Source organism: Nanorana parkeri, unplaced genomic scaffold (genome assembly GCF_000935625.1).
Source record: "Nanorana parkeri isolate BGI_ZX_2015 unplaced genomic scaffold, ASM93562v1 scaffold282, whole genome shotgun sequence".
In the NCBI taxonomy this organism is placed as follows: domain Eukaryota; kingdom Metazoa; phylum Chordata; class Amphibia; order Anura; family Dicroglossidae; genus Nanorana; species Nanorana parkeri.
In genome coordinates, this window is record NW_017306550.1 from 280417 (window position 1) to 352505 (window position 72089).

At 42.3% G+C, this 72089-nt stretch overlaps 2 protein-coding genes across 2 annotated transcripts in view; both read right to left on the reverse strand.

Moving 5' to 3' along the window:
* Positions 1-1933: 1933 nt before the first annotated feature.
* Positions 1934-49610, reverse strand: BCR (BCR, RhoGEF and GTPase activating protein). The gene is made up of 23 exons (XM_018557406.1): positions 48513-49610; positions 27488-27654; positions 25988-26092; positions 25713-25898; positions 24071-24178; positions 21974-22034; positions 21755-21807; positions 20588-20728; positions 18580-18701; positions 18309-18477; positions 17024-17143; positions 16845-16920; positions 16604-16708; positions 15777-15851; positions 15564-15661; positions 11796-11930; positions 11303-11362; positions 11029-11138; positions 10784-10923; positions 9771-9905; positions 9544-9649; positions 7489-7651; positions 1934-3440 (listed from the first exon to the last, which is right to left on the reverse strand). The coding sequence occupies exons 1-23, from the start codon at positions 49480-49482 to the stop codon at positions 3351-3353; spliced, it is 3495 nt and encodes a 1164-aa protein (XP_018412908.1). The 5' UTR covers positions 49483-49610; the 3' UTR covers positions 1934-3350.
* A 12026-nt stretch (positions 49611-61636) lies between these two features.
* RAB36 (RAB36, member RAS oncogene family) overlaps positions 61637-72089 on the reverse strand; it is a 28138-nt gene continuing 17685 nt past the window's right edge. Inside the window, exons 5-10 of the mRNA XM_018557398.1 lie at positions 71537-71601; positions 71341-71392; positions 71021-71102; positions 64770-64860; positions 64556-64675; positions 61637-62021 (exon numbers count right to left, since the gene is read on the reverse strand). Coding sequence (XP_018412900.1) covers positions 61957-62021; positions 64556-64675; positions 64770-64860; positions 71021-71102; positions 71341-71392; positions 71537-71601 — 475 coding nt within the window. The 3' untranslated portion in view covers positions 61637-61956. The remainder of the gene's footprint in view (positions 62022-64555; positions 64676-64769; positions 64861-71020; positions 71103-71340; positions 71393-71536; positions 71602-72089) is intronic.

A 72089-nucleotide genomic window follows, 5' to 3' on the forward strand; every position in this document is an offset into this window, starting at 1 on the left:
TGCTCACCAGAGTTACCCTAGACTGTCAGCTCAAACCAGCATGGGCATCCTCCTCTGTCCCCTCTCATCAACAAGGGCTTTACTTCTACAAAATTGTCACTCGTTTAATTTGTTTCCGTTTTTCACACCATTATGACTATGAGACTACTATGCATGAAAAAAAAAGACTGGCAGTTACAGAAAAACGTAATCCATCCAGCCTGTCTGGAACCAAAAACCATATCATGGTCAAAATCTATGAGATCACATTTCTGCTTCATATGAACATTAACTTATGCTCCTGACCTGTATCTGCATTATTTTATGCATTGAGTTGTTGCCATTTGATTGGCTAATAATATTAGCCAATTAATTAGCAGGTATACAAGTTTTCCTCATAAATTGTTCAGTGAGGGTATATGTACTTTGTCTTTTTATGGCATAAGAATCTGCTTTTTCAGCTATGTAGAACACGGTGTTGGACAACTAGCCTCTTGAAAGTTGTCAGAAAAATCAATTTCCCTACCTCTGTGGTTAAAATAGAGGCATTAAGGTTGACTTACTAAATAAGTTGAGCATATTCACTTTCAACAGTGATCTACTATTGGAGTTGAGCATGTCCATTTTCAAAGGGATTTAAAAAAACAAAACAGAATTGATCATGTTCACTTTCAAGGTGAATTTGGTATTTGTAAAGTACATTTTTACTTAGTCTAGTTAATGAGTAAACCTGAGTGAGTTGATGTTGACTTCAATTATCCCATCATGTGCAAGGGAAGATCCTGTTTTTTGACGGGCATGGCAAAGGACCAGTACTGTAGCCGTCAATAAAGTGGGTCATTATTCCAATAATAAGGTCTGTTAACACATCTGCCTGTCCAGCAAACAACAGGAATAGGCTGGATAGAGTGCTGCAGACGTCATGCATTGTACATGTTAATGTGCAGCTTCAGACAATGGAGTCAATGAACTGGAAATGCTTTCAAAGTAACCATTCCTCTCTTGTGAAACTGGGCAGTCCAACAAGATTTCATTTAATGTCAATTTAATGTAATTATCAGAGCTAGAATCAATAAGTCTTTCATAGTATGTCTTAGGTAGGACTGCAGCCTCTTTCCACATGATCCTGGGCCACATAGCTTTGTAACAGCTACAGAGGGTAGTGCTCAGAATGTGAAAACATGATTCAAAGCAAATTAGTGCTATACGGGATAGCCTAGAACAGGGGTAGCCAAACTTTGGCCAACCAGCGGTAGTGAAACTACAAATCTCATTATGCATCTACCTCTGGAAAACATGCCTGTGTCTGCCAGAGTCTTCCAATGCCATTTGGGACTTGTAGTTTCACCACAGCTGGAGGGCTACAGTTTGGCTACTCCTGACCTAGAGGTATAACATGAATATCTTGATGAAACTGAAAACCAATTGCCGGGTACGTTGAGTAGTTTGAGATCAATGCCACATTTTCATGGATCTTTTAATGGCCACAATAGACAAAAATCACAATTTAATTTCAGATTTACTTTTATTGAATAGCTTGTGTATAAACAGAGGCTAAAAATGTTTTTTGAATATTTTAACAAATACAATATAATTCCCTTTTTAAATATTTTTTTATTCATTTTAGAAAACAAAAAGCAAAAAAAAACAGGAATCTATCTGATGCTCTTTCCTACCACTAAAATAGGGAGAAATGAAAACACATTTGCTTCTGTCGTGGGAGCCAAACCAATTCATCTTGTGTTTGCGGCTCCCAGGATCTTCCTGTACAAGAGAGCAGTGACCACTTCCCCCAACAATGTATACAGGACAGAGCAAAGTATGTCACAAAACATGAAATATTGCTGGGTCGATATAAAAGTTAAAACTCATTATACTGGGTTGAAGATCTAAAAAGTACCAAACGATTTAACTATCTGAAGCTTTGCAAAAATGTTAAAACTGCTATTCAGTGCAAGTTCCCAATAAATTGACTATAAGCTGCATAATCATGGAATGAATTGGTCCTGAAGCACGAGATTAAAATTCAGTAGTCACTAAGCCCTACCAAATAGTGAACAATCATTTTTCTACATTAGAACATTCAGGTGGATTGGGGCTCCGCGCTGTACACACAATGCACATTAAAGCCTCAAGATGTGCTCAGCAGCTTCCCATGTGTAAAATGCCAAGGGCAGCCTTACGTCATGGCACATCATCCACATGAATCACACGTCTCAACCTTCATAGTCCTCATGTACATGTTTGACACTAGACCCCAGGGAAGTAAATAGCATAGAGGAATCTCATCCATGTTTCTGGCAGTGAAATCCTGTAATCCAATGTGTAAAAGCACCTGAACACAGAGACCAGCTCCGCTTTCAATATGTTGCATTGTCCAGGACATTACTCCGGCAAATGCTGGGACATGGTGATGAAGGTTTATAAAAAGTTACTTTATGGCTTCAGATCCCAATGTACAGATTTCATTGGATAACATCACTTTACGCACCAGCTTGTTGTTGCTGCTCTGGAGTCCACAGATTTGGCCAAGACAGAGAGAGATCAATGTCCGACAAACCAATTTTCAAAGGGCAAAATAGCCTGCTTCTAAAGAACAAAACCTGATTCTGACATTTTTTTGGCTATATCTCTCAACACAAAGCTCAAATCACTCAACGATAAACCACCTGAAAAAACATGCAGCAAACACCACAGACAATAAAAGGGTTCTAAAATCTATGACATATACACCTGAAATGACAGGCACAAAGAAGTCCTAATAGGAGAATCCCAGCACTAACACGTGGACCTCAGGTTAATCCAGCATTGGGAAGATTCATTCAGCAGCAGGCCTGGCTTGATGGCCTTTTCTGACATCTAGTGGCTGAAGCTTATTATGACACATACTATAAAGAAATAACCAGAGTTAGAAATTACTATTGCATTTTATACCTTGTAACACTGTGCAAAGACAAGCTGAAGCTCTGCCCTGTAGCAATGTCAAATCATTACTCATTCAACAAATTATACCCTATTTTCATGTCACAAACAGTCTGCTGATTAAAAGAGAATATAAAACCTACACTATATATTAAAGGCAGAGCAATTGGCAGTAACTTCATTTTGGTTCCTGACGAGATACATTGTTTAATAGGTGAATAGGGAGCCCGAAGCCCACAGCTGCTCTAAAGTTTATCTAAAAACGTATAAATAAATAAATTAAAAATAGCACTTTTAATGTTAACAATTGCAAGCCCCCAAGGGATTGCGAATTGTTTTATAGAGGTGGGGAATCTACCCCCCCTCCTATACCTCACCCTGCACTGATTACAGGCTAATTAAGTGATCTACAGAGGCGGTGTGCCTTCTTCATAAGCCGCCGCAGTACATCACACTTCGGTGGAAAAGAGAATGCTTTGACGTTTGCTGTCCGGGGTAGGAATGGTGTCAAGTTGTAGAAAGTACAACAGAACCTGCACCTGAAAGACAGTTCAAGATGGTATTAAGAAAATGCTTACACAAATAAAAATCAGGATAAAGCCAAATATGATTTCAATTATGTATTCCATAAAAAGACAGACGATTCCACAGACCTAAGCATGGGAAGTCTCCCACTGGTGATACACATCCTTGCTGTAGGTGGCACATGGCAGGACTCAGAATTCAAATACAGGACTGATTCATGGGAAACTATGCTCAGTCTAGTGTCCGCTATCAGTGACAAGCACTAGAGAGCGGAATTTATTTATTTAGCCAGCACACCAGATGTATCTGATTCTAAAGGCTCCAGGACCATTTTGGATCGAGCCTATTATGTGTAGGAGAATATTGGAGGGCACGCTACTAGGATGGAAATAAAGGGGATGAATACAAAGAACCCCAAAATGCAAGTTTGTAAATGTGTTTTTGGATACAATTATTTAAGGGCAATTAGTACAGCTAAAACAGTGTTGCCGCAATATAGGTAGGGGATAACACCATTACATTTAAAGAACCCCCATCATGAAACAAGTTGTATTCTAATATTTGTATGCGGTTTATACACGTTATGATAGTACTTAGTATACTAATTATTTTTTTAAATCTCCCATTTATGTCATTATCTGTGTGCCAGCTGTTGAACAAAAGTGACAAGGTTAGTGGTTGGGAATATCTATAGCACAGTTGGGGGACTTCAGCAGTTGCAGAAGCTTTCAACTAAATGAATAACAGGTAATGAATGTTAGCAACTCAGGCAGTGTTTTAGCTTGCCCCAACCCTTTTTACTGTCACTTTTCCTGAACAGCTTGGCCTGCATGTCAATGTGGAGAAAACTACAAATAAAAGGCACGTGAAATAATAAAGGAATTCATATACTGTACTGAATACTATGATGACATGTATTAACCATATATAGGTATCCAAATACAATTCTGTTCTGACAGTGGTCCCTTAATAGCCCAAATAATACTAATACTGCAAAAGCTGTGATGGCTCTACAAGATTACCCTAAGCTTGTTGACAAAATCATATATACAAATCAAGTTCCAAGTTTAAAGTGTTCTTCTACACGGCTGACAAGTTTTGTACTGCAAGGCATATGACTGAAACCGGACTATGGAGCAGTTATTAGGAGTAAAGCAGAACTCCGGGATAAAAAAAAAAACACCCTTCCAAAAGGGACTGCTGTGGAAAGTGAGGGAGGACAGGTTACAGGATACATTTTTTTTTTACTTGCTAAATTATTATTTTTCAGTTTTTGCTACTCTGCTGATCGGCTCTTTACCGAGACATAAGAAGTCTATTAGACTCCTGAAGCCTCTTCACTGTTCATTGTATATAGATCAGGGACAGGGTACCCAGCCTGTATCTGAGCTGGCTCAGACCACTAGTGCACTGAAGGAAGAAGGTGAAAGGGCTCAGCACTTAGCACGTGCGTTCTCTTTGTATGCAGAAGACATCTGCAAACGATGGTATGTTATTGGCTCAGCGTTTACAATATAAAGGATATGTTGTACATTGGGTTTTTTGAAAATAGTGCACAGGGGTTCACTGATGACAATTAAGGAGTATATATGCCTGTGCTGTGTGGTCCTTACAGGATCTAAATGGGTATGTCTGTGCAGATTTCTGAAGTATAAGCTGCATTCAGTGACACATTTTACTGACTGCTGTAGGTGTGTGTACAGTTGTATACTAAATATTAAAATTGCTTATGGTAAGTTCCTTTTAAACTTATAACAACTGTGTGCCCACTCAACAGGAAGTATTTATCAGGTATTTTATACATACGTGTGTGTGTGCGTGTGTTATATGGGAACACAGTATCGAAATCATAAAAAAAAAGATTTTAATAAGGTGATTAAAAATTAGCATATAGCCAGAAACATACGTGTTCAAACACTCTGGGGTTCTAACAAAGTATTGACATTTAAAAAAAAATATTTTTATCTATATATTTTTAGAATATAATTTTAACCAGTTGACATCCGCGGTGTTAAACCCCCTTCCCATCCAGGCCATTTTTCAGTATTCAGCGCTGCGGTACTTTAACTGACATTTATTCCGTCATGCAGCGCTGTACTGAAATGAATTAGGAGACGGCAACCCGCAGATGCTGCAGTGCCGTCCGTCCGTTTTTTTACTACGGGCGGACGGCAAGAGGTTAATCAAAGATAACATGTCAAAATAGCCGCTATTTTATATTATATACTTCTTTTGGCACTAAATACAATATCGGACATAGAAGACAAAGTCTGTCAAAGTACAGACAAAGTTTTGCCATTTATCCTCTTATTAATTCCCAATATAGAGTCCTTACTAGAGTCCGAACATAAACACAGTGAAAATGGATCCCAAATACTGACAAAATAGGTTCCAAGGAAAAGATCTCCTAGTATAGCTGACAGATGTGAGATATCTACTGTTTGCATGGTAAGAAAAAGGCAACTAATGTCCACAAATATTGAACTAGACCCAGCTGGATGCATAGTACAGAATCACCATGGGCCACATTTTGATCTCATGAATAAAAGGACCACAAATTGCAGACACCACCATGCAAGTGCAGTTCCGCGTTGCACAGATACTCAGAAAATTAATGATTGATGACACAGAATCAACGAAACACCCAAGTTGAATGCATATTGGTCTATGATCCTTGTAAAGTATCCCGAGCATGAAGCGGCAGTTCATAAATTGATGATAGAATGAAGTTCAAACACTTGAATAAAAACTTGCATATGTTGTATATTGGTCTATAAAGTGCCTAGTCCCTTACCAGGACTAGGCACTTCATAAAGTGATGATAGAGCAAAGTGCAAAACACCTGCATATATATTGGTCTATAAAACTTGCATAAACAGTCACCCACCTCTAAAGTTGAAGACTAGTTATGCTGATAACAATGCATATGAAACAATTCCATGTTTTGTAGAATGAGCCAAAGGGTGACTTAAGTTGAGTGGTGTGTCCATAAATCCACTAGCTATTGTGCATACAGGTCTATAGCCCTATCAGGAATTTCTGCAGCAAATGTCTTCATTTCATAGGACAAAAATTGATCTCGCTGGCATCCAGAGTAAATTGTCCCAGAATCTTGGGCATAAGAAAATATTCCACAGTGCCTCATGTTAATCTTGTAAGGAATGCCAGTAGGGAGTATATACGGTCAGCTGGGTTCCCAGGTAAAATGCCAGAGTTTAGGTTTTGTTCGAACTTGAGTTTGTCTGAACCTGGAAGGGAGCTGTCAGTGACAGCCTAATCAGCTGCGGCCCTGGCATCTGCCCCACAACTGCATGTAAACAAAGAGGCAGAATGCTTGTGACATCATTATGACCTTATATGGCCACATGGCCATATTTGGCAGAGTCAGATCATTGGCAGGAGAATCTGTACAAAATGGAACTGCTGGACTCATATTGTAGTTTCTGTCATCTGTGCTCCTTTTATTCATGAGATTAAAATGTGGGTCATGGCAATTTTATGCTATGCAGCCAACTGGGTCTGTTTCAGTATTTGTGGACATAAGTTGCCTTTTTCTTCAGGCTATTTACCATACAAATGTGAACATCTTACATCTGAAGACTTTGTCCTTGGAACTCTTTTGTCAGTATTTGAGATTCATTTTCCATTCTATATTATGGATTACCTGATTAAAAAATGTGGTTGTGTCTCACGGACTGCTTCTGAATGACTAGATGTTAATATCTATATGACAACAGACTGCCTTGTATGCCTCAAATGGTGTTTAATGCCAAAAGGAGTATAGAATATAAAAAAAGAGCTATTTTTACATGTTATCATTGATTTCAAAAATGCACAATACCTGATAGACTGTATACTAAATATTCCAAATATTCCTGCAGTCTGCAGCAATTACAATTCACTATCTGAACATTTCCTGCTGGACAGGATGCATATTTCCAGTGTTATAATAGAAGTCATTTAAATTCTAGAGTGCTATACAAAATGTGTTACATTTTCAGCAGGTCACGTTTTTCTTCCAATAGTATAAAACATATCGGAATACAAAGGGTTAAAAGATACCTGTGACATGACTTCCAGACTCCAACTGTCGGCCATGCTGATTGGCTGCGTAGGATTGGTGGGAATTTTGCTGTTTTTCTCAGATGGCCTCAGCAGGGTTGGGCCAAACACAGTAGCCAGGTTATGCAGGGACATCTTATTCTGACCCTCCTTCTCGGCCACCCTATATTAAATAAGAGATGTTAGAAAACTTGTTTTCACCTTTCATTCTTTGTTGCATCTCATTGATGCCAATCTCCTGCAAACTATTTGTAGTCACTTCCGGCCTACTTGCATACACCCCAGTCATGGCTGCATGGCATTTCTTAGGGCGGGTTTGCTGTTAGTGACAACAGTGGACAATGCCTGCATAATGGGTGTGGAAACGGTCACTTGTAGTCTTCCCTGGAAACCCCTGCAGGGTGCCAGCATAGAAGCACAATTGGGGGACAGGGACAGTGCAATGTCACCATTCAACATGAAGTTTCTGAACAGGAACCTTCAGGACAGGATCTACAAATATTTTTTTAATGAAAGCTGAAAATGTAAATATATAGTAAATAACTAGGGATGCACCGATATATCGGCCGCCTCAACATATCGGGCGAAAATGGCTAGTTTTGTCTAAATGCCGAAAGTGCAATTTTTTTGCCGATACAGTGGCGCATACCTGCTTTCTTTCCTCCCCGCTGGGCGCTGCTCTGTGTCCCAGCGGGGAGGAGAGAAACTGCCGGTCGAGCACTGCGGGAGGAGAGCGATGTGAGCGGCCGGGTCTCTCATCCCACACCGCTCAGCCTCCTTTCTCCACGCGGCATAGCGGTGTGTGGGCAGAGACAGACCGCGCTGTCACAGGAGGCTGAGCTCTCCTCTCTGCACCGCTCGCTCAGCCTCCTGTGACAACGTGTCAGAGAGGAGCGCGAGATACAAACACTCGCTGAGTGTTTGTATATAATTGAGGACATGGTATGGTTACTATATCCTCAATTATGAATGAATGGGAGTGATGTCCATCACATCGTGATTGTGGTTATAGTAAACATACTATCTCCAAGTTATGAATGAACAGGAACACTCAGTATAGAGGATTCCTGTTCATTGATAACATGGGATACAGAAAAAGAGATTGGGGACTTTGTGTTCTCAATCTCTTTTTTTATTTTAAAAGGGAAATATCAGGGGTCTGTTTAGATCCCTAATATTTCCCCAAAGCCCCTAAAAGTAAAGTAAAAAATAGAAATATTTAATTAAAAAATGAATAAAAAAATAAAAAAGTTTATAAAAAATAAATAAAATATTTTTAAAAATGAAAATAAAAAACATTTTCCGTTTTTAATTTTTTAAAATTTCGGTTTCGTTTTGGTTTTGAAATTTCCATTTCGGTGCACCTCTATAAATAACATTTGAATTTGCAAAAGCATGTTGAAGCTTATAAGATTTTACTGATTCAGTTTACATCTAATTTAAGAATATGTATTTTATCCAGCCAGAAGGTTGAGCTTTAGGCTCCTTTTCACATGCTTTTACTATCTGTTTGCTTCTATGTTGCAAAAAGCCTGTTTACAGAGCTCAGTAACTCAAGCTAAACTTTACACACAAAAGGTAATGAGTCTCCATGTAGGCATGCAGGGTTCCCTCCAAGCTTTTATTACGGAGGTAATGTGTGCTGTGCTCGCTCATTAAACAAATCATAATGCTCTTTAAATCCTTTATCGTGTATTAAATGTTTATTTGTACGACAAATATTGTATATAAAAATAAAGAAAAAACTGTTACAATACATAAACAATTAAAGGTCGCCCCACACAGTACAATCTCCTTTAGATTTACCAAAAACTGCACTACATGTCTTTGTAGTGGAAGTTCAGTGCTGTAGGCCATTAAGCTTCCTTTTTTGCTGTTGTAGGTGCAAAATGGTCTCCCATGACATATATATGGGGTATGTTTAGAAACCGTCATTCCATCTCCTAGCTCCTACATCTGCCCATATGCGGCTTTACCAAATCCCTGTGATGATATTGTACCCAGCCATATGATTATAATCAGATGATAGGATTATGTACAGCATTCCCACGTTACCTTTTCAGGTGGTCCAGGAGGAACAGGAAAGTGAGTAGGCTGGGCTCTGGCAGAGACAACAGCAAATTCAACATACAGCTCTCTTTGGCCACAGGATCAGATAATGCTAAAAGAAAAATAACAACTTAATCAATGGGGCTGGAAAAAACGGGTATTATATATATTTTTTAAAATAAATCTCAAACAATAAAAAAAACAATATTTAAAGATGAATTACTGAGCCTTACCAATTCCTTCAACAAAGTTGGGATATAGTTCATCTGTGAAGAGTGGTGCCGGGAGTTCCCGAAAATACAACTTGAGGGTTCCAGCAATGGCATTGACATCCATGTCACTCATCATAACAGACACATCTTTGTTATCTAAAGAGAAAGAGATTTAAAAAAAACAACTAGTTACCATGTGCACACGTCATACCACCATTGTGTTAGTTATCACTGCTAATTTACTCAGTATTGTAAGATTAAAAAAGGAATCTAAAACAATGTGAAAACAATTCTGAATTGAGAAAGCTGGTCGGATGACCAGTGAAACATCTTCAAGAAAAATACAACAAGTACAGGTGCCTTGATTTTTTTTTTTTTTTTTTTACAGATATACCATGACCTGTATAAATGAGAACCTTCACAGACATAAAACAATGTGACAAAGCCATTCACAATCTACAACTGTTTCTCTTTCAATGTTGTCCCTAAAGGGTTTCAATGCCAGCTACTATAATTCACCCAACTTGTTCCTTATACACCATCATTTTTTTGTGGTTATGCTCTGCAGTTCTGACCTCTATTCTCTTAAAACTACAGTCTCGCACCTTTTTATCGCTTTATAGCCCTGTACCGCCCTTCCCCCAAATCAGTCATGATTTAGGACTGATTTTTGCCTGGAAATGTCTTTAAATACCTTTTCCTCTATCACTGTAAATGCTGAATCCTGCCCTCCCACTGCAGTGCTCCGTGCTAGCACAGCTGAGCATAAGCCACAAACCACAGCACACAGACTTGTATTGAAGGGAAACAGTGGGGGGTACTGAGTGTACTAGGTCTGACTCTGGTGCCTACTGGACTACACAGTCACATTTCAACATTGCTCAACTGATGTAACAGGAAGTGGAGGTAGGACTATGAGAATTGAGGTTGTTAGTACAAACTGCATGTCTAATTTGTTTTTACTTTATTGGGGTCTGAGATATATTCACTGGCCATGTGCCTAACTAGATTTACATGCGTACATGTACATTTACTTGAATCAAATGCATTCTTCAGGGCTTGAATGTCAGTGGCTACCCCTGATACCCGGTAGATTCCAACTTCTTCCATGCCACGTCTCTCGATCTCCTCCAAACACTGCCTCACTATATATGGCACCTTTGAACGCTCCCTCCTGAGGAAACAACATTTATGTGAATCTGAGCTATGCATAGATAAATATTTCTCATCAAAAGGATGAAAATGGAAATGTGTATTTCAGTCTACAAGAATAACTTACTTGGTTACAACGCTAATTTTAACTCCAAACACTCCAGTCTGTTTTCGTGAGGGAAGGCGCTTCAGGCTGAACTCTCGACTTGTGAATTTCAGCGACAGCTTGACTTCTATCTATAGAGAAAATAGTATCCATGGATGGGGGTGAGATGCATTCAGAGCTACACAGAGGTACAAAAAAAATCTGAAAAGTGGGTATGTGCCATGAAATCCAACTTGTGGGGAGCAAATGTATCCATATCTGAATTTGTCAAAATTCACTAAGATCTGCTACTTACCCCATTCATAGAGACAACTGAGCGTTGCCAATCCTTTCCCATGACCATGTGAGGGTCCAGCTAAAATGAAAGCCAAAACAAAGTTGGTCAGGGCACGGTAGGCTAAACACTATAGAGGTCAAGGACCAGCTTGTTCATAAAAATAGATGTCACACCATAAAAATGTTCTTTGACAGAAATTAAAGAAATCTTTTAAAAAGTAGGGCTCCAAGAGCACTTTCTAAGATTTTGGTAAATTGGCTCCAGCTTAGAGGGAGATATAAAGACATAATAGTAGATTTGTCAAGCAAGTTATTGACAGCAGAAGACACAGTTTAAGTTCAAAACTAGCTGCCTCTCATTAAGTAAGGATATCCGGTAGATTTTGCATTTGAGACACCTGTTATACAGCAAGATTGATAATTCTCCGCCATAGTATATATTAAAACATTATTTACTGAACTAACTGTTTCCTTATTCCTTAAATTTGCAGTCAATGTGCCACCATTCTTACCTGTACTTGACCTTTTGCCACCATGCGTTCACTACATTCCCCTCCATCTTCCCTCAGTGGCCGGTTTTTATTGTAGAACTTTTCATAGCAAAGTATGCGCAGTGTCTGAGATCCCTCAAGTTCAATTTCAAATTCCTATGTGTAAACAAAGCAATAGCACACAATAAATTGAAAGAACTTGTTGGCATTTTTTTTATTGTGATGACAATTTCTAGAAGCACCCAGGAAAAATGTCTTTGTAGTGGCTGTTACTGTGTAACTTGTATATACGACTTGTTTTGCCTTTTAGAGCAGTGAAAAGTAGACATACATACACTGAGTTTCCTCTACCTCCACTAGCTTTATGCTTGTCCTGGGTTAGTGACACTTAAATTATTAATAAGGACCTCAACTGAGCAAGCTGTGTCCAAAAAAAGGCAAAGGGCAAGTCACCAGTGATGCCTGGGGTCTTCCTGTAGCTGATCTTTTACCTTGTTTTGCAATGTCTCTGTGTGACCATCTTGGTAGAGGGAGGGCTTTGCTTCCTTAGGTCACAGCTGCCCCCCTTATAATCTGATGAATGGTGGGGTAAGGTTCAAGAAGCAGTGGTAGAGGTGCACAATTCCCAGAATAAATCAAGTGCTGGGAGATGCAGGTCCATATGTACATCTTTCTCTCCAGCAAGGAGAAGGGTGAGAAGCATAATGGTCAGTATCTCTGAATCTTGTGAGACCAGCAGTCATTAGTACAATCCCTTAGATCTGACAATGCAAATATACAGCTATAGGGCTGTAGGCACAGGAGTGTCAAGGTGCAGAAGTGCTCAGTTATATTTTAGGAGGAATTTCAAGTGAAAGAGTTCGGCTTAGGCACAATTTATATTAGATGTTCCCTATAACACAGCAAATGTTCACTTTTTGGGATCAGGTCCACTTTAATAATAGGGATACACAGATAAATAGTTTTCAGAAATAGAGTAACACATTATTTTTTGTACAGGTTTCCTTTAACTCTTCTTTGTTTTTAAATCACAGTCAGATAAACATGTTCATTGCTCAAATAGTTTGGTATATTTCAGGCAGAAGAAGTTGTTTTTTCCCCACACTGACATTAGCCTGACATACTTGTGATCAGATGCAGAGTTGTTTTAAAGTCCATTTCCACCTCTGTAAGTAATTTGCATTCATTGTGCTAATGTAGAGGTGCAGTGATGATGTATACTTGTACTGAAGCCTAAAAATTAAAAATGTATTCCACAGGAAACTCAGTCTGACACTGGGTTCGGATGTAAAGTAGACTCTAAACAGCTCTTCCCCTCCCTGTTATTCATTGTAACACGATCAGTAAACAGCAGCTCTGCCTTTGCACACAATACACTGTCCGGGGAGGGGTGGGGGTGCCGCTATGAATATTAATAAATATGGGGTGGGGGGAGGGGGAGGGTTGGAGAGCTCACTTGTACTATACACACATACTACTTGCAAAGCACAATTACAGCCATTTCCATGAGGAAATAAAGAGGAAAGCTAACAAAAAATGTAAGTTTCTGTGTTAGTATGCAGCAACTGTATATGCCTGCTTCATGTACACTCAGTGTACAATGCTGGCATATGTTTTTTTTTTAAATACTTCAGCAAAAGGTGGAAATTAGCATTAAGTCTACCTGTTCTTGCTTTTGAGGACAATCACCTGGTATGCAAAATTCTCTTTTGTGTCAGTAGTACTTCTCCCTTACACATGTTTCATTTAGCTGCAATCTGAAGCTTAGATTTTTTTTTCAGTATGTGCAAGACCAACTGGCCTCAAACTGCTTCATATACTCCTCTGATATTGTTAAAGTAATATTAAAGTCAAATCAGTTTTATGCTATTTCAAATACTGATGAAATCACTTACAATGGATGCTACAATGTTTTCCTGCAGAATCAGTTGGTCCCCTGAGCACTGACCCTGATATCCTGTTTTAGGGTGGCTCCTTTCTCCTGCAGGATCCTTTGGAGCCACTGCTGAGTGTGCTAGGAAGCTGTGTGTGCCTCCACAAACTCCCAGGCACAGCAAGGCCACTACCCTGCCCCTCTCTCCTTGAGACAAGACAGTCTCTGGAGACTGCTCTGTTTCTTGTGATCTTGTACTGGACAGGAATTTCAGGGAAGCGGAGCTGGGAGAGTGGGAGCCAGCTGGGCAGTGTTTATTTGTTTGATCTGGAAAAGTATTTTTCTTTAATGTTATGATTTTAGTCACAGGCTAACAGCAGCAACATAAAACATACTGGCCACCTTAATTCAGTAAGTCCAGAATTAGTTGTTAAATATTTCCACAATTCCCACTATTAGTAACACAGGTATCATGATTAAAATCCGTGGTTCTCAACTGGTGGGTCGTGACCCAAAAGTGAGGGTCGCGACCCCATGTTCATTCCATTCCATTGCACTAGGTGAAAGGGTCCTCGGCCTCCCCCATAGTGAAGTACTGTCAGTTCTCGTGCCGAACAGCCATTCAAAATATGCTGCCCGGCAACGAGTGTCATCTTGGGGTGGGGTGGGCTGGAAGTATGGCCACGAGGGGGATCCATCCATACATGCATTGCTTACAGCTCCCTTGCGTGCCCTTTAGAGGTGCCTGGACTGGAGTGCCATCACATTCTGGCTCCCGGCACCTCTAATGGGAGTGCAAGGGAGCTGTACAAGTAATGCATGTATGGATGGAGCTCCGTCACAGCACAGCAGCCCACACTGAACCCCTAAAAGTAGTATGTGTGTGTGAGAATGTCTCTGAGTGTGTGAGATTGTGTCTGTGGTTGTGTGCGTCTGTCTATGTTTTGTTTTAATTGTTTAATCACAAACTACCACGCAATCGCACCTACAGTTCATTCGGGTGGGGGAAGTGCTGGATGTGTGCTGCGTTGCAATTCACTTAAATGGCACCAGAAACACACCTCCTGCCCACAGTTTGGACCGGAACATGTGTTAGTCCATTGCCGTGCGTTCCAGTGTGGCGGGACTTGGGTCGCGACTTAATGACCTAGGACTAATGTGGGTCCTGAGGTTATACAGGTTGAGAACCACCGATTTAAATGAGGTCTTCATTCCCAGTCCCAGTAAACACCTGCTTGTCTAAAAAAAATTTTGAACCTGAAGAAATACTTTTGGAGTTGTGTTGTCATGGGTGCCTGAACTGGGGGTAATCTCGCTCATGGGAGTCACACACAGCAATACAAAGGTGCTTACTCTTCCATAGAGCCTGTGTCAAGGTTCTTTTTCTTCACCTCAAGAAGGTTTTCATTTCCTACAAGTTGTGGGAATGCAAAACCTGCATAAAGCAGATCAACTGCAGGTCAGAAGGAGATCAACTGCAAGTCAGATGGACCCAAAAATGAACTCTGAATGATCTCAGAAGCATCTCAAGCTGATTTCAAATTGATGACATCAACACAAGTCCATGTGTCCAAACCCCATGACACAGGCATTTGTTTACTACTTAAGTGTACCTGTAGTGCATTTTAATTGTCTCTACAAAAAAGATATTTGCTAAACCCTTCTCCATAGCACTTAGGATTTTTTTTTTACTATACTGAAGGGTTTGTTCACAAGATTTTATGGTTGTTTTCTTCTTATATAATCTGTTACCAGATTCTCATGTAAGGCCATTCAGTGGAAATCCTAGATGAAATCATGTATATCTTCCCATATGAACAAAATCAATTTTATAAAGTGTGCATACTATATTTCTCCATAATCCAATCAGAAAACAATTGGAACCTTGGCAAAATATGGTGCAGACTCATTCCTACCTCATTCCAGCTCGGGTCAGTTGTGTTGCGGTAGACTCGTGTCTTTGCCTTGTTAACAAAATATCCAAAAGAATCCACTTCCAGTGTACAGAACAAATCTGTTCGAGCCAAATACAACAGTGTAAAAAAAAAAAAACATGATTCATTAATAAGAGCCTGCTGTACTCAATACGAGCTTTATCAATAAGAGCTGCCACATGGACTCTTACTTACTTGAGCTCTGCTGGAATCCAGTGGCCGAGTGGACAATGACATTTAAGAAACCATACAGGCCAGAAGACTCATCATCTAGGAGAGAGAACATGCAAGAAAAACGGTGAACCTATAAAAATATAAACACTTTCCTATACAGTAGCCAATGTCCCCGAGTAAAGTAAAGGGCAAATGTCTATATTTAATTGGGCCCGACAAAATACTTTGACTTCTTCAAAGGGTAAAAATTTCACCTGGGACCCCAAACATCAGGTATACGGTAGTTTGGGGTGGGCGACAGTAGGGCGGCCATAGCGTCCCAGGTTGCTAAGAGCTGTTAGCAACCTGTGACACTCTCACTGGCTTCCCACCCAGCTCACGGACGTCACCGATTGCCAAGAGGTGAGTGTGGACGCTCTGTCTGGCTTCTAGCTGAGCTCCTGGAAACCAGTGACATCTGTGAGCTGGGCGGGACGCCGCAAAGAGTTGATTCTCTATGGACGCGGCCATAGCGTCCCAGGTTGCTAAGAGCTCTTAGCAACCTGTGACACTCTCACTGGCTTCCCACCCAGCTAACGGGCGGCAAAATAGTGTGCGGGACAGCCCTGACCCCACCACTGCATGTAATTACATCACCCTCCACCACAACTCTGCAGACAATATAATAATGTGTTAAAATTAGGTGAAAAAAACAGTTACATCTAAGCTCACCATTACTTAATCTTCTCTAACCAAGGAGGGCCCAACAGATGGAACAGAAAGGCGATATGGTGCCAGTTGGGCATCACTTTACCCAGATTCTATTATCTGCTCATTAAAGCCAGCAACTACTGGAAAATCCTTCTCACCTTCCTTACTCAGGGTCAAAGGAACCCTATGGACAGTTTGCAGTTTCACACAGGAGTTTGTTAGCATTTGGATTTCCAGTGAGGAAAGAGAGAAACTTTTTATGCCTAAAAAGAAAAAAGGGAAAAAAAGAGCCTATTGTTAGCGAAGAAAAAAAACTTTCTATGTATAATTAAAAAAAAAAAAAATCAAACTATTTTATTGAATGGGCTAAAACATAGACCTCTAGTGGTACACACTTACATTTCTTCTGCTGGTCTCGTATGTGTTCTCCCCATTCTGCCCGCTCATAGTCCGACCATGTTAGGAATGTGTAGCCCTAGAAGAGAGATTAGCACCAGTTAGGCAAGACAAGGCAGATACAATCAATATTAAGAGAAGAGAGGAGACAAATAAAGTAAAAACAAGTTACAAAGAACCACCTTGCCATTGCGATTGTGGGCTCGGAATGCCATGCTTGGTGAGAGTAACAGTAACATTGATTCTTGCTCAGAAAGCTTCTTGCGGAGACGATCCAGACCTTTTCCTCCTTTGTTTGCTTTCTAGAAGAAGATTTATGCATTTTAAATGTTCATCAATACAACGACTCAAGGGTTGTACAAAAACCATTTGCCAGGTTTCACTGATGAGGAGAACAAGTGACCTGGCAACCAGAGTTAGTTGACACAGTCTGGAATTACTATGTGGAAGATTCATAGGCAAGACAAAGATATGCTGGGCCACTTGCAGTCAGAATCACCATACTTTCAATCACAGATCAGAGTTGGTCAAGCACTGGGCTTTTTCCACATTCACAGCCTGGTTCTGACAAAGGTAGTAGCAACTCTCCGCTCAAATATTCTGCCTTGTTTAAAAGGAAACCTTTAGACTAAAAATATGGGATCTCTCACTATTGACTTGTTTTAAAAGTTAAGGCTTCAGGGTCATCTCTACTCTAACTTCACTGCTTTGTGAATCACTGACCCTAACAAGCATATTTATATCACCTGATGCTCAAATCGAGGTCACTGGCTCAAAAAGTAGTTAGGAAGAAGAACAATGTTAACCCTACAAGTTTTAAACTTCAATATGAGCTAACAATAGCAGTCCCCAGATTTCTATACTTACCAAATCCCTCTAAATTCAGGGAAAAGGTTGTACTACTTTCATTTAGGAAAAGGCGTGCATTGGCATTGTCTGCAGACAGTGTGTGGTAGGGAGAGTTTGTAAGTTGACAGGTGCTACTTGGAGAAGGGGCTTCATGTCTGCTGTAGGACAGAGTGAACGGTGTGCAGCTTTCGGGGACTTGTGGGGTTTAGATTCCACACTACCCATTTACAAAGCTTTGTCACCAATTTCAATATAAACAAGCCTTCACAAACCAAGTCTACCATGGAAATCCATGATCATCCTAGCACATCGTATTAAACAGGATGAGGCAGGATGGCGCAGGAACAAACGAGACAGCAGAACTGGAGATCCCCCTTACATTAACTGCATTTACACAAATGGAAGAGCATGGCTGTAATTCTATAACTGAATTCAAGTCTTGCAATGGTTCATTGCCCCACAATAAAAAATAGTTTACATTTAAAGTCATAACATTATCTACCCAAAACTATCGTCATACGGTTTCCTTCAATTATTTCAAGTGTGCCGTGTATTTCCAATATCCTGACAACACATATAATGTAGTTAACTTATCTCTATACAGCACACCCAACTTACTCTTTCCCTCTGGATATCACTCTTCAGCTGGGATATTTTCACTTTCATTGCTTCTAACTCATCATCCTGTATCAGAGGAATGTTGGCAGCAGCTTCGGACTCATCCATAGGCTGGAAGGTCAGGTCTGCTAACGGAATGTACCACTTACAGTCATACTGCTGGCTTTTCCTGGAGTGAAAAAGAAAGATGATATTATCGCAAGGGTCCATAAACAGCTCAAATAAGTGGTGGATGGTGGAAAGCCTACTTTACTGAATTGTGTCCTCTTACCCTCCTATTTGTTTTTTCAATTTGGCGCAAAGGAGAAGGTCGGTAAAAAGGAAGACATGGCGCAGTTTTCGGGCACCCTCAACGAGTTCAACCATGAAACTGTCTTTCAAGAGCTGTCGATGCTGCAAAGTAAAAGGATTATATAAATGAATAACATCTGTATACTACCAATTGTCAGCTGCATTTTTCTGTTCTTTGGTGGCAGAGGTTGAGTCCAGATTTGTTTTCTGCTGCTGTAGCCTGACCACTTTTAATGGTGTTATGTGATCAGGCATGCCTTGTACAACCCACTCTTGTCAATGGTGGCTGGTGATTTCCTTTTAATGTGAACAAGTGTGGCAATCCTCTTTTGACCTCTCTCATTAGAATGGTAATCTCTGGCTACATGGATGTTTTTTGCATCATTTTCTGTAAACTCTTCAGACTTTAGTGAAAGTCCCAAGAGGTCAGCAATATCTGACATGCTACAAGAACCACTTCAGGCACCATAAACCATTCCACAGGAAAATGCATTTAGACTATCCTACTCATTCTAGGATTTGGATAACCACTGATCCTCTTGACTGCATGCTTTATTGATTGAAAAGAGGTTGTGTGACCTACTATAATAATGTGACCTACAATAATAATGTGTACCTAATAAAGTAGCCATTGAGTGTGTATGTGCGCCATACGTCTATGTACTGTATTCAGAATATGACCACACGTGAGGCCCAGGAAAAAAAGAAATCTTTGGGTTCATTTTAAGGATGCACCAATACCAGTATCGGTGCTGATACTGGGCATTTTCACGAGTACTCATACTCTGAAAATGCCCTGATACCAAAAACTGAAGTGGAATGGAAGCGCCTATCTGAGCTCCCGCGCTTGCCGGGTCCTCACGGCAGCCTACTCGGGAACCAAGCAGCACCTGTTTACAGTGCTTCCCGCCGGTATTCACATCTCCACCTCCTGGGAGCCTCCGTCCGAGACATCAGGCTGGCACCCAGGAGCAGAGCGGCAGCACAGAGTATGTAGCAAATTCATATACTATATACATATTATTCTGCATTGCTGTATAATGTATTGCAGGGATTTGTAGCCTTCTATAGCTGATCATATTATTCTGCATTGATGTATAATGTATTGCTGGGATTTGTAGTCCTCTATAGCTAATGGTATTCTGCATTGCTGTATAATGTATTGCTGAGATTTGTAGTCCCTCAGCTTGGAGTCAGTAGCAGAACCACCAGGGTCGCAGCTGAGACCAGGCCCAGGCACTCTACCACTGTCCTAAATTCATTGCTTTAGAAAAACTGTCACATGACACCAAGAAAAAGTATCGGTAATTGGTATCGATGAGTACTTAAGGAAAAGTATCAGTACTTGGTCTGGGAAAAAATGGTATCGGTGCACTCTAGTTTATTTACCAACATGTCTGATGGCATTCTATCCAACTTTGATGTAGGATAGCACAGACCCTTTATTATGAGTTCCAATAAAATTTGAAAATAGGTTTTGGAGTTACCAGGATATAAACTGAACCTCTTGACACCACTTTAAAAACAGTTAATGCTGAACTCCAGGTAAACAGCTAAACACACAGACCAAATACATATATAGGTACTCTTTTACCTGCCAAGGGATTTGTATTTCTGCCCATCCAGTCCTGAGATTTACACAGCTATGCCACACAGATCAGTCCTGTCTGGCAGGGCAGGAAACTACTATTCTCAGCTGCAGAAGCAGCTCTTATAGGTGATATGACTCCTCAGCCTGTGACTTAACAGTGTAAGGAAAAGTAGCAGACTGATGAGCTCATCTCTCCCCCCAACTCACCCTATCAGCATGCTCCTTGATTTAACATGTAGGATACTCATACACATTTCAAAAGACCACTTTTAAATACTAGTTATTAGATTTGTTTTAACTTTTCTCTAATTCCTCTAATGATGTTTCCAATTGTGTGATAATCATAACCTCTGCTCCCTAACAGAAACCCTGCACCCACCAAAGGTGTGCCACTCACCTCTCCCTTCTGCACAGTCATTGACTGTCGCCTCGGAGTGATCTCTTCATTGATGCTAGACAGGAAGTTCTGGGAAATGCGGAGTGCATCTTGGAGCAGGGGGTAATCCGGATGGCTGGTGGGTGTGTGCTTCAGTAGGTCCTGGAAATACAATTTAAAAAGTGTCAAGGTAGTCTAAAACACTTTTAACAACTAAAGAATGAATACGTGCAAATCACAGCACTCATAAAGCCACATAGTAGCAGCCCATTAGTTACATGCTACTATAGGTAAAATCATGAGCAATACACAGCAATTTATGAGTCCCCATAACATTATTCTATTAATTTCCTGCTGATCCTGCCTGTAGAGCTGTCATTTTTTCCCACTTCCTTTAAAAGGCCAAGCTGTCCAGCAAAAGTGGGGTTGCAGGCGTTAGGACAACGAATATAACCCTGATTAGGGGGGTTACAACAGTCAGTTTTTAGTTATATGGTTTACACTGCTTTAAAGTGTTAGATGAAGGTTGGCTATCATCTGCTTTTCTCTTACTTAAAGTCCATTTAAAACTACATGTCTCCCTCAGACTACCCTGAGTAGGGATGAGCTTCGCGTTCGAGTCGAACCTATGTTCGACTCGAACATAGCATGTTCGAGCGTTCGCCGAACACCGAACATTATGGGATGTCCGCGGTCTGTTCGACCGCGGCACATCCCACAATGCACTGCGCCGTCCGAAGCGGCAATTGGCTACAGTCCTGCACCTGACCAAAGGTCAGGTGCAAGACTGTGCCAATCAGGGCTCAGTACAAATATAGAGCCATGATTGGGCAGAGTCACGATGACTCTGCCCAATCATGTCTCACAGCTAAGTCCCTGCAGCACACTATATAAGGCTGCTGACACCGCACTGAGTACACTGCTGTGCCTTTTCAGTGTTGTCAGCCTTTTACAGGAGGTAAGAATAACAGATCCAATGACAGGATCAACAGGTAAAAAAAACTATTCTATTGTAGGACAGCAACAAATGATGTGTTATTGCAGATGACAGACATAATTATATATGTCATTTTTATTTTGCCCATACTTTCATTTGACATATAAAGTGCATGTCATGGCTGTGTTCAGATAATGCAAGAAGGATAGATATTGAAGACCTTATTATATTAATACAAATATGGCACTCACATGCAGAACGAGTGTACTCCGCGTAACACGGTCCACTGGCTTGTAGAGTAGTGCTGGAGACAAAGAGCAGACAGGGTGGCACATTTTTACCATTACAGCACAGACAGGATGTCACACCCAACACTATCCAATAAATTTGCCAATTTAATCACAATCTAGCCTTAGAAAGGAGCTTCAAATGCCAACCCTGCCCTCTGATTTACTGATGTGCTCACTCACTTTCCAGGGAGGTTTTAGCCGCTTGGTCTTTGGATTCACGTGTGCTTCTGGCCCTCAGATTCTGAAAATAACATTTAAAAAGGTGAATAATTAGTCTATAAATTTACGAAGCATTGTTAACCACTTCGGCACTGGAGTAATTTATTATTTTTTGCACACACGTTAAAATCTGAATATTTGGCTCTAAAACAGTTTTAAACCCCCAAACAATTATGTGTTTTCTAAAGCCAGAGGCCCTGCAGGATAAAAAAAAATGCTAGTGCTAATTTGTGATCTTGCATGATATTTGTGCAAATGTTTATCCAATTGATAATTTTAGCAAGAATTACACTAAAATGAATGTAATACACACAAACACAATATATTACCCATTTTTGGGGGGTAAAATATAAAGAGATGGGGTTGTGTCAGGTAAATAGATGCCAAACATGGCGAGCCTTAAAATTGTATGCGTCTGTGAAACTACGGTACCCAAAATTGCCCATAGGCGACGCTTTAAGAGTCTTTACTGCTTGTCAATTTAGAGTTAACAATGACTAATTCTGACCTTGTCAGGTCTTACTAAGGTGACCATTCTCCTTTTATTGCAATGCACTTCTGGTTACAAGGGCTAAAAAGCGATTTTCTTCATATACGTAGGAGTTTGGGTTTAAATACACTTATCACTTACATTACACTTATTCCTTACATTTTGACTAATTTGTATTTATCTAAAAGGCTAAACATAGCGTACATTTTGATTTTATATTGTAATTTTTACATATGAGTGATCTCTAAATATATTTCCCCTTTACGAAAGTGGTTTGACATTATATAGTGTACACTAAATAAATAATGGTCCCTTTCCAACAAGCAAGTTCTAGTAAATATTTTCAGCTGTAAATACTTGTCTGGAGGGCAGAGCTGTTACTCAGCTGCCCATTTTATCTACACAGTACCTACCCTGGGGGTCTGTTATTAGGATCTGGGTCAGCTTTCAGCCAAGCCAAAAAACGCTGTCTGATGCAAAACTAGGAGCAGTTACCATTATAGCGAAGAGATGTCTGCTGGTGGATAATACTGGGGACTAGCAGAGGGCTTCTATTCTTTAAATAACGTTGCCATAATTTGCCCCTTTTTATCGAATGACATTGCAAAGCTTCTATTTCACTCCCTTGTATTCTTTCGCCTCGACTACTGTAACTCCCTTCTTGTTGGCCTACCACCTAGCAGGCTATCCCCTCCCCTTTATTTTATCATGAATGCTGCTATAAGACTCATGCATCTCACCAACTGTTCAGCATCTGCCACCCCTCTTTGCCAATCTCTCCACTGGCTCCCATTTGTCCAACGAGTAAAATTCAAAATACTAACAACAACATACAAAGTCATAGACACCTCTGCCCCCAGCTTCATCACCAACCTCATCTTAAAATATCACCCAAACCAACCTCTCCCCTCCTCTCAAGACCTCCTGCTCTCCAGCAACCTTGTCACCTCCTCCCATGCTCACCTCCAGGGCTTCTCCAGGGTGTCTCACATCCTCTGAAACTCCCTACCCCGATCTGTCCGCTCATCTTCTACTATGTCCATCTTTAGGTGATCTTTAAAAACTCATCTCTTCAGCGAAGCCTATCCCACATAATAACGGTCCTTTTACTTCTACCATTCGCTCATCCCACACAACTATTACCTTTTGTATCACTTGCCCCTCCTACTAAATTGTAAGCTCTCAAGAGCAGGGCCCTCCTAACCCCTCCTGTATTGAAATTGTATTCTAACTGTACGGTCTCCCTCCATTTTGCATTCTGCACAAAGTGTTGGCGCTATGTAAATTCTATAGTAATAAAAGTGGGAGCATTCTTTACACTCAGATATATGGACTTGTACATCAGAAATGCATCAAAAGGTATGCTTTATTTTTCATATATGTGCCATCAATCACATAAAGGCACAACACTTGTAGCGACGTACAAATGTACTTCAGTTGTTTTATACAAAAAGAGGATAAGCATCGCCACATAGTTACAAAAGCAGCTTTGGTATTTTCTAACGTTGTGCCTTTTATGTTGTTATATTTGTGTAATGTATGTGCAACAAAATTAAAGATGCTCGCACCTCTGAAATTTCTGCAAACTGAGCATTGGCCTGACAACATTTCTCCGCTGTCTCCATGGCAACCTCATAGTTGTCAACAAAGGCGCGATATACACCCAGCTGACTGGCCTGAAAAGCAGGAAAGAATAAATAAAAAATGCAAAGTGAAGAGTTAAGACAAAAAAGTCACATAAAAATTACAAATGAACAAATATGCATTGAGAATAAACCACAGAAGAGCAATATGAATGCAGGAATCAGTCAAGGTTGTTTCAAGCCTAGCGGTCCCCCTACAACAGGGGTAGCCAAAATTTGACCGTCCAGCTGTGGCGAAACTACAAATGCCATCATGCATCTTACTCTGGGAGTCATGCCTGTGGCTCTCTTGCAATGTCTAATGGAATTTGTAGTCTCACCACAGCTGGAGGGCCACAGTTGGGCTACCCCGACTTTAGAAAAATTATCCTTTGACCCATACAGGTATACAATTATAAATCAAAGGACCCCACCAAAACCATTACAGTCAGGCTTTTGGGCTGGGGAGCATAAAGGAAGAAATCTTTGAAGACTTTTTGAACTTTGGAACATTTTCACCTATATCGTGTGTGTCCACCCCCTTTCAGTCTTATTCTGACCTGTCCCCGGATCCACCTAGGTATCGTTGACTAGATCACAGAGCATCTCGCCAAAATGTCCGTGGCCTGCACATACACTCTGCACTCTCATTCTTTCCAATGGCACTTCAGCTAACTATCCATGGGAGAACTAACTCTCCATTGGTGTGAATGGAGAGCGCAGAGCACATTCTCAGGCCCACTTGGCTATGTGATCTTGTCAGCCATATCTTGCTGGATCGGCAACAGGCGACTTTAAGACTTGGAGTTGGACAATCTATTGCAATTTCTGCTATGTTGTTTAGTCACCTATCAGACTGTGCATAGTTTATTTTTAAACTTTAGATCTACTTTAAAGGCAGTCTTGGTACAGAGACCTGGACCATTCTAAAAGGGTAAATAATGATCCAGCCTGCTATTGCATATGCAGCAATCTCATACAGGTTTGCATATTTCAAAAAAACAAAAACACCGGGTGCCTTTTTTTGGATTGCCTTCTGACTGCTCTTTGTTTTATGCAGTGACATCCCCTCGTCTGTTGCGGGGTGGCCGGCCTGGATTGCTGGAGGCATTTTTGGGCTGGAGGAGATTTCTACTTGGCGCTGGTCTGTTTTTTTTTTGTGGAGGTTTGCAGAGAGAAAAGTACTGCTTCCCCCATGCTGCTGGCTCCATAACATTTGTATGGGCCGATAGGAATGGTGTAACTATTACTGTAGCTATATCTCTTTCTTTTTTCATTTTTTCACCTTCCTTACTCATTGAAAAACACTCATCAATCTGTCACAGAGAACTATGATAATAGATTTGGTAATGCTTCCAAATGACTCCATCCACGTCTCCACAAAGCCTGAGGCTCATTTGTTTATGGTCATTTGGTCATATAACAGACAAAACAAATCCTTGTTATAGAAGTCTAGCCCATGTTAAAAGGACATTTTGGTCATTAGAATGCATCAGAGATCACCATCTGCTAAAACCATAATTATCAGATTTTCATTAAACTACTCACAGATGACATTCTATATTTAATTTTTGGACTGCAAACTCACCAGTTTTTGGAAAAGGTCGCCTACTCTCTGCTGGTGGCTCCATTTCTGCACCCGGGGAAACAATGCATCATAAAATTCCTTATGGATCTCATACAACTCTGGGACTTTGAAGAAAATTGTTTCAATCTGCTGGATGGTTAGAACCGGCTGTGAGGTGGTTGCTGCAGCTTTAAGGGGTTTCATTGGCTGCAGAAGAAAAGACGGTGTCAGTTTATTTTATTTATACAGTTCCTGTGGACAATACTGCACAAACATCAAAATATCTAATGACTTACTAAGAGCAGAGCCTCGAGGTGGCTAAGGTAGGTCTCTTCACTTGCCAAGATTGCAGACAGCACCCACTTCCTCATCTCTAGGCCCTTCTCAAGGTCCAGCTCATTCTGTGAGGAGAGAAGAACTGTATAAGCCAATGCTGGGGAACAGATTCCATGTGTAGACCTTTTAGATGTCTTCCCTCCTTCCAACTCTTTAGGGGTTTAAACAATAAAGTCTTATGCATAACATTTTTGGATGACGAATTCTGTGAATGGATCTTGCCGTTTACTGGCCCTTCTCCCCTGGTGCAAACACAGAACACCTTATATTCTGTGAACAGAATACAAGGCTTTTTGTGAATGGACGAGGGGAGAGTGAATTACACCATCCCCACACTATACAGAAACTGGAAGTCTCGGTCAGGCTGGGTTCACATCTGGGCGTACGGAATATGCGCATTTGCCGCGCGTTTTTACCGCGATTTGCGGTAAAAGAAACGCGCGACAAATGCGCGTTTACGAGGGCTATCTGGCAGTATCCTAATGGATATGCGTGGAAAATACACCCCAAAGAAGCTCCTATACTTCTTTGGGTGTAGGGCCTTTTTCAGCACGTTCCTACGCGCTGAAATGCGTCCAGCTGGGACGCATGCTCATAGGCAATTATTGGTTTTCACATGTTGAGCGTTTTACAGCACGTAGGAACGCGCTATAAAAAGCCCAGGTGAGAACCAGGCCTCACAGCGCAAAAACAAGAGCGCTGCGACTAGTATTTGATATGAACCAAAAAGGGTCATTTGTACAATAACCAATAGCTCTGCAGCCAGAGGATACTGAGCATTAAAGGAGAACTATGAGGTGAGTGATTTTCCCTCAACCTCATAGTTCGAGCCAACGTGTGACAATGAAGCTGCCACACATCGGCTCAATATATCGGGAAGTGGGCGAACATATAGCGTCGTTGGCTCGCTTCTCGATCATCTTCCTGCAGAGAGTCGTGACTGTCACTCACAGCTCCCTACAGGGATTCCCCCCCTGAGCTTTGGGTCAGGGGAGGACGCTAGTTCATGTCCTCCCGTGACCCTTAGGAGAACTATGGTGAAAAACACTTACCCCATAGTTCTCCTTTAAAGTGTCCTGATCTACAGATCTAAAATATCTGTCACTGATTTACATTGTGCCATTTCTCAAAAATTGTTTCTACTAAACTAAATCTAAATTCTGCACGTGCATAGTGAGATTTTAACTGTTTACTCTGGTTCTGAAATTCCAGACTTTAAAGGGAACAGTGGTAGCATATCAACATTAATTTTATGGATGCCCTTAGGCTACCAATTATTTTCCGTTCAGTTTATGTCAAACATCAGCTTTGTTGTTTCCTATATCAAAACAGAAATTAACAGACATCATCAAACCTGACCTGAAGCTACTAAACATTACAACAGAGTCTGAACAAGGCTAAACAGGTCTATGCCTTCACTGATCACTTTCCTTCTCAGTTTATTATTATGGCCCACTTACTGATTTATTGGACTCAAGAGATGCAGACGAGAGGGTGTCTCTGCTACCACGACTCTTGGCACTGAGCTGCGGGGAGGAACTTGGGGAGTCATCAATATAGGGCATAAGATCATGCTGTGTTCTTTGTTCTTCTGTAGCACCTGGGGGTGTTCGACAATTAGGTGTATCTGAAGATAAGAAAACATAGTTAAAAATGTATCAACTGCAGTAGAATCATGGTAAAACCACACAACTATCAGAGTTAGAGAACAAAAAGGTCTGTTACAGGAAAAATATTAAATTTTTTAGTTATTGATGTGAGTTCATTTTAAAGTAATGCATTATATTAACTGTATACCATATAGACATGTGTAGTTCATTCACTAGACTACCAGTGGCTTCATACATACATTTCTGCATTAAAATAGTGTTGGACTCGCTACATGGGTACAGGTACTCTAAAAAAAACTAAGACCACACACAGACACACAAAAGGTTGAACTTGAGGACCTGTGTCTTTATTCAACCTCAAATACTATGTAACTAAAAACAATTCACTCCCTGTGTGGATAATATATTAGCCACCTAGGGAGTGAATTGTTTTTCTTGAGTCTCTCGATTCACAGATCTGTATTGTAATGAAGAGCAGTAAGGCACAACCATTGTATGGCTCTGCAAAAAACATTTTGATAAGATTTCCATCAAGCTGATCCCTTTCACCAGTTTAGGCCTCATTCACACTGTAATCGGCCCGCACATACAGCTCTGTGCTGCGTGCAGGGCCGTATCAAACAGCTCCCGGGAAGGACAAGTGCTGCGTGTGATTAGTACGCAGCCACTGTCCTTCTTTATGATACTATGCAGCCGTATGCTCCCCTACGCTCACCCGCCACTGCACGTCCGTGCGGGTGAGTGTACTTGTACGCTGAGAGGATGGATCCTGTCTGCGTCCGAGCCCAGGAAACACGCACCCGTACGGACCTGCACTTGAGGTGAGCGTAGGGGGGCGTACGGCCGCTTAGTCCCATAGAGAAGGGCAGGGGCTGCGTACAAATCACACGCAGCACCTGTCCTTCCCGGAAGCTGCTCGATACGGCAACATTAATTAAAGAAATATAATTAAATGTATGTACAGCAGCACTAAAGCTGGCCATACACTGAGCAAAATGTAACCTGTCAGCAGTCCTCCACCAGACATCCTTTGTTCAGAAAACCATGTGCAAAATTGTTGGTTGCAGTCTCTATTCGGCCAATCAGCTGCAGTAACTGTTTGGGTAGGCTGCGGCACTCTCACAACGGTCAGAATACAATAGCTGCAGCGCGAGATTCATCTATCCATGCGGTTTAGTTTGAATAGCGGAATCTGTCAGATTTTTTTCAGCCTGCAGGTGAATGAAAAGAATTGAGCCTGTGTATGGCGAGTGTAAAAGGTGCCCATACACCTTACAACCATCGCACGACTTTCATCCTGGGATGGTTGTAAGGTAATTAAAAGCTCGTACGATCTGCCCATCTTTTCCCATCTGATTCCAATGCTGAGCGGGCAGTGTGTGCATGCGTCCACCGGCCCGTGCGGCATTTGTCTCCAGAGAGCGCCACTGCGATTTTCGGCGGGTTTTCAAGCCTGCTCGGGAGACAAAAGACGTGCGACCTTACAGTAGAAACGGTCACCCGCTTTCCGTACACCTGCTGATTATCATACGATCGGGGGATCACCCACGATTATCGTACGATAATCGGCAGGTGTATGGGCACCTTAAAGCTGGCCATACACCTTACAACCATCGCAAGACTTTTTTCTTGCGATGGTTGTAAGGTAAATAAAAAGCGTACGATCTGCCCATCTTGGACAGGCAGATCGTACTTGCGATCATCGCAAGACCGCCCCGCTGGGGGGCGGGCTTCCAATTACTGCAATGCTGAACGTGCAGTGTGCGCTTGCCGATCGTGGGACTTCCCGCGATTATCATACGAAATAATCGGCAGGTGTATGGGCACCTTAAGCGTAAGTACTAGGAACCAATCAGGCTCTGTTGCAGTGCACATATGTTGACAGTAAACATGCTGACAGGAAGTATCTTGTTGTTCCTTCAGTGTCCAATCAGCAGCATGGGGGCAGGTTGGCGACCAAGTTGTATTGCTTAACTGCACTGGAGAAAAGCGAGGTCATTGGCTTTGCTGTGCTGTATGGCAGGGGTGTGTGAATCACAAAGTCTAGCTGAGCAGAATTACATATCCGTCAGTAGGAAAAAAACATTCCCATGTGTACATTTAAACTGGTATCAGGATGTTTGTCCAGGGCTCAGCTATAAATTCACATACATCTCCTGCTCTTTAAACCATGAGCTCCTTTATAGCTTTCCAAAGCACACATATTATCACGTCTGGCTGTGTCTATATGTCCAGTTCTAGTGTAATATAAAATATATTTTTTTCCAGTAACACATCAAAAGAAGAAACGATGAAGCAATGTATTTAGTTAGGCCAGGGCTGGACACATTAATATGGAATTCAGGAGTCCGTTTGTCCAATCCAGGAGCAGCTCCATTGACAACAACTAGAGAAAACCTCAAAAGTTAGGCACCAGCAGTAATTTGTAAGGTGCATTGGCTACCTGGTTCCTGGGATCTGCCCACGGCATGTCAAAAATAACCATCGACAAGCAATTTCTAGCGTGCTTAGCTATTATTTTGCTATGGCTGCTGTTAGTACTCCATAATAATAGGATTGCCTCCAAACACTTAGAGACAGTGGTTATGGGTATCCAGAATAACAAAGTACCCGCTTTTAGGTGGTCTCGGGGGAACAGATTATGAATCGACATTCTCTATAGACCAGTCAATCTACACTATGAACAATTTCTAAACATAAAAAAACTAATGGCACCAAACACATGATCACTTGGAATTTCCAAGGCCAAAGAGGTAAAAAAGCTTTACCCTCTTGATTCACACTAGGTGAAAAAGGACTGGTGGGAGGAGGGAGCAGTTACACTGTGTCCTAATGAACCAATTAATACTATCCACTTGTATGTAATATATATTTGTTAGTACATTAATTATTCCACATGACTGCTTTGCAAAGACAGTCTCATTGAGCTGCCCTTCTCTATCCCCAGCTATTGCGTATACGACTTTGCAACATAATAGAATGCAACATATATGCGCACCCAACCCTGTGAAGAACACAGCTCAGTTCTGCAAGATTATGCAGACAATTAAGCAACCACAGCCGAGGCAGACGGCTGACAGAGCCCCTACTCATTCCTCTGTGCCCCTGTGTATGCTTTTAACCATCATTACCTGTTTTTCTACATTTCCTCAACCTTTCCTGCCCCACTTTGCCTATTCTCACCCTCTTCCTCATTCACATATGACGGGATTTGGAGAGTGGTTTTTCCAGTCGGATTTGTGGGTTAGGAAACCGTGTCAGTTTTCACACAGATGTTAATCTCAGAGAGAGAGACACATACACAAGTTTAGGGAGTGGAATGAAAAGAGTGATGATTGCATCAAGACAGACAAATAGTTTGCATATGTGGGAAAAGGTGACCTGTGACATGTACGGGATGCATGCTTGTACTAGACAGTATATGTGCCACAGGACAGGAATGCCGTAAGATAAGTGAACGGCCCATCTGTGTGATCACAGCTCCCGTGGTGAGCGGCCAGGAAACACTGAATCCAGGAAATTGCCCATATAATGGAAACACGCAGGCAGCAGCCAACACTCAGCAACAAGCCAACCCATGGTAGACTGGTCATTACTTTGTGGTAGTGTTACATACAATGAACTGCCTTTGATTACCATCTTACATTGGTGATATGCCAACCCAGAGGCTGCAAGGATGTTGCCTTTAGTAGATCAACACTTCCCAAACTGTCATTCTTCTGCTGCCACAGGTTTTAGTAAACATAAATCTCACCAGCTGTGCAACATTATCCCTGGAATTTATAAAGAGTGTTGGTGCCAGTGTTCTATCAGTTCTCCGGACCCGGTGAGATTGCTGGACTTCCGGGGGCGTGTGAAGGCAGTCCAACAATCTCACAGGCTACTGCGCATGTCTGGGTCCAGAAATTTTACAGGCCCGTAGCTATAACACAATCCCGCGGGTACCGACATTTTACTGCCTCATTTGTTGGAATATAATGTTAATAAAAACACCAAAACTACTAATAAAATCTACATAATATATAACAATAATAACAATCTATCGGGTCCGGAGAAGTGATAGAACACAGGCATCAGAATTACATTTATATACATATTTCCTAAAAGCAAACATCCTGTAGAATGAAATGGGGGACATTGCAATTTTTTATGTTGAATGGTATTAGTGCAGCTCTTTATCAAACCCAAATTTCCAGTAAAAAAAATACTAGTGCACATAAACACAATATATTTCCCAAGCTTTTGGTAAAACATGAAAGATGAGGTTGCGCTGAGTTTGCCAAGGTCTAATAGACCCCTAAAGTCACCTTTGAAGCCCATTGAGGCCTTGTTCACACCAAATGCAAAGCAGATCTGCATGAGTTTCTGCACACACAGTGCAGTGGGTTGTGCCGCGTTTTTGCGGCGTTCCAGGCCGTTTTGGGTAAAAAAAAAAAAAAAAGTTTAAAATGGGCTTTCAGTGCGTTCCAGTGCGTTTGCACGCGTGCCAGAGCATTCTAGAGCAGGTAAAATAGGGCTTGCTGCAGTTTTTTTTACATGCTCTGAAACTGAATGCTGCGGTGTGAACTAGAGCCCAAAATAGCATTGGAATACATTGGACGCAGTTTTGGTCTGTAACTGCTCTGCTCCTGGAACGCGCTTGGTGTGAACTAGGCGTGAAGCTGATCAAGCATGGCATATAGAAATTGGTGCATTTTTCAGTGTGTGCACCAGTCTTTGAAGCCGGAAAGGTGAGGTCTCGCTATCCCTGTTATATTCCATTATCTTACATCACAGATTGGAAACACAACTTGCTGCTAGGCAGGCAGAATTTGTGCGTCTCCAGAATGACTACATCAATGTTACAATTTTAGAAGAGGAACAGAGCAGTTCTTCCTGTTGTAATAACTGTGCCTGGCACACGGTGCCAAGGACTGCCCTGAGAGTCAGATTCTGAGTAATACTGCAGCTATGCCAGGCAACACCCATCAGCATAACAGCTTCTAAAGCCGCAAATACCAGTGTAAACAGATCTAGAGTTTACACTTGGGGTGATGAAGCCTGTTTAGATGGGAAAGCCCTACGTTTGTGGAAATGAAGAAAGTCATATATGCTCATATGTCATATATGTCATTAGTCCCTGTTCAATTCCTGAGCAGCTGGCTATGATTTTATCAGCCTGCAATGCACTAGTTTCTCTCCCGGGATCACGCTGTCTCAGCGGCCAATCAGAATGAAGGCTACAGGCCGCGACAACGGTGTAACACACATGTGGATTAACAACATTCTGTTTTGGATACAATACACCTGTCACCTCATTACCAGCGTTCATCCAGAACCGTGTGCTTCCAGTCTAATTAACAAGTCACATACCATATTCAGGAGGATTCGGGGAATCTTCTGTGCACACAGCCAGAAGCGTCTCACCAGAATTAGGGTATAAATATGGTCAAAAACTAAAACACAATATGTATTTCTATGTTGAATTCCCTAAGTTCTATTCCACTCCTAATAACCGTATTGATCTAGAAATGTGTACATTTATTAATTGAAGATGTACTTCCTCAATGCACCCACACAGTTTCACTCAGCCTTGTGAATATACACTTCCTTGTGTCACATCTTACAGACCCTGTCTTCTGACCGCCATAGAATTCCCTCCTCACTTCATTCTACAAGCTACCATCTCTGGACATAATAAAGCAGAGCTCCCGATGACTGGGTCTGCATATAGGACGTCTACAGAAAGGCACTGGATATTATACACTAAGGGTGCATTCCCACGGACCCAAATACAGGCATATGGCCATACAGTGTAAAATAAGCCTATATCTGCTGCGCCCAAGAGCCCCAGCTACTATGTTTTTGTGTCTATGTTACATGGACACAATATGCAGTATGCGTGTAAATACTGGCAATTGTAAACACATGTGCATGGGAGTACGTTCCTGAATGCACACGTTTTGAGTTCGGGAACATTCAGACATATGCATGTGCACGTGCACAGTGTGGCAGACACTCTATAGAATTCTGTCACGTCTGCGCATAACAAATGTCAGTGCGTGCAACAAATTAATTTACCTGGTGGAAACAGGTACACAAATTTTTTCCCTGGAGGCAAGGTGGGGGCTGACACCGAGGCCAGAGTGTCCATACTGCACAAGCCATCCTCAGTGCATGTTGAGCCCCCAGACCTCACAGCATCATTGGTTGTTATGGTTCTGTGCGGCCAACATTGTCCAAGCAACCAAGGACACTGTGCTGACAGCATCTTAGCAACCAATGTCACTGTACCAACAGCGTCCTAGCAACCAACAGAGCTGTGTGGCTGAGCATCATTGGTTGCTAGGGCCCTGGTGGCCTCACTTCACAATGTCATTGGTTGTTAGGGCACTGCCAACCTCTGTACTAGCAACCAGTGACACAAGTTGAGTGTGTGTGGGGAAGGGTAATAAACTCCTCTGGCATGCTGCAGTAAATAAGACCTATTTCATCTTGGGAGTCATTTGTGCCAATGTGTTACAGTGTGGTTAATATGTAGAAGTGTTTTCTTTTCTTCTGCATAGAAATTAAGTGCCTGGCTTCCAGTATATAGAGATTTTTCATTGGTTTGGACTGTTAGAAGCACTTAAAGTGACATTAAACCTTGCTCTTTATTTGTATGAAAGGGAGGCACAGATGGTATGCAGAGCTGCTCTTTAAAAAAAATGTTTCAGTTCCTCGCTTTCTAGTGGGTCCCCGCATCACTATCTCCCCAGCCCCCTGCACGGGTGCCTCTATCAGCTAAGCGGCTGCTGTGGAGGCTCCTGGGCGTGCGCATTCCTGGACGTGCCCGCAGTAGCTGTGTGCGTCCATAGACCTCCTCCTCTCCGCTCCAACAGGTTGATTGATGGCAGAAGGAGCCTATGGCTCCTCTGCCCTCAATCTCCTTCCCTGCAACCAGGAAGTTCTGAATGGAGGATCACTTCGGGGAGCTGCGGCGGTGACAAGCGGCCCTAACAGTGAATCGGGGATGGGGGACACAGAAAGGTACTGGACATGGCAGAGAATGCATTAAGGTAAAAAATGTCCTGCCTTTAATACTACTTTAATCATGCTCATAGAGACGCATTCCATGGCCTGATTCTAGGCCAACTGTCACAGGTAATGCTCCCATGAAGCCAGATTTGGTCCATGTATTGCCTACCTTTATGATAGGCTTATTCTCTTGTTCACACACTGCTTCATTATCAATTCTGTTGTCTCTTCAGCTATACAAATCCCTTTCCTGTAAAAATCACACCTTTACTGAAAAGTTTACAGACAATGGCAAAACATGTCCCTTTGATGCTAATACAAAAGCTTCTGTTTGTCACTTGGAGAATGGAGCAATTTGCATTCAATACAGCTACATGACAGCAGACTTGTCACCTCCCTGAAACAAAAGGTAATCACAGGTTAAATTAATCATATTTAAAGATTTACACCCTAATAGTAAATATGCAATCATTTGCAGGATGTTACTCCGAATGATAAATTAATAGGATGTCTTTTTTTTTTATATGCCAAAAAAGAAACGTTGGAGGGGTTGCGAGATGTGAGCTAACACTACACAAACACAAAGAAGCTTTAACAGGCTTGGCCATTAGCAGAGCTAGAGGTGCTCAAAGCCTGATAAGGTTGAGTGGACACAATGGGATTAGGCCGTAAATATCCTGCAGTTCAGCCGCAGAATGTCACATGACCTCCCTCTATCTATGTTCCTTTTTTATTATAGCCGCTCTCCCCTCGGTGTCACATGACCTCCCTCTTTCATTCTTCCCCCCTTCCATGTCACACATCCTCCCTCTTCTATCCCCCACCACCCCGGCTGGCTCTTTCATGCGCTATTAAAAGCATGAGCCTTTTACACATGCCCCAGATAATGGTACCCAAGGCGCAGCTGAAAGCATCAGGAATCGTGAAGTGATGCAAAGTCAGAGTAAAGGCTAAAATAAAACAGGGGGATTCACACGAAGGTTTACAGGGTTTACTCAGAGGGGTCCAGGGTGCTTTGGGAATAGCGGGTGACCCACACTACAAGACTATTGTTTGCTGCTGAAATGACCGGCAGCAGTGCACAGACAGATGGCCTATACAAGATGTGCCTGATTAACATCTGCCAGTCTTATTTCCCCCTCCAACATCATCTTCATGTATTATGGAGCTGCACAAAGAAAAGCAGCGGCACAAATGTGCACTCCGCTTCTAGATGGTAGAGCATTTATTTTATGGACTTTTAGAGCAAACAGCTTTGTACGAGCTCAGCAAAAAGAAGCGCCCTTAAATATTGACATAAACTCCTTCCTGGAACAGGCTGAGGAAGCACACTTCAGGGTCATAGTACAAAGTGGGCCAAGTACTGGAAAAGTCTGGGAAAGCCTTGTCATTCGGTTGACACCTATGCGATGCAACATTATTGCAGGACATTTTTACACACGTTACCAAGTGTTGTGGTAGGACAGCCCCTTCAATTGAAAGACCGGCTACCGCTTCTAAATCACACCAAAGTGCACAACGCTTTTTTTTTTTTTTTTATTAACGTCGTACCACAATCCATGTATGCAAGTTGCCATGTGCTGTGGCGAGAGGCAACGTATGTGCAATGACTAGGTGCATTGGTGCCATTAAGGCCTCATTCACACTGCCGCGCATATATGCGCATATTGTGCCATATGCTCCATATGTAAATAAATGGCTCCATACACATAGCTGCGTATGGATCCGTATATTTGCGTAGCATAAAAATGCGCAAAAACAGAGTGGAACCGAGATGCGTCCGGGGCAGCGCATTTCTGCGTATTGTACGCGTGTTTGCGTGTTCATTAACATTTCTATTACGAAATAAGCATTCTGGGATTGCATATAGTACGCGCGGATATGCGTATACATACGCCCATATCCGCGTATATACGCAATATACAATTTTGCTCTTGCGTGGTGTGTGAATGAGGCCTAAGAAATAATGGCACTGCCGCACACCAAGCTTTGGGACACCCAGGAATGCACATGTTGCCACGTCGCATAGATGTGAACGGGGCCTTAGGGACCCCCTGTTCACACCATGCCATTGCGCTAAAGACAAAGCACCTGTGAGTTTAGCGCAAGCTTCCACACAGCGCAATGCACCACATGCTAGGTGTGCTGCTTTATCATTCCTTGTGGATGCACCTCCTGGTGATTGGTTGTGAAGTCAGGTGCATTGCACTGCAACACACAGTACCACAATAACATGTGTTGCAGTGCCTAGACAATTTTCTCCAACAAACAAAATTCTAACAGTGAATATGTTTTTTGTCCGGGAAACACCATAAATTCCAAAATTGAATTTTAAAATCAAAACAAAATTTCAAATGACATCCATAAAGTCTCTGATGGCATTATCAAATGTTTGATTTTTCGTATGAAGGTTTGTATGAAAATGATTATTATTATACAGGATTTATATAGCACCAACAGTTTGTGCCGCACTTTACAATATAAAGAAGACATTACAGTTACAATACAATTCAAGACAAGATGGTAAGGAGGGCCCTGCCCATGAGAGCTACATATGCCAGTGAATGGCCAGAATTCCTCCCTATGTTCTAAAGCAGGGGTAGGCAAACTTTGGCCCTCCTGTGCTGAAACTACAAATTCCAATTAGGCACTGCAAGCCTCTGACAGCCACAGACATGACTCCTAGAGGCAAAATCATGAGGGGATTTGTAGCTTCACTACAGCCAAAGGGCTGCACTTTGGCTACTCCTGCTCCAAAGATTATGAGAATGGGTGGCATTTGGTAGTTTAACAACTGACAACTGAGCATGGCTGACACCAAGTCTTTCAAATTCAGTCAACAAAAATGCTGCATTGTCAGCCCACACCAGGAAACTAAGAGCTGAGTGAATTTCTGGCAGCTCAACAGGTATTTTGTCTTTATTTACAAGGTTTTAAAGGAATAAAACATGGGGGAATGTGTGTGTGTATTGCAGAGATGTACTGCAAGAGATGTACTGCACAGGTTTTTTCTTTATTTTACATTTTGTCCTGGCATACATCTCTATTGTCATAAATCAGGTCATAGTGGAAGTTCCCACGTGTATGAAATGCTGTAGCTGGTAGGGCAGGTAATAAATACAGTGCGTCAGTCAGGTGCAATGCCTTGGGATCTTCAGCCAAGATGATGAAATTTATTTCCACTTCTGCAGTTTCATCACAGGATATTCAGGTATTACCAACATCTAAAAAGGATCTAGTCACGTAGATGTTTATATCTCTCAGCCATGCTACTTAAAAGTGTATTTCTACTTTTGCGGTCGTATATGAGAAAACCTCTCTATATGTTTGTTTTGTGTTCCAACTCACACAACATACCTAAAAATTATTTTTCAATATTTTTTAACCACTTCCGGCCGGCCGTAGTAAAAAAACGGCCGGCCCGAGCTCTCTAGATCTGAGCGGGCGTCTTTAGACGTCCGCTCAGACACGCCCCCTCGCGAGCGGGAAACGGCCGAAATGTAAAAACAGGCAGCGGTGCCTGTTACCATACAAGCGATCCGCCGGCTGTAGAGCCGGCGGATCGCGTGTATGGGGTGCCGATCGGTTCCCTCTCCTCTGCAAGAATGCGGAAGTGTTGTATAATACATCACTTCCGCATTCTTGTGTCACTCTCCAGCTTCAGAAGCTGCAAAGAAGCTGATGGAGCAGATCTGTGCTTCATCAGCTTCTTTTGGGGGGTCCTAGGTGACATTAGGGGTCTTGGAGACCCCTGATGTCTCCATAAAGAGGACATTCAGTCAAAGTACCGCAGCACTGAATACTGAAAAATGGCCTGGCCAGGAAGGGGGTCTAAACACCTGGTCTTGAAGTGGTTAAAATGTGTTTGTGCAGCAGGCCTTTGCATGCTTCTCTCTCAAATTCCAAGTGACAAGAAACTCTGTCTGTCCCCAAAGAAGGACTAGGGACAGAAAGAGCTTCCTCTCATTAACATACAATGCTTCTAGATCTTTAACCCTTTGTTAGGACAGATGGTGTTCAAATCTAATTTACAACTGATCATAAGATCTGCCAGCACAGTACATACAAGATTAATTATGGTAACATTACCCTACCCTGCCCTGCTCAGGCCCCTTCCCCCTTGCTTTCCAGAGCAAATCTCAGTACAAAGAACAACTTTTTTTTCAGAATAGAGCTTATACTGGGCAAACAGCAATTTTAAAAAATGTTGCTATGATATGTGAATGTGAAACATTTAACACATATAATGTAGGCATGATCCCAATTTGGCTGCAAAAGTGGAAATACACTTTAAGCACTGCATACTTTTTCCTGTTTTGGTGTCTGAATCTGATCTGAATTTGCCGTGGGTCAGTGCAGATGGAGCCACTAGGTCTAATAAAGTTACCAGAAGATCTCAGGCACCCTGGCCCTGACAAATATGCATTCAGAGGACATTTCCAAGCGCACATATAAATGCATATAATGATTTCAAATAGTATTATTCAAACTGGGCGTTTACCTGTGTTTCGGTGCAGGCGTGCCAGTGTGAATGTAGCCTAACAGAATCACATCGTACTGGATTTACTGAAATCAAGGACAGCCAGACAACTAGCATTTTCAGCATGAGATCAGTGGCTGTCCTTGTATTTTTTCTATGACCAGTAACTTTAATGGCCCCTTTCACATGGGCTGTCCGAATGGGTCCTCCGGTCAATTTTTCAAGCGGACCTGATCGGATGCCCAATGCTAGTACAGTATATGGGCTGCCAGGTCTAAACAGAAGGGCGTCCAATTACACCAGATTACCCCCGACTCTGGCCAGGTCCAGATAAACAAACTGAAAAGTGTACCATTTCGATGGACCTGATCATGCCAGATCGGGGGTAATCATATATAAATGGACACATGTCCGTTTACATGTAATTCCACATGGACCGACATGGGGTCTGGTCATTTCAGTTTTTTCCTTTATCGCAAGATGGAGGAAAAAAACGGACGGACACGGATGTCATAGCGGTGACATCTGATCCGTACCACTCTGATCAGGAGGTGATCCGTGCACAGATCCCTTCCTGATCAGCCCGCATAAAAGGGGCCTTACACCCCATTTACACCGAGCGGTTTATGGCGCGATTTCTGCCGCGAAGTCGCACATATTTCCGCGCGATATCGCTCTATGTAGCTTGTCCAATGCATTTCAATGGAGCTGTTCACATCTCACAGCTCAATGTCCCCTGTAGCTTGTCACTCGTACATGACCCTTTCTTGCGCGGATGTCACGCGATTCAGCTCCAATAGACTCTATGGTGTCGTGCAAAATCGCACATTACCGGCAATATTGCGCAATATCGCGCTACAGAAGGGTCACTTTTGCACTGCAAAATGGAAGAAAAGAATGAGGTCACATCAAGATCGCTGTTGATTGGTTACTGCCCAATGTAGCAGTGACGAAGTCCCGCCCAAAAAAACGCGATATGTAGCGCGATAAAATGTGCATTGTCGCTCAATATCACGCAATGTAGCTCAAAGCCGTTCAGCACGAAATCGCGCGGAAAACCCATGGCGCTCAGTGTGAATGGGGCCTTATACCTCTGCAGTGCATTATGGTGCATTCTTGCTCGCATTCATTTTGAACAAGCTGCCTGCCCACTACTAGGAGTGATGCTTCCCATCTGTGTTTTGCAAGGCGCCATACAAAATAAATGGCAACAAACTGCCAGTTTTTAATTACTGTGCGTTATGGTAATGGAGGCTACAACACATGTCTTACTGCACTTTACCACAACATACAGATATAAAGCTAACCTTACAAATGTTGTATGAATTTCTGAAGATGCAAGAGAAAGTGAAAATATTATCAGTGTTTATCACCATACATGTTGGTGGCTGCACCATTCTCAACGCCTAGTACAAAAGAAGAAGATACAATGTATAAATAAATTATAATGATTTTACACTTGTTTTCTCACATAAAAGTGAACTTGCGAAGAGAAGGAAACAAGCATTCTACTGACCCAGGAAACTCTGCAGCCCTAAACTGTGTTACTTTTCACTAATCCCCCCCAATGTGATCATTCCTAAAGATTAAACTGCCTTCCTTTCAATAGTATACATGAGGAGAAGATGCATGATATTGTATATAATTAAAATACTAATAGTAATATTAATAATAATATTGTGATCACGAAAAGATGTATTTTACTAATAACAATAATTACATAGTGGCCATGAAAAGAAGATGTATCGTGCAGATAATAAGTACACGAATAGGGCTCATTTACATGGTGGCAGAGAAACGTACCCCATCAAGAAGGGGCATATTTCTGCACCCGGGAGTCATAGGGGCTGTGGCCAGAAGCCTGTACAAATCAATGACAGGCCGACAGATGTCATAGCTGTATGCAAGTCTACCTTTCTGCCATTTTTAAGGTGAAACATGGTCAGATCGCAGAGCCCCCACTTACCTGAATTGTGGGGTTCTTCTCCCCGCAGGCTTGTTTACATTTTTTAAGTCGGTGTGGTTGTGCGTAGCTCCCCCCACACAGTTGCATCATCTATTCACAGATCCTTTGACAAGATCTGTGAATGGAGAGACTACAAGTTCCATCAGCCACCATGGCAGAGGGACTTGTAGTTCTCAAATGTGGTGATGTCACTTGTAGACCATTCATTCTTTCTCCAGTCCATTTTACTGAATGTTCATACCTCGGTATAGAGGAAGAGTCTGCAGGAACCAGACCACTGACCCACTGATTGCAGTTGCAATGCTTTTACTGGCTCCTATGCAAAAAAAAAAAAATTATAAAACTGACATTTTTTCTTTTAAGAATATATGTATTTATGGGTTTGTTTTTTTTTAAACGGCAGAATTTCCCATTAAAAACATAGTTCTTGATTCATTTAGAAGTGGATAGCCTAGGAATGTGTGACAAAGAAAGTCTACTTGCAGAAAAACCCCCAATGTTTTGAAAACACAATTTCTTGAAGAATTTAAATGTATATGTTGGAAATTCCACATTTTCCCCATAGTAGCTTCCTGAGTCTCTGAAGGGTTGGAGGCCACACCGAAGCTCATCCTACAACTGGCACTATCCACTCCATTCAGGCTCCATTCTCTCCAACTCCATCTTTCAACCGCCATTCCTACTCCGCTCCTTCAATCAGCTTCAATATCATTCAATTACAGAATCTCCTCTCCTTGTACTTCTTCTGGTCATCCACTCTTTGGAGAACGAGGGTCTTCAGGGCTGGACAAATTCCAGGAGCCAGGTAGCCAATGCCCCTTAAAAGTTACAGCTGGTATCCAACTTTTGAGGTTTTCTCCAGTTGTTGTCAATGGAGCTGTCATCTAAAAAATCTTGCTGGCTCCTGGATTGGATAGACTGGCTCCTGAATATTATTTTGTTCACCCCCGGGCCTACTCCCTTTACAATAATTAGGCTGCTACCCCACTCTGGAGCTCAATTTGCAAAAAGAAGTATGGCAAACAGAACGCTCCGTTATGTTACTTGTTGAATGGAGAATGGAGTTGTTCTTCAAAACAGAACTGGGCACAGTTGAAATAGGTATATGGGAACTGTATTACTGGCTAACATATTTGAAGGTCTGCTTAGACAGTTATCCAAGTAGTCAGAGTGCATAGCCACGTTCTGGACGTCTCCAAACACTACACAGCAGCTGAGCAATACAGCCTGGTCCAGCTTCCACCTGTGTGATTGGGCAATGAACAAGCATACCTATGATCTTCCCCTGTCATCGCCTCTTATTTAAAGTAACTCTTGCAGGCTTTAATAAAATCCTAAAAGGAAATTCCCAGCAAGAAGAGCTCTTAAGGTGCCCATACACCTGCCGATTATCGTACGATATTCGCGGGTGATCCCGCAATCGTACGATAATCAGCAGGTGTATGGGCAGCGTGCGACAGCTTCTACTGTAAGGTCGCACGATTTTTGTCTTCGAGCACGCTGGAAAACCTGCCGAAAATCTTACGATTTTCGGCGGGTTGGTGGCGTGCTCGGAAGACGAATGCCACACGGGCCGGTGTGCGCAAGCACACACTGCCAGCTGAGCACTGCAATCATCGGAAGCCCTCCCCTCAGCGGGTAGGGCTCGCGATGATCGCAAGTACGATCTGCCTGTCCAAGATGGGCAGATTGTACAAAATGTAATCACCTTACAACCATCGCACAACGAAAGTCGTGGTAAGGTGTATGGGCAGCGTTATACTTACATGTCCAGATGCCAGTGTCTCCTACCTTCCCCCCTGTTCCAGCACTGCAGATTCCATCAATTTCTTCAGCATTCAACACGTCTAAGCATTGAATGCCTGTACCCCCTGCTGAGTGATGTGGTTCCATCCTCTCACCTCCAAGTCACTGCTGTGTCCTGTAGTGATGTAGAAGGTCGAAGCATGGAACCATAGGGGACACAAGCATCCAAAGGCATCCTCCCAGTGTTGAATAAAAAAAGGACAGATGAGGCTGCAGCACTGCAATGGAGGGGATGTAGCAGATACACCGGAGAGGTATAGAAGCTCTTCTTGCAGGGACCTTCTTTTAGGATTATTTTTAACCAGACAGGGTCCTATGTCACCGATCTATGACAGGCCTAAACTGCTAACCCTCCCTTTCTCAGTCGGAGTGCTGCTGCACAGAGGAGGCAAATACATAAACAGTTTCAGGTACAAATATGTCACTATATTACATTTTATTCCATATATACTTGGAGATAAGCCTTAGCACTAATATGGTGATGACTGAAAAGGGGGGGGAATTTCCCTTCACTTTGTAGAGATTTTTCATTGCTCCCTCTTGTCTGTCTGAGACAGGAAATTATAAAAAAAAGCTCCCCCCCCCCCCCCCCCCCCCAATGTTAATAGCAATAAAAACCTGGCAGCGGTTCTAGCCCTTCACCACAAAACTAGGCGTACATTGGATATTGTTTCACTTAAACAGTGCTTTGCAGGAGTGCCACAAAATTGTAATTAGCTTAATATGCAACATATTTTTTTGTGTCCTCCATACCTAGCTGGGACCATTGCATACCTCACATTGTAATCACACTGCTGATGAAACAAATAATATAATTTACTTACAGCCCATAATATTTTTTTGACCTGACCACAGGTTGCAATGCACAGACATCTGCCCCAGGCTGTTTACTCATTGGCATTTCTAAAGCCTCCTATCTGAGTTCACTGACCACATAGTGATTACAGCCCCACCGTCTGTAAACAGATCCTCAATATGCAGAAACAATTTTCGAGCAGATGACACACAATGAAAACTTCTGCTTCTATTCTGTCTAGTCATCTCCCTGAAACATATCAGTGTTACCTCAGGGATTAACAATCCCCCATGCTTAGACAACCAGGCAGGGGTCACCCAGAGTTCTTTTATTATAAAGCAGCAGAAGGCCTTGTCATGACCATGCCACTGTGTTAAAAAATGGCACTGTTATATTTATAAAGAACAGCTCCCTCATATGCTTGCTTCAGGTCCTGAACAAAGCAAAACTCCATTCATTTTAATAAAAGGGGAGCAGGAGATTAATTACAGAGCGTGATATGCAACTTGGAGTGTTCTCTGGATATTGCTGCCAAGAACACTCTTATAGGAGCCGATGGGTCATGTGACTGGGCCGTCCTCCTATCAAGGAGTGTTCTCTCCAGCTTCATGCAGAGGCATGTTCAGTTCCTTAGGGCTTGTTCACCAAATCCGGACCAGATCTGCATGCATTTCTGCATATGCAGCGCTGAGCATTTTGCAGCGTTTTTGCTGCATTCCGGTCCGTTTTTTTTTTTTTGTAGCCTAAAATGGGCTTTCAGTGCATTCCAGGCAGTTTCCGTGTGCTTTTGATGCGTTTGCATGTGGTTTGGTGCGTTCCAGAGCAGAAAAAATAGGGCATACTGCAGTTTTTTCACATGCTCTGGAACTGAACGCTGTGGTGTGAACTAGAGCCCAAAATACCATTGGAATACATTGAATGCATTTTGATGCGTTCTGTAATTGCTCTGGTCTGCACTTGGTGGATAAATACACTTTCTGGTAGCTTCTGGTTTGACCTTCTTACAAAGGTCAAACTCTTGGCCTACAAGGGGTTTTCCACTATTTTTTATTAAAAAATCTATTAGAAAACATATCAATATTCAAATACAAATAAAATAGTTCATTGCAGCCATCCAGAACATACCTTGGGTTTTCCTCAGAGCAGCCTGTAAGCCATGAATCATGGGCCACTCAAATATCAACTTAATCTCATGAAGTCAGTGCTTAAAGTGTGTTTCTACTTTTGCAGGCAAATTATATTTATATTTGTTATACGTTTCTTATTCACATAGCATAACATTTTTTTAATTGCTGCTTTCACATGTTCTGTGCTGGCCATACACTAGGCATGGATAGGGAAATCCCCACTTACTGGCTATTGTATCCTGGCTGGCTATTGTATCCTGACGATCCAGCTGAAACTCACAGCTGTCAGAATACTCAAATAGTGACAGTATCTGATTGACTGCAGTAACTATTCATCTGACATTTTCCGGCCCAGCTCCACTGAGAAAAGTCAACTGTAAAATCGACTTTTGCCAAAAGGGGTAGTGTCGGCAGGGCCACATGCTGCTCAAATTTCCTGCTTACTCAGCTATTACTATATAAAGCTCCCAGTCTCATGTGTACATTAGTCCAGCCCTGGGTCACCTCCTGAGCCTCACTAATAGGACTCATACACAGGCGGAAAAGAGGTCCGGTTGTGGATTCTTGCAGCAGGAAGCACAAGTGGTACATGACTGCTGTGGCAATTCTCAGCCTGTCATTGCTTTGTACACTCTGAGCGGTGACAGCTGTCCATCTGTGGTTCAGATGTAATCGCACATGAAGTTATTACCTGTGGTTAGGGACATATGATTGGTCCTAGAGGCAAGGTGTATGGACGCAGCCTGACTTCTTTTCCCTGTGTGAATGAGGCCTTAGTTAGCCAGGCCATCCATCACATCAGTAAAAAGATTAATGCGGTGATAGAGGGTGGAACCTAGCACCAACTTCATGGGATGACAGCACCCCAGGGATTGTAACTCCCAAGTAGAGAAGAACCTGGGCTTGGTGCAAACCCAGTTCACAAGCTCAAATCTGTGACCTCCACCCCCCTCCTGGCCCAATTAGTGGCCATTCCCTGACCCTCTGTGAGGAATGTGCCCTACCACAACGGATTGGGTTGGAAGGGGATGGGTGGCAGTAACAGTTTTGAGTGGGCTTGGTCTAACTCAGGTGAACTGTGTTCTCACCAAACCCAGGCTCATCACTACCCTCAAGGTGTTTATAAATATATCTCAAGGGATGTGCAGGCACCTCTGGATGTGTATGTATTGAGTTTATATGTATTTCAGAACACTGTAGAGATGTTTAATGTCTGGCTGGCTGAAGGGAATCCAGGGTGTTAATCAGACACGTGTTCCTGCACTCTGCCCAGGATTACAACATTTAATTTGCACTCTGACCGAGGTCAGAAGATACTGCTAATGCCAGCCATAAAAAAAAACCAAATGTATTTCAGACCAGGTCTGTTATCACCAGATAACCTACCTTAAAAGGAGAACTATGGGGTTAAGGCTTTTCCCCATAGTTCTCCGTCACCCTAGGCTCAGTATACCGCGTGCAGTAGCTCGCGGTATACTGAGACGCCGCAGTATACCACGAGTTGCTGCTCGCGGTATACTAAGGCGCCGCAGCTGAAGCGGATCCCGACAATTATGTCTGGATCCGCCCAGCTGCGTGACTGACAGCTGGCTCTGCCTATCTAGAGGCAGAGCCAGCTGTACCCGCCCCATCCGTTCCGCCAGTCAGCGCTGGCGGATCAGAGCGGGGAGGGGGGAATCCAGCTCCTCCCCTGTCACGGCAGAGAGCCGTGACAGGATCGAGAGGTGAGCGAACGCCGCTATGTGTTCGCTCACCTCCCGATCTACTGAGCCGACCTGTGACAGTTTCATTGTCACAGGTCGGCTAGAACTATGAGGTGAGTGAAAAGCACTCACCTCATAGTTCTCCTTTAAACTGCACAGTACAAAGGGTGTACCTGATTTTGTTTTTTTGAAAGTATTGCCCAGGTAGGGCCTCACATTACATAGAGCCTGAATTGTGCCAACAGCTAACAGCGAAAATCTGAAACAAAAGCTCAAAACGTCAAGGTAGCACACAGTTTAAATTACACACTGTAGAAGTCAATAGTTCTAAATGTTAAAGGATTTGCAATTCTGCTCTGCCAGGCTAGTGATTTAGGCAGCCCTTCCGGAGAGCACAGCCAGATCCTGGGCACCTGTGCATGCTCTACTGCAGAAAAGCAATACAGCTTGGTCCAGGATCCACTCCAGCCCATAACTACACAATTAGGACACAGAAGAAAACTGACGAGATCATTACTGTGCTCAACACTCCAATGAGTATGTTCAGAGCTCCCTCTCCCAGTGTGCTGTGGTGCAGATTACATGGGGTGGATACCAAGACAGAGGCATGCATTTTGCTAGTCTTATGTAAAAATAAATGTATTTTTTAACAAATACAAACCTGGATTAAACTGTGGTTTACCTGCCTGCAGCTCAGTTTTAAAGCTGGCCATGCACTAAAGAATCTGTGTAGTACAAGGGCCTTCCTAACCAGATACAATTGAATGGATTGTTTAGGTTTGTCATCATATTACACCATTTTGGTACATGTAAACATTGTACAATCAGATTGCATATTGTAGCTTCAGGCTCCTATCCAAAATGTGTCATCTTAGACACAGAAAGACAGCTGATGATAGGGGGAACTCGGTGCTAGATGTAAAAGCTGTATGGCTGGGGGCAAGTTAAATTAACACCCATTAACTCGTCACATGTCTGTACATTATATTTGTTCCTTAATTTTTTTCTATGGAGACGGATACTTTTTGTAAAGTGCAGCTTATACAGAAAGTTTATGCAGTACGTTAGCAGCTTGCCAGTGCAGTGCTCCTCAACCTACATGATTGAGGAGATGTGCACTGTTCTGAAGGGGGTGGGTGGGGGGGGTCATTCTATATTTCTCTACCTAGTTGGGCACTAAGATGCCATAAAACATATACCAGAGCTGCTCTTTATTCTGTGCATGTAAATCCTAACTCCCCCCACCACTAATAAAAAAAGGAGCAAGGAAGTCACCGGCCCAGCAAACTAAACCAGTCACTGACCCATATATTATAGGGTTATGGTGGAGGTATAATTAACTGCATTTATAAATAACATGGCTTCCCAGATTAGCTTTCGTAATTATAAATCATAATCGTTCTTCTCTCTCTGTGCAAGAAAACTTAAAAGTATTTGGGGAAAAAAAAGCTGCACAGTGCTCTGGCTAAAGAAAAACAGGAAGGTATTTGTCGATAAACAACCGCTGCAGCCATCTTCAATAAAGCTATGGTGGTGGCTACCAGTTTGCTTGGAAATGTTCAGCATCTGGTCGGTTGACTAACCAGATGCTGAAATTACTTATTACAAGACTGGTCCAGGAGTGTATGCTAATGCTTAAAACATGCACGGCTGTTGGCTAAGGATAAGCCTGTTTATATTAAAACGTTGATAATCACCCACACAAAACCTCTTTTGGCAGTCAGTTCCTTTTCTGAGGACCGATTGCCATCTATAGTTTATGGCCGACAATAGTCATAAAACTCAAATTTTTGAAACAGAAACCTTAGGGTTTATAGCTGCTGCTGTTATCTTTTTTTTGTGCAGGTCACAACTTGTACCTTGTAAATTTGTTAAAGTGAAACGTTACTGCTATGTGTGAGTTGGAGCACACTATTGTTATCAAAAGGGCGCACGTATACAAAAAGTTGCAAGACATGCTGACATTTTTGAGAAATAATGAAGGCATCTGTTCTTTCTTACCTCCATCTCCATGGAAGCTTCCATCCCTTGAAGAAGGCTCTACACAGCTTGGCCAGATCTGCCCACTACGCCTTACTCCAACTATTGCAGCCTCAGACACTCTCAGCTGGCATTGGCGGGCAGGAGCCTGTGGGGTGGGAGGGCTTGCACTGCCAGGCGAAGGAGGGGAACGACCCCAAAGACCCCGAGGGGACACCCGCCCAGAAGGGCCCGAGGACAGCTCCTCTTCACTTGAGGTCAGGTTCTCATTGGAGCTGCAGTCTGGTGTATACCCTCCCCCAAGGTCCTCAAAACTCTGAGGTGAGACAGATCGACGTGGCCAGGCTTCCCCCCAACGATTGCCAGGACCTGGTAGTGCATTATCCCGAAGAAAGCGAGGGTTCAAGTCAGCTTCCTCATACTCTCCATCCCAGCCACAACTGCTATCTGAAGAGCGGCCTCTGCGAGATTCTACAGGTTGGAGGGCTCTTGGGCTACCTTCAGGGTGAGAAGCGGCCCTTCTAAGCAGGTCTGATCGGGGTTCTGGCCCATCTTTCTCTGTCAAGCTTAACAGTCGCCGGGGACCCCGCGTCACATCCCCAGGAGACAGGTCAGGAGCGCCAACAGGTGGCTCCCTTCGGCCCGGACCTCTAGTCCTTTCCTCTGGGCTTCTTTCTTCTCTACCAGGACCTAAGACTCTCTCCTCTCGACTCGAACCCAACGGCCTCTCCTCTCCCCCTCCGGGTGGATCCCTCACCTCAAAGCCCCATCGCTGGCGGTCGTAACCTCTCCTTTCCTTGGCCAGCAAAGTCTGCAGGTAGATCATACGAAACCGTTCCCGGTTCAACTCCCGTTCCAGCCTACGTACGGTGACCCTGCACCTCTCCAACTCCTGCTCCATGTCCCGCACTGTGCGCAGCTCCATGTGCGGCGGCTCCGCGTCTGGAAACTGCGCTCGCCACGCCTCTGCGAACCCCGCTGGCTCCAGCATCCTGTCCCCGGCCCCTATGGGACACTTCACCAAGGAGACTCAGCATGAGGCTTCCAGAAGCACCATTGGTCTCCAGAAAAACCTGTTCATCCAGTAAGACACCAGGGGCTTCCCATCCAGTTTGTGCAATTGGGTGACCACAGGGCTTCACATGAAGATCAGGGAAGGTTCCAAGTGGACAAGAGGGTGCTTTGTCTGTACCCGGGGATGACAAGATGTCACTGTATCCCAGGCTGAATTAATGGAGGCAGTGTATGTGTATCCATGTCCTCGGTGTTCTGATCATTGAAAGGTCTGTCCTACCAGATCTCTTCGCTCTATCCCTCCTTGTGTATGTCTGCTTGTAGAATAGGTCACCTCTGTGTGCTGATCACGTCCCAGCACTCGATCGTGTCTCCGCTCCAGGATCCCGGAGCTCAGCTCTCCCTTGTGTTACCTCGGCCTCTCTATTGTGTGTCACCAGCCGTGTGTCTATGAGCCTTGGGCGGGCCCAGCGTGGCTCCTCCCCCCAGCGTCATTCCCAGTGTGTGGAATACTAGATGTCAGCGAGGAAGGATCGGGATGTGATGTGCTGCTGGATCGATCCTGGGGCACGCTGCTCCATCACAGCATTCAGCATGACATCTTTATGAGCCTTTTCTTGGTCCTATATTGTGTCATCATCTCCAACTAGTGATCATTCAACACATTCCCCACTGTCATCACATCCATGTCTTCACTATGTCTTCTCATCGTACATTCTTCTCTCTTTTATTTTTATCATATAGGCATTGCAGGTCATTCTTCAACTGAACACATATGGGCTGCACATTTTTAAATAATTAAATAGCTTGCAGTCTGTCTGATGCTGTGGAAGCATCCCTTGGCTCAGCTAATTGAGTTTTCTATATGTCCTTGCTTGAGCAACCTAAGTGATGTTATGTCAAGCTATTTCATCTCATCTGATTAATACTATGGAAACACAGGGAAGGTAAATTAGATTTCATGTACCCTATGTGGCTGATGTCATGCTGGCGTTCGCAGTTCAATCTGTTGTAGGAGTAAAACAGTATTCCCCATTCACCTTCAGGGTTCTGTGAAGACATTAAAACCTTTTAATGTTCAGATTTATGTTGGTAAGATGGTGTTATGTTTCGGGCTGGATCTTATTGATGCGGCCCCTAGGGTTACATAGTCGGGTTGAAAAAAGACACAAGTCCATTGAGTTGATCCTATAGAGATAAGAGGAGAAAAAAGAAAACAAAAATTTGTTCCCCAAATACTTATTTCCAATACCCTTTACATAATGCATATGACCCGTATGGTGCATATAAATCAAGTAAAAATTATTTAGGATTGAAACATGCAGCATAATTACTATAAAAAAAGGCAACATTACATCGAACTGATAGGTGCAGTGGCGTACCTGGCACTACCTGACACCCCTCCTCTATACAAAAAAAATATTCCAAGTAATATATATCAATATCAGAATAACCCCTTACATTGGTGGCCTGTTGGAGAAAGAATAACCCCTTACATTGGTGGCCTGTTGGAGAAAGAATAACCCCTTACATTGGTGGCCTGTTGGAGAAAGAATAACCCCTTACATTGGTGGCCTGTCAGAGAAAGAATAACCCCTTACATTGGTGGCCTGTTGGAGAAAGAATAACCCCTTACATTGGTGGCCTGTTGGAGAAAGAATAACCCCTTACATTGGTGGCCTGTTGGAGAAAGAATAACCCCTTACATTGGTGGCCTGTTGGAGAAAGAATAACCCCTTACATTGGTGGCCTGTTGGAGAAAGAATAACCCCTTACATTGGTGGCCTGTTGGAGAAAGAATAACCCCTTACATTGGTGGCCTGTTGGAGAAAGAATAACCCCTTACATTGGTGGCCTGTTGGAGAAAGAATAACCCCTTACATTGGTGGCCTGTTGGAGAAAGAATAACCCCTTACATTGGTGGCCTGTTGGAGAAAGAATAACCCCTTACATTGGTGGCCTGTTGGAGAAAGAATAACCCCTTACATTGGTGGCCTGTTGGAGAAAGAATAACCCCTTACATTGGTGGCCTGTTGGAGAAAGAATAACCCCTTACATTGGTGGCCTGTTGGAGGAAGAATAACCCCTTACATTGGTGGCCTGTTGGAGAAAGAATAACCCCTTACATTGGTGGCCTGTTGGAGAAAGAATAACCCCTTACATCTGCGGCCTGTTGGAGAAAGCAAGACCCTTTACATTGGTGGGCTTTGGGTAAACAAATTACCCCTTATATTGAAGGTCTGTTGGAGAAAGAATTACCCCCTATATTGGTGGCCTGTTGGAGAAAGAATAACCCCTTACATTGGTGGCCTGTTGGAGAAAGAATAACCCCTTACATTGGTGGCCTGTTGGAGAAAGTATAACCCCTTACATTGGTGGCCTTTCAGAGAAAGGATAACCCCTTACATTGGTGGCCTGTTGGAGAAAGAATAACCCCTTACATTGGTGACCTGTTGGAGAAAGAATAACCCCTTACATTGGTGGCCTGTTGGAGAAAGAATAACCCCTTATATTGGTGGAGAAAGAATTACCCCCTATATTGGTGGCCTGTTGGAGAAAGAATAACCCCCTACATTGGTGGTCCGTGGATGAGGAATGATCCCTTACATTGGTTGTTAGCAAGAGAAATAATGCCCCTTTATATCAGTTGTCAGTGGAAGGAAAAATGTCCCTTGACATTGGTGGTCAGCTGAAAGAATGCTCCATTACATTGGTTGTTGGATAGTGAATCCCAGTCACATTGGTGGTCTATGGGAAGAATGCCCTGTTACTTTGGTGGTCAGTGGAAAGATTGCCCCATTACGTTAGTGGTCTGTAGGAAGAATGCCCCCCTTATCTCAGTGCAGATAAAGGGGCCAATACAACTAGACACTGACCTATCTGGCAATGTTGACATAGGTCAGAAGAAGTGCCATCTGAGGTCCATTCTGTAGACTGCTTACTCTGAGTCAGTCATGCAAGTATTTATTCTTTTTTTCTTCATCAAATTCTATTTCCAACACTGTGGTGTCATCTCAAAAATGGGATATCTCACATAACCTTAGAAAGAGCCCCATGAGTAATATGTTGGGCACCTAATAAGCAAAAATCTGTGCACACTCTTCTTAGAGGTGGCAGTTTCTTGCCAGTGTATGGAGAACCTACGTTCTGAACAAAATTGTTCAGGTAGAGGTGGATCTTTAATATGTAGTTTAATACTCAGCAATGATTTAGAGGTGTCATGACTAATTTGTTAGGGCTGCAACTTAGTAGAGAACAGCTGGATATGTGTGTCTTGACAAGGAGGAACTCGGCTGAAATATAGAGGGAGACTTCCTTTTTTCATATCAGCAGCAAGATATGAACAAGAATTTTAGTTGAACAACAACAATAACATCAACTCTATTTATGGGTCCTCAGCATCATCATTCTTGAACCTTCTTTTCAATGAAAATGGTGAGTTTATTTATTGCTGTTTGTTAAAACAGAACTCCAAAAATAACAAGTAGAAAATAGCCAATGAAAGCTGGACTCAGAACTGCAAGGGTGTTTTTAAAAAAATCCCAGAGTTTAGCTTTAAAAGAAAAACAAAACGTCTTTTTTGTATAATTTACATTCAGTCCAGATATTTTCCCCACAGTACTTTTATTTTTACCACTGGATGTCCTAAGTCTAATAGCCAGAATCTTTAAACCACTTCCTCTGAGTCCAGGAGCCTGCAACCAGACAGTGAAAGGAGAAGCAGAACAGTGATGAGCTCATCTCTTTAATTCTGCTTTCTCTTCCTAGCAGCATGCTTCTTGTCAGTACATGAATTGATTGGCCCCTTCTGCTTCTACTTCCTCTCACACTTCAGCCTTGCTGTACAGGGACTGCAGGAGGCTTATACCATGTCAAATTCAGGTATTGAATTTGGGGGTGGGACATGCCACTGAGAGGTGAAGTGAATAACATTGATTATCTTGTTACAATGGCACCTGGAAGTGGGTGGGATTTATTTGGCAGCAAGTGAACATTTTGTCCCTGAAGTTGATGTGTTGGAAGTGGAAAAAATGGTCAAGTGTAAGGATTTTAGCAACTTTGACAAGGGACAAATAGTGATGGGTCAGAGCAACTCCAAAACTGCAGGTCTTGTGGGGTATTCCTGGTCCGCAGTGGTCAGAAGAAGGAAACCCAGTGAACCATTGACAGGATCATGGGCACCAAAGGTCTCATGGATTCACGTGGAAAGAGAAAGCTGGCCTGCGTAGTCTCATCCAATAGGAGAGCTACTGTAGCTCAAATGCTGAAAAAGTTAGTCTGGCTGCAATAGAAAGGTGTCTGAACACACAGTGCATAATAGAAGTCACCAGCACTCGAAGATATGTGCAAGAAGTAAAGCACTTTTTATTAAATTGTCACATGCGTCAAACAGCCAATGTTTCGGGGCCACGCAGGGTTCCTTCTTCTGGGCGACATAGTGACTAAAACTTTTTCCTTCAGTGTGCGGAACAAGTCAAATAGTGGGTGTAGCGGAAAGATTTTTGCAGCTGTAGGAGCTCTAAAAGACACAAGACCTGGAACAGCAGGGTGATCTTCCAGGTGTAGGGTAATATGCACTGCATCAATGAGATTTAAAACAATCCCCTGTAAATCTGAGTCAACAGGAGGAGACTGCGGTGCCTTTAAGCCAGTCTCTTCAGAGATAGACTGTTGGGACTCTAAATCAGAGATGTGACAATAATGCAGGCACAGTCTGATCTGAGGGCTCAGACTCTGCTGGGTATAACCCGAGACACTGTGGAAAGAATGCCCCAGTACCTGAGCACAAAGAACTAAGAAGTCCTAAGTGGACATGGAGGTCCATGTGGACATGGGGGATGCCTCTGCGTGGGCATGGGACTGTCCTTTCTGTGTCTTAGGAAAGACATATTGCTTCCGTACAGCAGTAATGCAACTATGCTCAATATGAAGTAAGGCCTTAGATACTCACAAACAAGGGCAGCTTGTGATAATGAGGGTTTTTGGTGGCCATAGGTGGAGGACCAGGTCACTGTAGACGGGCAGTGCAAACATACCGAAGGCCAGAGGTCCACGTGGTGCTTCAGGAGCAGCAATGAAATGATGCATCCTCCAGGCAGATGTGTGAGTCTCTCTACTCAGTGGTTGTAACTAGTGCTCGTTCTCTCAGCCTTAACACTCTTTCAAAAGGTGTGGTACAAAAAGTGAGGCTGCTCCTGGTGATTCAGCCCAAATGGTCATAATCTCAAAATAAGTCTTTAGAGGCAGGGTCACTCCAGGGGCTGTACCACAGTTCTGGACCTTGAAAAGCTTACAATCTTTCTGTTTACAAATGTCCTAAAGCCCCTGTGAAAGGCAGTATAACCTTACTGTTTCTGAATTCTTGTGTCCTTGGTGGATGAAAGTGATAAATACATTTACATATGTATTAACGATCACAGAACTGCATTCAATTATGTATTTTATATCTGCCTAGAGTTCAGATTAACAATATCGTTCTTTCATTATATTAGTGAGAATGTGACAAGCATAAAGGATGATATGCAAACTGTAAGTCTTTTGCCCTTTCTCTCTTTTTTATCTCTGTATAAGTATGAGTAATATGGGGCTGAAGCAATTTTCATGTCAGGCCCTCTTTATATTCCCTGTCTTGAGGTGCCCAAAGATCACAAGTTGAATCAGCTTTAAATTGATCTGTGCGGGTAACTTTAACAGGAAGTTAAATGCAAATTGTGAATGAGACTGAAAATTAGTATAACAGTCACAATTAGTAGTAAACTTAGTCCTGACTGCATTCTTATTCATTTACTGAAACTCTCAATGTTTTGGAAGAGGAAATGAGGAGCAGAATTCCCAAAACAAGGCTACAACGTGAATGAGAAGCGCTATTCTAGTCTTGCAACACCAAGTTTTAGCAATTGATTCATAGTTTAAAGTCTCTTTTGCCAAAAAACATTTAGCAGTTTTTTGTTTTCTAGGCACACTGCACGGAGCTATTCAGTATAGTGTACAGTCCTGGCATCTGTAAGAAGCTGAGAATGGAGCCGGGTGCCAGGGATTATTTATTCCCCATGTGCTTGTGCAGGAGTTTCATCATCAGTGGCCACCCAATGGCTGAAGCGAAGCATTGCTGGACCTTTTTTTTTTTAGGTGATTTTTGTACGGATCCCCGCTGCCACAGACCCTACAAGCAGTGGGGATCCATGGAGTCCCTCATCCCTCCCTGGGATGGCTCCAGGGAGGGATGAGAGACTCCAGATGCCGGCGGCCGGCAGCGGCGGTGCCGGGGGGGGCGCCCGGTATTTTTGATAATAGCGGTCATCAGCGGCTTCTGAGCCGCTGATGACAGCTATTAATTTAAAGGGGACAGTCTGCTGAACAGTTATACTATAAGCTGATGGTCGCTAAAGCGACCATCAGCTTATAGTAGAACTGTAAATGCCAGGTCCGTATGGCATACTGACCTGGCCAGCTGGAAGCACTTTTGTAGGTCCGTATGCCATACGTCCTTGGCAGCGAAAGGGTTAAATGAAAAAAAAAAAAACCTCCTATGGTAGGGTATTCCACAACTTAAAGGGTTATTAAACCCTCCGTGTTTTTGCATATATCTATGGCTAGCAAGCATTAGATATATGCAAAAACTTTTTTTTTTTAAACGCTTTAAAAGAGGTTAATACTTACCTTTGTTTTAGCCACGCGCTCCCGTCCGAAAATCTGAAAAATACCGGACGGCCGCAAAGGATCTTAGGCAGTTCAGATTTGCGGCCGGGAGATGAGGAGAGACACAAGGTATGTCTATGGACAGCGTGCACCTGCATGCAGACACCGTGGGACAGGAAGTGCCAGCAAGGACAGAGGAGTCAGCGCTGGATCGGAGACCCGCCGCAGCGCTGGAGGGACAGCTGAAAATGACAGGAAAGAAGAAGAAGATCGTATTAAGAGACATCATTTAAGGTAAGTGCTTTCACTAACATTGAAGGAAGGAAAAAAATAGCCTTTAATGTCACTTTAACTTCTTTATTAATGTTATAAAATAAAACATTACAAACATCCTGGGATCCTTTCTTGAATTCCCATTCCAACCACATGTTACATTTACAATAAAGAATCAAGATATCTAGAGTCTATTCATTACACATCAACATTTACTTTACATTCATCCCTCGTTCCTCAAAAAAAATAAAAAAAATAACAATTTCAATCTATTTCATTCCTTCTCTCCTCAGAAACTTCCTCCCTCTCCCTCCATCCCATCCCTAGCAACCTCAATTCCTATGAATTCATATCCTCGAAATATATATCAGAATCTGGAGGCATATAATTTTGAATCCAAGGTTGCCAGACCTTCCTAAATGTAAAAATGTAGTCCTTTAATATTGCAGTCATTTTCTCGTTTATTCAATACCATGCAATTTTTTCCAAGTTCCAAGCTCTTGCTGTTGTTTGTTTTGATGCTGTAAAGATGTATGTTATCAATCTAAATTGTTCTCCCGAGCAGCATTCTGGTTTAAATTTAGCAAGGCATCCCATGGGTCTTTCCTTAAACTTCTTCCCATGATTCTCTCTATTAGCTGATACACCCCCATCCAAAAAAATCTGAATTTTAGGGCAATTCCACCATATATGGACCATCGAGCCTTGCTCCCCTCAGCCTCAAAAACAAAGCGAGGAGGACCCCTTTGAGAACTTTGCCAGATTAATAAGGACCATATACCATGTAAGCAAAAGCTTATAATTCCCTTCTACCGCCAATGAATTAATTGAACAATGGGCTACTGTGTCTCAAATCTGGCGCCATTCTTTTTCTTCTAATAGTCTTCCTGGTTCCTCCTCCCAGGCTATCACATATTGCGGTGGTAGTGTATTAATACCCTCCATCAGAGATTTATATATAACAGAGAGACTGCCTCTACCAATCAGGTCTTTCAGACATTTTAACCTCTCTTGTTGTGAAAAGCCCCTTCCTATACTGAAGTCAAGTTTAGGATAGACAGGGCATGGGTTCAGAACCTTTATCGAGTATTTATTGCTGTGTATATCCCCACTAAGAGGATATTGTCTCACTTCCTCTTGTGTCAGAGAATATCTAATTGAAGATATAGGCAGCAGTAAAAAAAAAAACACTTTTACTGTCGTTTGTATCCCAGTTTCTTTACTTTAGTACTTCCTCATGTGTCACCTAGCCATAGGGTTGCCACCTGCCCAGGATTCACCCAGACAGTCCAGGTTTTGAATGCTGTGTTCGGGTTTCATGGCATCAGAAACCCGGACACAAGATGTCAGGCAGACAGGGGAAACCAAAATTAAGGTAGGGGCTACTGGCCCCCCACTGAAAACAGTCTCAACTGTGATATTTACATATGAATGGGCGGCGCTATTTACATATGAATAAGCTACGACTTATTCTCCCCAAAAAATGTCTGCGCGTCGCCTGAGTGTTCGGGTTTCGTTGAAGAAAAGGTGGCAACCCTACCTAGCCAGGATTTGTAAGTAATCTCCCCAGTTAGGGCACAGACCGCAATAAAAAAAAACTTAGAGAATCTAACCATTCCCCACTCCAACCAAATGTAAAATTATATATTTTAGCTGAATTTCTCATTTTAATTTGACTTAGAACAACAATACAATCAATCTGAATAGTTTTTTTTTATAGAAACCCTGTCACCAAATTAAAACATTGCTGTTAAAAGCTCATACCCTGCTTCCCTGAAAATAAGGCATACCCTGAAAATAAGCAGCTGGTCTCCTGAAGTCTGCATGTATAAAACATGTCAAGGGCCGCAAAACATTTCATCCATACACGGCGGGGACTGACCGCCGTGGCGTAGCTCCCGCCCGCACACCTGTCTGCCTCGGCTTTTGCTTAGAGTGCTGCCGCCGGGCAGAAAACTACATTTCCCAGTAGGCATCGGCACAGTGCGGCATGGCCAGTGGGGTCAGAGTGAGGTGAGGGAACTTCTGACTGGAGGTCCGTGTGACGAGGTGGCTCCCTGGACGGCATCAGAGAGGAGAGCTCCAGGACAGCTGTGTGTGACAGTATTTTTTCATTTTGTTGCACATTAAAAAAATAAAATAAGACATCTCCCGAAAATAAGACCTAGTGTGTTTTTTTGGGGGAAAAAATATAAGACAGTGTCTTATTTTCGGGGAAACACGGTAGAAATCAAGTATTTTAAAAGCATACTTGCACTGTTTTTCCATAAATGTTTTTTAATTCAGTTGCAATGTTCTATTAAACTTGCCAGAAAATGTGATTACTCTAGGAGAGTCAATTCCCTAGCAGAACCACCTACCACCCTGCACATAACAGCCCTCTCCTCTTCCAGGAGTATCTAATTACTCTCTGTGCTGGCTCAGCTCCTTGGCCCCTCCCCTCACCTACCCATTTAGGAGTGAATACTATAGATTGTCACTTGAGTGACAGCCCTGAGTCTGCTGACATCACATCCATGATGGCAGCGGCCAGCAGCAGCCTCATGGCTTTTAGATGTCCACACAAGGGAGGCTTTTACAGATAAATAACATACATAAATACATTAAATGCAATAGGAAAAAAAATTTGTGGTAATGAATGGTCTGATGAAAAGGTCACTCCCTGCTTTTCTTTGCTCTAGTTTATTAGCTCCAAGTCTTATCAATCGGTTGCGAAGCTCAAAGCTCGCTTACTGAAAAATTAAACCCGGCACCGATTGGACATTTCCAGACAATGCAAATACTGGTAACGTAGCACCAATTGATTATTGCGTTCACAAGACACAAGTCATACAGAGGTCACACAGCTAATGACCTGCACTAATGTCACAATCTGAATGGCTAGTGATAAAATCCTTGCTTATCAAATATAATCTTCCAGACACAATGCTTCTTAAACATTTCCTTTTTATTTTTCTCCCAAGAGTAATTATTAATATAGATGTTACAATATGCAGTAAAATGAAAGTACAGAACATAAAATTACATCATTTTCTGATACATTTAAGAGAAACTAAAATACATTTACAAGATACAGAAGTAAAAAAAGGACAATTAAATTTGTAATTTACCTTTACAACTTGGTAAATATTACAGAGAAGTTGTCTATGATACTGAAAACATTATTGTGATATTATTAAAACCACTTACTAGTGTGGCACAGACTGATCATACATCAGTTGGTACAGTGCACAGTTTAGACTGGCTTCAGCTTGTGTCAGGTACTAGTGTTTGGAAGATGCAATACTACAATACTACTTCCACCTTTCTGTTGCCTCCCTCTTTCTATGAACTTTAGTAGAACCTCTGCAATGATAACCAGGGGGCATTCTTACACTGAGTGAACCAGCAAGGGCTTTGCCCTTGGTCTTTCTGACCATTGCACTGGCTAATATGGTCAGTTCACAGATCCTCTCCTGCATTCAAGTATGCAGGGGTACCTGTCAAAGTCCATGTCTACCTGACACAAGGGGGGCCACATTTACTAAATGATAAAGGCTGGTCCCCTTAGCAAAGTGAATGTTTACTGCACTTAATAAAGTGAAATTAACGTCAATATGTTTTAAAGTGATTTCCAATGCTGATCCAATCCCTTACAATGGATGCTGCTCATTGATGTTTAAAAGTTTTAGTTTCCTGCAGAATCAGCTGGTCTCGAGCACTGGCCCCTGACATCCTGTTTTAGGGTGGCTCCCTTCCCTTGCAGGGCCCTATGGAGCCACACTTGTGTTTGTGTCACCACAAACACACAGGCACAGCAGGTCAAGCTACTACTCTGCTCCCCCCTCCTCCAAGCTAGTAGATGGAGAGCTGCTGTTTTGCCCCTTATGACCTTGTACTGATCAGGAAGTTCAAGATGTGGAGCTGAGAGAGTTGGAGCTGTTCTGAAACATGATGGCTGTAAGTGTTTGGGCAAACATTTAAGGAAATACTTTGCTGGGCAATGTATATTTGTTTGATCTGGATTCATTATTTTAAAAATATTTGAGAGCTTAAAACTACTTTAAGGTAAAGCTGTGTTCATGTCAATCATCTAATCATTTGCAAGAAAAAATCCTGTTTTTTTTTTCCATTTTCCTTTCACATATTTGGGTAGTCACTATATCACCTTATTCAATAAGCTCAGTGAACATTACCTTAGCAAAGTGAACAGTCTCTACTGCTGTGGTTAATTAACCTCTAACAGTCTAATGATGGAACACACATAAGGCAGTGAAAAATACTAGAGAGAAAAAAAAGACACTACTGAGCATGATCAGTACCGAATGTTTACTTCCTGCCCCCATTAGCCAACTGACTTTTGCCTCTCCCCTTCTATCCCAGTCAACGGGCTAGCCTTAATATAATAATAACTGTGGTGTGGGCGGAGCAGTGACCTAGTGGTTAGCACTCCTGCCTTACAGCACTAGGGTCCTAATCCCAAGCAGAATGCTACCTGCATAGATTTAGCATGTTCTTCCTCTGCAATTGATGGGTTTCCTCCCACACTCCAAAGACATGCTGCTAGGCTAATTGGCTCCTGTCTTAACTGGCCCTAGTAGATCTATATGCGTGATGCATGCATGTGAGATAGAGAGCTTAGATTGCAAGCTATTGAGGGCAGGCCTGATGTGAATGTACAATATGTAAAAGCACTGTGTAAGTTGTCAAGGCTATACAAATACCTGTAAAAAAAACCAACAAGATCAGACATTACAGGCACACAAGACATGATGAGGCTGGGGCAATGGGGCTAAAAACCATTTGCCCACTTGGTGTTGGAACACCAAGAACCAACCATTAGAATTGCAAAGCAAACATTGAATCCACTATGCTAGTAGTTAATTTCTACCTGTATGACTCCAGAGTAAGTGAACAAATCACTATTCAACCAACAAAAATCTACAACCTGGAATCTTTTACTCATAAATATGTGTACTGACAGTATGCAACATGTGTGGGTGCTTCTGTGCCGCCCCTGGCAGTCCTGGCACCCTATGCCTCAGTCTTTGTTGGCTATGCATTAATTCGGCCCTGACCATAATAATAACAGTCATCTTACCATGTCATAATTCATATATTTTGAAATAAGAAGAGCTGCATACATATCTGTAATACATAATACATACAATTAAATGCTAGGCTTTGGCATTTTATTAGATACAAGCTATGATATCCTGATTTATTGCTTCTTTCTTTTCTCAGAAAGAAATTCAAGCTTCATAATGTAAGATTATACATTTGTGCTTGCTGATGCAGAAATTGGCCAGGGATGGTGGTTAGCAGTCCTGATGCAAGGAGCACATTATTGCTCTGCTGTAGGCTAAACAAATCTCAACTTGATAATGCAGTCCAGGCTTCAAGATGTTTTGTCATTGTCCCTAAAAGCCCAAGATGGGATATGAGCTTCATTGTTTGGTCACCATTTAAAGGAAACTTATGTGGTTTGCTCTGCTGTCTGGACACTGCCAGTGGCGATAAAGGCTGCAGAGTATTAAGTGGTGTGTTCCTTAGGCATAATCTAACAACAGTTCATGTTAGGCTGGGATTCATTGTCCCTTTTCTCAGGTAAATTTCCTTCAAGTTCTGGAAAATGGAATGGAAAAGAGATTTGTTTGTTAAAAACGTAACTTAACAGCAGAAAGCCAAGCGACACATTTTCTGACAATTTGCAAAGGTCAATATAATGATTGGAAGATAACAATGAACTTGGCAAGTATAACAATAATAAACTTCACTTTTATATAAATGATATACCATAATTATAATATAACTGCCACACAAGCCATTATGCCATTTCATTTATTAAAAATTATTCTATTTCAATTTACAACCTACCATCCCACTCACTTTGCACCCCAACAAAGTCCTGACTTAAGGTGCCCATACACTGTACGATTATCGTATGATAATCGCGGGAAACCCCGCGATCGTACGATAATCGCAAAGTGTATGGAAGGCGTTTCTACTGTCCGATCGCACGTCTTCCGTCGAACAAACAGGCTGGAAAACCTGTGGTTAGTGGCGTGCTTGTTCGACAACTGCCGATCGGGCCGGGGTGCGCACGCGCACACTGCCCGTTCAGCATTGCAGTCATCGGAAGCCCGCCCCTCGCAAGTACAATCTGGATGTCCAAGATGGGCAGATTGTAAGTTTTTTAACCCCTTCGTGACTGACGACGTACAGTGTACGTCGCCAGCATCGGGGCTGTTTAAACAGACTCCCGGCGACTTTTGCCGCCGGGAGTCTGTTTAAACTTGTAGAGCCGACTGTCGGCTTTACAACAGACTTTACAACCCTCGCAAGACAAAAGTAAGGCTGGCCATACACTAGTAGATTTCCGAACGAACTTTCATACCAAAGATCTTTTGTTCAACTTTCTATTAGTTGATGGGGTTAGATCGATGATGGATTTCGACTGTAGTGACGAAAAAAGTCGAAGGAGCAGGATGACATTTTTTTCTCGAACAAACGAAATGACAGTGAATGTGGTTTTCCTTCGGGAAACTTCATTCATTCCAAAATTAAACAAAATTTTGATCAAAATTCGTCAAGTGTCTGATGGCATTATCGGGTGGTAAAGAAAGATCTTTTGTTCGGAAATCCGCTCCAAAACAAACAACTATAAAAGGTAAGAAATGTATTTAAAAAAAATACTGTATGCTCTGTCAATGGGACAACAAAAGAAACATATAGTGGGAGTTCTCAAATCTGACTGGAAAAGTGGGAATACACTTTAAACTGGTCATACACACTCTCTGAACCACATAAATCCAGCAATTTTCCCATTGATATAAAACAGTGTGGATGAAGGAATCGTAGATGCCGGCAATTGAATACCCAACTGCTGCTGGATACCCGAACAGTGCATGCATCTGATCTGGATGCTCAGCCAAGAATTCCAAAACCAGCAACCTCTACAAAAGTCGATTGAAAAATCAACATGGTTGAGCAGTGGGAACTGACAGGGATGCACATTGCTTGAAATCTAAGCAGTGTATGGGCAGCTTTAGTATTTACAGATCCTTGGAATGCAGATAACTGACATGATAGTTAATTTCTCCCAACAAAGGAAGCAAAAATGAGTCATTGGAAGGAGTTTGCATGTTCTCCCTGTGTTTGCGTGGGTTTCCTCCAGGTACTCCAGTTTCCTCCCACACTCCAAAGACATGCTGGAGGGTTATTGGCTCCGGTCTAAAATTGGCACTGTATGTGTGTCATAAAGGGACCCTAGATTGTAAGCTCCTTGAGGGCAGGGACTGATGTGAAGTGCAGTGTGAATGTGCACAATGTAAAGCACTGTGTACTTTTTGACATTTTATATTAGCACTCAGGAAACATGGAGGTAACCCACTTTTCTCTTCATCCCACAAGAGGTTTCTGAATCTTTATGAACTATGCTGATTTTAACAGGGGTAGGTAACCTCAGCACTCCAGCTGTAATGAAACTACAAATCCCGTCATGCTTCTTCCTCTGGGAGCCATGCCTATGGCTATCATAGAATTGCAATGCCTCATTGGACCTGTAGTTCCACAAAAGCTGGAGTGCCAACAGCTTCACACCTTTCTACCGTGTTTCCCCGAAAATAAGACACTGTCTTATATTTTTTGTGGCTCATAAAAACACACTAGGTCTTATTTTCGAGGTAGGTCTTATTTTTTTTAATGTACAACAATCCACACTTATTCATGTACAAAAATATGGTGATCAGGGCAATCAGGGGTGCCGTACCTTTCCAAGAGCAATTTGCTAAACAATCGCTGGCCAAAATGAGCGTAGCGCGCTTTCACTATCGATTCCTCACAGGCAGAGCGCATTTTGTATCACTCCGCCTGTGACAGGAGCCGGCGCTATAGAGGAGTCATCGGCTTACGCGGCTCTGCTCCCTCCGGTGCCGCCTCGCTTCCTCTAGCGCTGGCTATATTGGCACCGCTGATCCTCTCCCGTCCCTCCCGCGGCTCTTCAAGTTCCCCCTTATGCCACCACCGACCCTGGGAATGGTCACAACTAGGTCTTATTTTCGGGGTAGGTCTTATTTTCGGGGTAGGTCTTATTTTCGGGGTAGGTCTTATTTTCGGGGAAACAGGGTAGTATAAAATGTAAGGCTGATCATACATACGTATAAGACTACCAGCTCCAATCTGTGCTGTGATATGACCGCTCTTCTCCAGCTCCCTTTTCATGGACTCTTCAAAGGCCAGAGCTGCCACCCGAAAAAAGAAATCCTTTACTTCTTCACCTGAGAAAAGTAACACAACAACACAATTATATATAGTTTTTGTAAGTATGAAGCATTGGGATTTACACTGAGTAATAGAAATGATCACTGTTACCTGTTTTGGCAGAGACAGACCAATATTCTGCATTCATCTCCACAGCAAAATTCAAAGCATCTCGCTCTGTCCGTTCACACTCAGCATCTGACTGACAGGGAAGTAGACAAGGAACATAATGAATCTATGTCAACGTACATGCAACCACTGTCCTAAAACATACTAGGGTCTATAGCCAGAAATACTATATACTGACCTAAAACATATACACAACATACGCACTGATCAAATGAGGATAATAAGCACAAATCACAGATTATATTTAGACTATGGACATTTAGGATGGATTCACACTGTTGCACTGCTTTAATGTATGCGAGTTAACGAGCATTATTCCATAAATACATTTCAAATTACCCAAGATAATCCCCTATTTACTAACAGTATCTAATTTACAGTCATACATGTAAAAGCTGAAATATGGTTCATTGCTTTAGGTAACCTGGACTCTTTCTAATGCACTTTTTAAAGTATCTGTGCTGAGACGCTGGGCAAAATTATTATTATGGAGCTACCCCCGTACTGCAAGGGTTAAGTGCTCATTTTTCTCTAGGGAGGAACAAAACAAAGATATACTCACCTGAACCTCACAGTCAGCTGGCTGTTAGAGTAGTCCCTGCTGCCTCGCTCCCCCTCGGCTACAGCGGTTTAAGGTGGTGTGAGTCATCATGTTCTATACACTGTATATACATTCTGTTGCTGGAGTGGAGGAGGAGGCAGGCGGCAGGGAATGGTCCAGGAGCCAGCCGGCTTCGTGGTTCAGGTGAGTCAGTTTTTTATTTTCCTCCCTAAAAGAAAATGAACACTTAACCCTTGCAGTGCGGGGGTAGCACCACTGCAAGGGTTACTAATAATTATGCCCAGAGTTCTTCTTTAAATGTTTTACATGCCGTAAAATAGCTTTAAAAATCCTTATTAATCTATGTAGCTGCAGGCATTGTGGAGAAATTCATCTTCAGAGTTCACAACCGAAATCAGAGCTCCGCTCCACCCTGAAAGCATGGTAGCCATCTCTTGTAAACAAACAGCAGGTGCTCTAAGCTGTGAGAAACCAACCACTTTAAAGGCAAAAAAGTGTAAGTGTCTGATAACAGAAAAAATGTGCATTTATTATTCTTTTGCATTCAGACCTGCAGAGCATTGCAACTGAAATCAGCGCATTGCAGGTGCACTGAATAAGCTCCTGCACTGTTTAAATCCCAGCCCCATATAGAGGTATGGACCTACATTATGGGGCTGGAGGAAATAAACAATGGACTGCAGTAAGGTCTCCATTTCTATCTGTCCCTCTGCCATGGTGGCAGGTGAGTGGTTTGAGGGGAAAAGGGGGAGTGATAGGGAAAAAAGGGGGAGGCAAGGGCTGTCCTACAAGAGCCCAGAAGCAGGAGGCCCATAAGATAAGTGCGTGGCAACATAGGGATTGCGTGACGTCTTGGATAAGCGTAGTTCTCATAGCCTAATCTTTTCATGCCCAATCTCCCTAGGTTAAATTATCACGGAGTCCATGTAAAAACTCAAGCAAAACGAATGCCAAACGCACTCATCAATTCATAACCAGCATTAAAGCAAGGTGCAGATGCAAGGGCACATGTGAAAACTCAGAGGCAGGTATTAAGTACCATATGAGTGGCAATCCAATAAAGCATTTGCAATACTTTTCTTGTTTTATGACCATTTTAGAAAGTCCTGTGACGAATAAAAGCTGTGTGACAGTGTTCTTGCTATTTCCGACGCATGCAACAAATTTAGTTAGTTCTTATGTGCAACACTTTTACATGCTGGAGCTTTGGCTGCCAAGAAATTCTTAAAGAAATACCATCATATTGGTGATAAGAGGAGGTAAATAGGACCTCTTCCATGTTGGAGTAAATTGCATCACATGTAGAAGCATTGTGAGACAATTGTGTACCCGTTTTATATACACCTGACCAACAGTTACATAAACTGTTGCAAGTTGCATCATTTGTTGCATGGATGGGAAACAGATTTCTGATGGATTTCTAAACTCCATGAATTTCAGGGATGGACTCCAAATAAAAAAAATAAAAATGTGTAAGGATTGCTGAAAGTTTATTAAAAAAGATTTGGGATATTTTGTGTATTGGGAGGGCAGAGGTTTTCCAAGTCCGAACGCTTACCCTCTTTGCCGCCATGAGAATATATGTGGTAAGACAGAACTGGATTATAGTGCCGCCGACTGGCCTACTAATACAGTACCAGTCACCATGTATAATTGGTAATTATGTGTCCAAAGTCATTTAGCTTTGGGCAAACATGCCTTCAGAGCAGCAACCAGGGAAGCAAAGAGGGGACATGATGTAGTATGGCCGTAAAAATCCATCAGGGAATGACAATACTACAAATTTGTTTCAACAATAAAGCTTATTTTACCCTAACGATTCCAAAAAGTCAGCTGAAAACCAGTACATTGACACAGACAGAAACAACTGCTGCACTCTCATTCCTGTGCCCAATTATATAAACCCCTTTAAGAAAAGGTTTTATGTAGAAATGACAGTCTGTGGCACAAGATGCTACTAATGCAAGATGAAGCTTCGCAGTATGTTTAGACTCTTATAGACACCAGCGCCCCCTACCTGCACAAAAAGTGTACTGCACAAACATTTATGCCACAGTATGGCCCAAGGACATCTTACTAATGCTAATATGATTGCAATTAATTTTACCAATCGAGCATATAATAACAAAGGAAAATTCAAAAAACATTATAAAAAAGTCCCATTGTTATAGAACAGCACCAGGGTCAGGAAATACAGGCTTGTGCAGCACTTGGTGCACATACACCTGCTGACATCATACTGACAAAAAAAACACTGGCGTGTAGATTGACTACAGCATACCCCTATTGCTGATCATTTAAATCCTGACACTGTCAGGGACAAGCCAGACAGAGTGGTTTAATGTTATCCATATCAACCCAAGTTCCAAGACCATTATGGAGCTGGAGGAAGCAAAAGTGCACTACAAGTGTGGTAAGGTCACAATATTTGTGCTTCATTGAGATCCGTGAGACCCTCAGCTGTGGGGGCAGATGGGACTTGTAGCCTTTCCATTCAAAGCCTGTACTTACAGTCTTTCCTATTGGGCAAAGCCAAAACAGCAAAACCTATACACAGCGGTCTAGAAAATCAGGGTTTATGTTTGAAAAACAGACTAATAGCACTGTCAGTTCCCTGCAGACTAATGTATATGGAATTTTCATTCACATGTAATATTGACTCATTTATCAACCTAATGCTCTCTCCAATTCAAGGTTTTATAGCACAGAACTGCTGAATTTACCACTTCTGTGTTATGTTATTGATGTCTGCAGTATTTAGGATGAAAAAGTCAATTCACAAAGATTATGTGCTTATCTGCTCCTAAAATACAGCTAGCTTCTGGCTGGCATTAACCGCCAGTTTCTATGAGATGTTTATTGACGAAGGCAGTAAAAGGAGCAATTTGACCTGGTGGCAACACAATGATTTAAGATACAAAATACCCGTTTATGAGGAAGAGACGCTTTTGTTGGGGAAAAATGATAATTCCACACCTGAGATATATTTATATATTGTACCGTATAACTGTCCATTATTTACATGATTGCTGTAAAAGCCTTTAAGAAATGCATTGTTGTGGCATCATGTACTGGAAAAGAGCTCATATTGTTAAAGTAAAGACATATGTAAAGCATCCGGACAGTCCATAATTTTAACACTTACATGGAATTTCCATATACTTAAAGCCTATCTCCGGACAACATAAAAAGTACTCTTGAAGTGGGGCTACCCCCACACTGCAAGGGTTAAGTGCTTGCTTTCCTCTAGGGGCTGAAGTAAAGCCAGTTTGCTTAACTGATCATAGATTTATAGGACAAAATAAATGACCCATACAGCGGCTACAAAAAAAAAAGTCAACAGCGTATGGTCTATTGTCTATAGGTCAGCGTCCTTAAAACTGGATACATCGGTGTCTATTACATTTATCTCTATAGCTCGCTCCCCTGATATCCTTCTCTTTTTAGTGCTTGTTACTTACCTGATCCCTGCTTCTGCTGACTTCCTCTGGGCTGATAGACCAGTCCCTGCAGCCTCTTCTTCCTGGGCTCCGGTGGTCTTAGGACGGCTGATGTCATCATGTCTAATACAGGTTCCATAGACCAGCATAACATGTGAGAATGCCAAGGGACAGTCCACAGCCAGTGCGGAGGGGTAGAGAGGCGAGCGCAGACGCTGGGGGTGCGGAGATCAAGTAAGTAAATCTGCTTGAAACCGGCGCCTATACAAAAACGAGCACCTAACCCTTGCAGTGCCAGAGTAGCCCCAGTGCAAGCCTAGCTTTTTTGTTAGCCTGGAGATGGGCTTTAGAGCATTTTTGTCTTAGCTGCTGAGCATTTGCGGGTGAAGCCCAGGGATATGTAATCACTCTTGTGCATGTTGATACTATTCTACATATTCCCTACATTTCTTACATATTGTTTATTTTCTGCAGTTCAGATTATTTCATGCTTGTCAGTGACAATTGAAAGCCTACACATGAACATTTCCCAGTGCATATCTAATTATGACTTAATTGAACAGTTTACTTTGGGCTAAGTGGCTGCTAGGCAGAATGGAAGCCCCTAGCAACAAGCCATTATTGACCAAGAGATGGATTAATAATTAAAGGAAAAAGATTGCTACCTAGTTTCTTTGAAACCTAAGGCAGAACATGTCTAGAATGGAAATGTTTTACCCCAAATCCATAAAAGATAAAACTGCAGTGTTTCCAGGTTTATAACACAGACATGTCCACTCTTTCTCTGTGATGGAACTGTACATTCATTTTTGAAGCCATAATTTAGGTGTGGTGTCTTTGGGTACAGTTACGGCTCACTTGGGTGCAGGGATGCCTCTCCTGCAATAAAACCTTCTTACCTTCCCGCTTCTGTGTCTCTGTAGAAAGTACAGTGAGCTGTGCATTCTGGCCATACCTCGGATAAATCTGCATATGCATGGAAGTTATGTCATCCTGGAGCCCGGCCAATAAATATGGCCGAAGGTGCCAAACCCGGAAGAAGAGCTTGAGAAGATGTAGGTGCAGATGTCACATCACTAGAGCAGAACCAAATGCTTATAGGACATTTCCACCTTCGTGGGGGCATTTTAAAAAATCATATGCCAGCAATGCACAAAGAGTGCACATGAAGCAGGCATATGCAGATCTAGGATATAAGCACAAAAACTTACTTTTTTTAGTTGTTTTCTCAGTCCCCTCTTTGAAAAATGGCCGATTTGTCCTCTGTGTAAATTACATGATGTGCTCAGTTGGAACTACAATATAGGGTGAGGAAAATGGCCAAATGCAAACCGCTTCGGCAGTCTAAGGACAACTGATGTCATTATGTCTAATGCAGGTTCCATAGACCTGCATTAGATACATTAGATGTTAAGATGCCAAAGGGTCAATATATGTATTGCAGAGATGTACTGCATATTTTTTTACATTATTTTTCTTAGACAAACACTTTAACATTCTGCCCCAGCTCCCACGTGTCTATGTGAGACAGGCAGCCACTGGGACAGGAAGTGAAAGAGATCTCCAAAGCGGAGACACACTCTGTAATAAAAACCTGACAGAGGTTCTAAGTCTTCACCACTCTATTGAAAACTAAACCAACAGTACTGGCTATAATTGGGCTTCAACGGTATAAAGAGATTGTGCATATGGAATCCTGGCCAGATCTCCTCCTTTGCCATGCCCTGCCAAATTATTGGATTAAACATAAATAGAAGAACCTGATTGATGCAGTGGCATTGCTCATTTTTGTCCTTGTTTGTGTACAGAAAACACATTGGGTGGGATGTATCAAAACTGGAGCAGACAGAATCTGGAGCAGTTGCCCATGGCAACCAATCAGCATCTCTCTTCAGGTTGCTCAGGTAAGATTTGAAAATGAGACAGAAAAGTTGATTGTTTGCAGTGCCAATCTGTGCCAGATTTTGATAAAGCCCCCCTCCCCCCCCCCCGATATGTTTGCCCCCTTTGTATCGGAGGATTTACAAGCTGAAATTAACTCACAAAAGGACATTTCAGGTTGTGGTTTGTGCTCTGTTAAACATGTAAAGTACATTTACTAATTCCCATTGTGTGATCATTGTGTGAATTGCAATGCCAACATGCCACACCTGAATTTCTATAGAAAACAGCAAGTTTACCTAAACTGACATAATACTGAAATGACCCAAAATACTGGCCCCTTTACTCACCAATGTGTCTTTTTTAGTCCCAACAAGGTATACAGAGCACGAGTCAGGTTCATTTTCTTTAAGAGCATCCTGAAGCCAGTGCCTGAAATAAGAAAGAGCGTTGCTGACCTTCCTTTGTTTCCTACAAATCCTCTGACTTCAATTCTTTCTGAGTCATTGAGATGGAAAAAGAATGCAGCCAGTGCAGAACTTCTGATTTGCATTCTTGTTGTCGGTGGCAGCCAACACATATAACTTACATTTCCTTTAATAAAGATATCTGATAGCAGGATAGGTCTGCATGCAATCTCCTGGGGGCTGCCCACATGCCTGGAACTTACCTAGTGTGCTCCAGGGTCTGGATGTCACCCAAATCAAAAGCAGTAATAATCACTGAAAGAAAAAAAACATAATCTGTACAACATCAATTAATTGATGCAATCCAGATTTTGTTTGTTGTAGAACATCTGGATGATGGAACACAAAGAAACTACTCATTGTGGTTTGGACAATTCTGTATTTATTCTATAACCTCACCTTGTGCTCCTCTGTAATATGCTGAAGCAATGCATTTGAACTTCTCTTGTCCAGCTGTGTCCCATCTTAAGAAGAAACAAGCATAATATTAATTATTACAGCGTAAGAGAACAATGGATTATTAAAAAAGGAAAACGAAAATAATGCGTTATTACTACAAATAGAATACAAATTAATACAAATTCAATGCAAAACAACAGATTTAATTGCTAAGAGCCTTGACCATAGACCTCTTGACCTGTGAATCTCTGTGAACGTTCAAATAGAGGCAAAAACAAACGATCTCAGTATATTTTTTTAGGTTGAATGTAATATAATACTGCATTATGGCCACTAGATGGAGCTGAAGAGCATAGAAAATAAGTATTTATTTTTAACACTCAGTGCTTCATCTAGTGGCCATAATGCAGTATTACATTACAACTTTTTTTTTTTACTGCTTGTTAAAAATATGTGAAAACGTTCATTGTCTGGGCTCAAGTGCACTTTGACCCCTAATCATTCTAACTAACATTATTGGTTGCTGAAAATACTGACACCCATTCGCCCAAAT

Excerpts from the sequence above, each read along its gene's own strand:
- BCR (XM_018557406.1), bottom strand. The coding sequence starts at position 49,482 with ATGCTGGAGCCAGCGGGGTTCGCAGAGGCGTGGCGAGCGCAGTTTCCA. Across the intron at positions 17,144-18,308 it reads GTGATATCCAGAGGGAAAGA|AAAGCAAACAAAGGAGGAAA; the intron begins GTAAGTTGGGTG and ends ATCTTCTTCTAG. Across the intron at positions 9,650-9,770 it reads CAACTTTGTTGAAGGAATTG|CATTATCTGATCCTGTGGCC; the intron begins GTAAGGCTCAGT and ends TTTTTCTTTTAG.